Source organism: Emydura macquarii, unplaced genomic scaffold, assembly GCF_026122565.2.
Source record: "Emydura macquarii macquarii isolate MOO-44397 ecotype Brisbane River unplaced genomic scaffold, CSIRO-AGI_Emac_v2 contig_973, whole genome shotgun sequence".
In the NCBI taxonomy this organism is placed as follows: Eukaryota; Metazoa; Chordata; order Testudines; family Chelidae; genus Emydura; species Emydura macquarii.
Window position 1 is genome coordinate 2007524 of NW_027131110.1, and position 69941 is coordinate 2077464.

General features: G+C 52.8%; 3 protein-coding genes across 5 annotated transcripts in view; all 3 read left to right on the plus strand.

Annotated features, from left to right (window-relative positions):
* The window catches only part of LOC137150581 (zinc finger protein 250-like), a 21409-nt gene extending 14056 nt beyond the window's left edge, over window positions 1–7353 (plus strand). The window contains exon 7 of the mRNA XM_067544543.1: window positions 1–7353. This exon is cut by the window's left edge and continues 963 nt beyond it. Within this exon, the coding sequence (XP_067400644.1) occupies window positions 1–167 (167 nt within the window). The 3' untranslated portion in view covers window positions 168–7353.
* A 6133-nt stretch (window positions 7354–13486) lies between these two features.
* On the plus strand, window positions 13487–13926 carry LOC137150599 (gastrula zinc finger protein XlCGF7.1-like). Its single transcript, XM_067544560.1, has 2 exons — window positions 13487–13699; window positions 13732–13926. The coding sequence occupies exons 1-2, from the start codon at window positions 13487–13489 to the stop codon at window positions 13924–13926; spliced, it is 408 nt and encodes a 135-aa protein (XP_067400661.1).
* Window positions 13927–21816: 7890 nt separating this feature from the next.
* Window positions 21817–44027, plus strand: LOC137150590 (uncharacterized). Of its 3 annotated transcripts, none has more exons than XM_067544551.1 (10): window positions 21817–22117; window positions 28395–28478; window positions 29464–29562; window positions 32663–32746; window positions 33561–33689; window positions 34513–34662; window positions 36188–36307; window positions 39831–39932; window positions 40746–40835; window positions 41673–44027. In XM_067544551.1, the coding sequence occupies exons 1-10, from the start codon at window positions 22010–22012 to the stop codon at window positions 41883–41885; spliced, it is 1179 nt and encodes a 392-aa protein (XP_067400652.1). In that variant the 5' UTR covers window positions 21817–22009; the 3' UTR covers window positions 41886–44027. The 3 variants fall into 3 exon arrangements, with proteins under 3 accessions (XP_067400652.1, XP_067400653.1, XP_067400654.1); XM_067544552.1 differs by having other exon boundaries at window positions 21818–22102; window positions 41673–44026; XM_067544553.1 differs by lacking the exon at window positions 36188–36307 and having other exon boundaries at window positions 21821–22117; window positions 41673–44026.
* Window positions 44028–69941: the final 25914 nt, after the last annotated feature.

The window sequence follows — 69941 nt, forward strand, 5'->3', positions numbered from 1 at the left end:
AGCAGGACCTCACCAAGCACCAGCGGGTCCACACGGGCGAGCGCCCCTACCCCTGCACCCAGTGCGGCAAGAGCTTCAGCAACGTCTCCAACCTCCTGGCCCACCAAAGGACCCACCTGGGGCAGCGGCTCCAAGCGGCCGGCCTGGCCCAGCCCGGCAAGGAATGAGCCGCCGTGGCGGTGCCGGGGTGAGCCGGTTGGGAAAGGGGAGTAAGTGATGGAGCCGCGTCACTTGCGCTGGGAGCCACACTCTGCTCTCCCTCCCGCGGGTGCGAATCCGGAGTGGCTCCATTCCCGTCAGTGGAGGTACCGCCGTGGACAGCCAGTGTTGGCAGATGTGCGAATTGCGTAACACTCGTGCCAGGCAGCTGAGCAGAGGGGGTAGCGGGAAAGGGACTAGCAGAGGATGCTAGATCAACCCACCCAGCCGACATGTCGTCTGGCAGCCCCGCCAGGACTGAGATCTCCGTGGTTTCGATAACAACTGCACCCACTTATACCCGGCTGTGATTCCTGCCTTCCCCCGACATCTCAAGCAAGTGTGAGTTACGCTCGTGTGGCCCGTGCCCTGGATGCCAGCTCCGTGCTTGTTACACTCCATTACCGCCTAACTCCGCTCCCGGAGCGGCTCACCCACTGCCGAACGGGGCCTCATCCCGAGGCTGAGCTGCCTGGCCCAGACGGCGCTTCGATCACGGCAGTAACAGGGGCTCTAGAAAAGCCAGCCAGAGGGACAGGCGGTGGGCCAAAATCTCCTCTTTGTTACACTGGTCCAACCCTGTTGTCTCCATGGGAACTAAAGAGCCGTAAACAAGGCAGTCCTTGGCGCAGCACCTGGCTCGGGCCAGTTTCTCCTTCGTTCCACCTGCGTAAATCCAGCGTAATTTCACGGCAGTCGGGGGTGACTCCAGATTTAGCATCCTGTGCTGCTCCCGTTCCAGTCCATCAGAGCTTTACCTCTGACTCCAGCATTAGGTCTCCGTTCTCTAGTGCGAGAGCAGAACATGGCCTGAGGGGGTGAGATGACTATTGTGCCCCTGTTGACAATTGTGCCAGGCTGGGGTGATCTTTTGTTGACAAGCGCTGGGGGAGAGAGAGAGAGTCTGAATAAGGAGCACTCATTACATGGTCATCCTGCTCCTAGGGGAGTGTGAGAACTCCCCCTAAAGGTTTAAAATCTGTGAACCCAACTGAAATATCTACAGCCCCTTCCAAAGCTGCTCCCAGTTCCCCAGCCACTTGCAAACGAGCCCTTCCAGGGTTTGAGATCCCTCCTTTTCCTGCGATGAATTGCCTGGTGGAATCAGTGCTCAGCCAGGAGTCTGTTTTGTGCTTTTGATGTCCAGAGATGAGGATCTTCCCAGCCATGAGCCTGCCGGTCCTTTCTGGCCTCAAAGTCTAAGGATGGTGAGAGGCTGACAGGCTTTTATGCAGTTTCCCTCCTCCTGCAAAAACAAAAAGTAGAGCCCCACAAACTATTAACGACCCACACCCTAGATCGGGGTAGTCAATAGGCAGGACTGCGGGCCAGATCTGGCCCCCAGACACTTTTGAATGGACCCTGATACGTTTTTATTTACTGATTATTATCATTATTGTTTTCTTTAATATTATTTTCTCTGAAGTCTGGACTTTGACTAAACCGAGACCAAGAAATTTGGACCTTGACAAAAAATAATGGACTCCGCTTGCCCTAGATTTTATGTAAAGCACCTTCAGAATATGTGTGATGCACCTCGTGCAGCTGGATGGCAGCCTGTAATTCTCAGAGACCCACCAGCCTGCAAAGGCCAGGTTCCCAGCCAGAGAGCTCTCCAGCAATGCCTGACCTTTGCCCGTGTCCCAGACTCCTCACAAGGATTAGGCCAGGACATGGCGCACAGATGGCTGGAGACACGGATGATCTTATGGACATGAGGAGAGGACCGCGTCCATGCAATGAACCTGTCAACAGCCTTTGACCCAGTAGCTCATCTAGTGCAGCTTATTTGTACACGAGAGCTTTCCACCCTGCACGGTCCCCAAAATCAGGGTGGGAAACTGCTGCTTTTTCCCCAAGAGGCCTCCTGCAGGCCCACGAGTCTCTATCTGATCTCTGGTCATTTTCCTTGCACGCCATGTGTCGTTATTGGTGAGACTACCAGGGGAGGGTGAAGAGTGATCTCCCAAGCCCGCAGCATGCTGAGGACCCCCGGCTCGATGTCTCTTTCAGCGTACCTTGCCGATGCCATCACCCAACGCCCTCCAGGCCCGAGAGAAAGAGAAGCAGAGGGGTGAAAGGCAGCTGGGTCAGGTGGAGCTGGTGCTGGTGGAAGAGGGAGGCCAGGTCCTGAAGAGCTGGCCAGGACACTGACTATATCCCTTCCTGAGGATCAACACCCTCCAGCCATCTGGGTGGGTCATGGTTTTGGGGAGGTGCTGACAGCAATAGCAGCGAGAAGCTCCTTCTTCCATCTTCATCTAGCCAGGAGGCTGCCCCTCTTCCTTTCCTAGGAAGATCTAGCCACTGTATTCCATGCGTTCAGCACCCCCAGGTTGGATCAATGCCACCTGCTCCATGTAGGGCTGGCTGCGAAGGCCCCAAAAGCCCCAGTGTGTACAGGCGGCAGCAGCAGCTGGGCTCCCAGCTAGGATCACCAACATCCCGCTGGGCTCTGCTGGCTCCACTCCTAGGTCCTCTGCTTGTTTAAAGCCCCTGGGGCCAGATTTCCAGGGGATCAGCTCTCGCAATTGAGGCCAGGTTTTGAAAAGAGCCTGGTACCCAATATGCTCAGCTCCTTTGAGAACAAGGGTCTGTCTGAGACCCCCTTGTCCCTGACCTTCCGAGAGCGCTGCGCTCAGAACGGTCGCTGTACGTGAAAGAGCCCCGGGTGAAACGGGGGAGTGGAGCAGGTCAGATCCTCAGCTGCCGAGCTCCTGGTGGCCGGAAATCCAAACGAGCCGGAGACTGAGTGCGGGGCACGGTGCAAGACCCAGCTTTGGAGGAAAGCCTCCTGGAATGACACGTGCTGAGTCAGCAACGTTTCCTAGTGGGGCAGTGAAGTGAGGGCGGGACTAGTCCAGGGCTGGAGGAGCGGAGCTGCCTGTCCATTGCTTTATTTTGCAGTGGTTGCTCCTATACCACGGTAGATGATGCACACAGTTCCTCTCCGGGGCAGGGACCATCGTTTTGTGTTGTATATGTACAGCGCCCAGCACGGGGGGGCCCCAGGCCTGACTGGAGGGTCTCCAGGTGCTACCCCAGTACAGCTGATTGACGCTCATGACGAGCAGAGGCGTACATTGGAAGTGCCTGAGCTAGGTCAGTAGGCCCAGATTCGAGCTCTGGTTGCTTTGGGCTGGGAGCTGTACCAGGGAACTCTCCCTCTGGGGGCGAGAGGTTTCTGCCCTCTGCTGACCGGGTGGGATTGGTGTCACAGGAGCTTTGGGAATTCCCTTGCCTGGGGTGGGAGGTGGCAGGAAACAGTGCAGGAAATGCCCCTCCTCTCTGTCCTGGCTCAAAAGGGGCTGACCAAAACCTCCCTTTGCTGTGGGGCAGAACATGCTTTCTGGCCTGAGGCAGCTGACATTTGTCCTCGGACTGTGTGAGGGGCGCTCCAGGGTGGTGTGTCTGGACTGGTGGGGCTCACTGCTGGGCCCTGCTGGCCGTGTCTGCACAGCCCCAGGTCAGAGGGCCTGGCTGCGAGATACTGAAGAGCTCAGTCTGTTTAGCTCTTCAGGAAGGAGATTGAGAAGTAACTTGATCCCAGCGTGCATGTTACTCTTCTTTGCGAGGAGAAAATCCCGGGTGCTAAAGGCCTCTCTAATCCTGCAGAGAAAGGCAGAATAGGAACCAATGGCTGCAAGTTCAAGCCAGACAGATTCAAATTAACAGTAAAGCAGACATTTTTACCCTTGAGGGGACTGACTATTTGAAAAACTCCCAAGGGATTCTCTACCCCTTGATGTCTTCAGATCCAGACTGGAGCCTTTCTGGAAGATGCTTTAGACAAACACAAGTTACTGGGCTCAATACAGGAGAAACCGTGTGAACTTCTCTTGCCTGTGTGGGGCAGGAAATCAGACTGGATGCTCGAATGGTTCCTCTGATCTCAGAATCTGTGAATGAATCTACAGTGGATTTGGCAGTACTTTGCTTAAATCCACAATGGGTTTTTCAGTTGGGGAGTAACTGTAACAACTGAGTTTTTTTACATCAAATTAATGTGGATTTAGAGAACCAGTTTATTTGCTCACTGATTTTCCAGTGACAGAGAATTCTGTATTGTTCCATTGAATACTTTCGTTTTTTTAAAAATAATATTTTTGGTTTATCCAAACCCGCAGTATTTATGATATTTTTTTTTGTATTCTTGCTAGTACTTTATAGTTTTCAACCGGCCCCTTTTGGGTTCAAAGTGATGCAGAGAACATGCCTGCAAAGGTTGTAATTAGAAATGGGGAGGCCATTACAAGATCTTTTTGTGCCGCGCACCCCCGTGTGCCAGCTAATATAGGGCTTTGCATGAGTCTCTTTTATGTGCAGGTGAATCCCTACAGGAATTTATCAGATAGCAATAGACTCACAAAAGAGACTCTCCTGGTGATGGCTCGTTGGTAGGGAATTTAGTTGGAAGGATACCAGTCCAGTATTCACTGTATGCTGCTGTTAACCCTTGACTCTTTTGTAACAAGGAATCTGAGAAAGTCACGGGAGTCATGGGAAAGAAAATGGGGTAAATTGTTTAATATACACATGATGGCAGGATATAAATGTGCTCAGATCCCGTGGTGATGGATGGCCGTATAAAACCCACAAATCGTTTAGACAGAATGCAGATCAGGGAGAGGAGATTTTGCTGGCTAGAAGTATTAATAATGTGCTGTCTTTGTCCTGGCGGGTGATCTCCAGAGGTCCCAAGAGAGACGATTGAAACACAGTCCACATTTCCCGTTACTGGTTGGCAGCTTTTTGCAATGTAATGTGCCTGTGTGATTGGTTTAGCTGGCCCTGGTTTCTCCCTGTTGTCTGTGCAGTAGGATATCCCAGCATGCATTGCCTCCCTTGCTGTTTTTTTCAGTAGGAGTCACTCAGATACTATGATTACCTGTTCTGTTCATTCCCTCTGAAGCACCTGGCAGTGGCCACTGTCGTAAGATGGGAGACTGGGCGAGACGGACCATTGCTCTGACCCAGTGTGGCCGTTCTTATGATGAGGACAATATAAAAACCTAGCTAGAAAGATGCGTCTGTGCATATCCTCCTGGCACTCCTGGTCTGGTGGATAGGGCACTGGAGTGGGAGTCAGAAGACCTGTGTTTTATTCCTGGCTCTGCCACTGATTTGCTGTATGACTTAGGGTAAATCACGTCACTGCTCTATATCTCTTTTCCACTTCCACTCTGTGTCTCGTCTATGTATGCTGTAAACTCTTCTGCACAGGACTCTCACTGTCTTTGTGCAGTGCCTAGAGCAATGGGGACCTGATTGCCATCGGTGTACCATAAAACAAATAACACTAAAGAATATCTCCTGAGGCGGCACCATGCGACAGCTGCCCAGATTTCCCCAGAAGGCACTGATACAAGCACAGGTAGATTGTGTTAGGTGCAGGTGCACAAACAGTAACACACGGTTGTGTTGCAAGAAAAGCTGGAGCATGGATACAACTCAACAATATTTGTTGTGAGCAGGTGAGAAGGAACCTTTGGAAATGATTCCAGAACCCACAGTTGTCCTTGTAATGTGGACACGGCTGGAGAGTTTCCCCCTCGGTATCTTTTCTTTGTGTTTCACACTGAATATTGTATTTGTTTCTTTAAATGATTATTCCCAGCTACTGTACTGACTGTAAAACTAATGATTTCTCTGTCCCAGTCCGTTCATTGTTGCACAGTTGCTGTTCTCTGCAGTTACTCTGCTGCACCCTCCTGTGGTGGAAGATTGAAGCTGTTTCTTTCTTTCCTCACATAGAAATGGATAAGTATTGTTGATATTGGATCCGGAAATGTTAGAAACCTAAATAATCCAATCAACCGAAACTAAGATCATCATTGTCCACCAGGGGTTTCGTGCATCATCGTCTGAAACAGCAGGTACTGGATACCTTTGGAGCTGGTGTCCCAGACTAGATGGCCCCCTGGTTTGATCCGAAGTTCCTATGTAAATTTCAATGGCTGTTGTTATAGGTGGCGTTGGTAGCAGGGGTAGTCAATAGGTGCACCATGGGCCAAATCCGGACCACCAGAGGCTTTTGAACAGACCCCAAAATCTTATTGACTTACTGTTATCATTATTATTTTTATCATTTTTTTCTCTGGAGTTGGGACCTTGACTATACCTTGACCAAGAAATTTGGACCTTGACAAAAAATAAGTGACTCCCCCCAACCTATAGTAATGTTTGCCTGACACTGCCCATTACTGGAGGACCCTAGCCAAGTTTTAACCAGGGGGCCTGAAATTTTCCATGCCAGGTGATTGCCTCAGGCTGAATAATTTGGGAAAGATTCATCTGAAAGAGCTCAGCCATTTCCAAGAATGAGATTAGGGGAACACACGTTGTTTTGCCCATGTTAAATTACTCCTGTAACCATTTCATCGAGACGCTCTAGTGCCGTCATACTTCGGAGCAGGGACTTGAAATCTGGCACAGGGATGGCTGCTGTATCGAGGATACGCCTTCTGCTGCTCCCTTGAAAATCCACCCAAACGTGGCCAAGCTATAAGTTGCCAGAATGCCACATTTTGCACAAACTCAGTAGGGACTTGACAGTTTGTCAGTTAAATTCTCCAAAGCTTCTGTCTACTCTGAGCATGCTCCAGTCCAGACATGAGCAGGACTTTCCCTGTAATTGTTCCTCCTGGCTGCAAGGAAGTGAGAGCAGGGAGACTGTCCTGTGCTCTCCATGACCTGCTGGTGCCCAGGTAGTGTGGAGGCACTCAGATACTATGGTGATGAGCACAGTACAAGACGCTGTACAGAACAGAGGGGAAGGAAATGGACCGACTGGAATGTAGCGGAGACAGAATTATGGTTGCAGGAACACTTTACTTTTGGCATTACCTAACTTCAGTGTTTGACTTTGTAACCTTCATGTTCTTTCAATGTAATTCTTATATACACTCGTGTTGGCTGGGGCGGTTTGAGGTACAATCTCTGTGGCGCTGTATGTCAGATGAGAGCTACTCCACCCTGTACGTTTGTTTTTTTGTTTCTCTTTTTATGAGTACTCAGGCAAAGAAAACATAAAAAAAAAAAGATGTAAGTGGCTGGATTCCCTGGTGTGCTTTGTTTATTTCACAGGCTGATCATTAACATCTTCGCAGCTTTTGGTTTTGTACGAAAAGAACTTTAAATAAAATTTGTTCCTAATGGTAGTGGCTTTATTATTTACTGAGAGCAAACAGCGTGGCTCTGACTTCTGTTCAAGGCAGAAGGGAAGATGGGCACCAAGGAGTTTACAATCCAAGGCCCCAGGCCAGCAGTTCAACCTGCATACATGCATCAGCTCAGCGGACCGGGGTATATGTTAGACAGAGAAATAGACTATACAGGAGTAATCGGGTGAAATTCTCTGGTCTGTGTCATGCAGGTCAGACGGCATGATGTAATAGTCCCTGCTGGCCTTAACAATATGCATCATTGGCACAGCAGAGCACCCGTGCATACGTTGCGTGTGCTTTCCTTGGTTTGTTGTTTATTTAGTAGCAGCAAAGTGGTCCATGCAGTCCCTGCCCTGGGGCGCTTGCAGTCTGGCGCACGCACACGAGAGGTGCGCTGGGGAACACCCAGGAATTAACCTACATTTTATTCCCTTCACTGCTTCTGTAAAGTTGGAGAGAGGCAGCACTGGGCTGGCAGGAGGTAGCATTTGTGGCCCTGCTGACACGAGAGAGACATTTGGAGGGTTTGGCTGAGGAGAGGAGAGGACTGCTGCTGCCTGGGTCGTCCCATGACCATCCCTCGGTCAGGGCGCTCGTGCATGCTGCAATCTGTTACGGGCTCAGGATCAGCCAGCATGTCCCTGGTTTTTGTTTTTAGCCCCAGAAGTGGCAACCCCAGCACGTGCTTCACGTTAAAGGGGCCAGTGGCCTAACAAGGCTGTGAGCCAGTCGAGACGGGCGGATGTTGGGTTCTGCTTGTTCCTGCCTGGCACGATGGGCTCTGAAGTGCTACAGTTACACTAATGGATTCCCAGTGCCAGGTGGGGCTAGGGCTTTCCCTCTGTGTGGAAAGGGAAGGGATGCCGGAGGGAGGGCAGAGCGCTCCCTTGAGGGAAAAGCCTGGAGTCCTATGAGGCCCCAGGCTCAATGAAGGATTGTTCCCCAGAGCAGAGTCCCCCACCTCCCTGGGGAGAGTGGCCCACGGAGAGCTCTGCTCACGCTCTGGGCTGATCAAGACCATGTTTGCCAAATGGCTGCCATCTCCCAGTTTTCTCAGTGGAAGCAAATCCACAGCTTGCCCTCACTTAAGATGGGTGCCACTTCTCTTCAGTCTGTGCAGCGGGATGGGACGTGTGCCCCTAGTAAAGATGGCCCCTGGTTCCCACTCCTAGCAGGACTGAAGCCAGGCAGCTTCCCAACAAGGGGCCTGCGCCCTGGGCTGCAAGAAGCGATGGAAGCGAGTGAACGGGGTCGGACAGGGATGGAGGCTGTGGGATACAGAGGGGAAGTAGATCATGCAAGGGGTAGGAGAGAAGGACAGAGCCCAGCACCTGCATCACGAGGGCAGGGCAGGAGGGGTTAATGGCTCGGCTTGCAGAGGGGCCATAGCACCTGCCAGAAACACTGCCTGGCAGGATTCGGTGTCTGGCCTGGCCAAGGGGAGCTCTGCATTAGGCCTGTGAGGAAATGGGTCCCCAAGGTCTGAGACGTGCAGCCGGCAGGGAGGAGCAATGGGGGAAGCTCAATTTGGACTCCCGCTAGTTCCTACGCTCGCTGGGGATGACTAGCCAGCCCCGTGCCGCATGCCCGGGCCCTGCGGAGGCCAGGTCACGTGCCGGGGAAGCAGGGTGAATGGCAGAGCTCCTGCTCCAGGAATGGAATGGGGGCGGGGGCTGGGGTGGGAGATTGCCCTCGACTCAGGTTCCCGACCTTTGCCCCGTCGGAGCATCCTTTCATTAAAGAAGGATTTTTCCTGTCACTCTCCCCAGAGGGATTTTTCTCCAGCGACAGGCCGTGTGTGTGTGTGTTGCATGTGTGTGTGTGTGTGCGTGCATGCGCAAGTAAGGTTGCATTTGCAACCTGAAACAATCACAGACAAGCGGGAAGGAAAGTGGCCCCTCTCCGGGGGAACAATCAGCTGACTGCAGACCTTGCTGGCTATGTAGACCCATTGCACACACAGCCTCATGATCCGTGTGGGGGAGGGTAACTCATTATCTGTTAGTTGTGAGTTGGCAGTTTTCGCTCTCACTTTTAAGGCATTGCTCAGCCTAGTATTGAATTGCCCAAGAATCCTTCCCTAGGAAACATTTCCTGACGCTCAGCGTTGAGTCAGATCCTCCTGCCCTCGGACCTTCCTGTCCAGGGAAAATAGCGATAGAAAAGGGCTGGAGTGCTGCGAAGCGTCTGGTAATTGTCCACTGGAGGGGCGAGTTAGCGTGTGCTGTCAAGGGTTAAACTTAAGCAGGACATTTAAAGATGGCCACACGTCCTGTAGGAAAAGTGTGCTGGGCCCCTGTAACTTACACAGACGCCCCAGCTGTCACACAGAGACAGGAACTAGCTGAAGAGACTGAAGTGACCTATGCAGTCCAGGGTGGCTAACCGCCCGCCGCAGGTATACCACGTTTGCTTTGTTCCTTATTCCTTGGTGTTAGGTAGCTAAGTGATCCTAACGCTGCCTCGGATGTCACTGAATCAGCACATGGCACCAGCGTAAGGAAGGCCGGTACAGTTGGTGCATGCAGGGAAAGAGAAGGCAGCTTGGAAGCACGAGACACTGTGAGTGTAGGGGCTTTAAACCAAGTCAGAGACTAGCTTGAAAGACTGTTTCCAAAGTCGTTTTACTACAGTCAAGGGCCGGTGTCTCCCTGTCTTCTCAAGAGGCAGGGCAGAGCTTTGTAAATCAACTGCGTTGTTACCTTATCACTGACAGCCAGACAGAAAACCATCACTACGCTTCACTGGCTGAGGAGAGGCATCCTCGTCTGTAGTCTAAGTGAAATCAACCACCCTGCTTTGCATAGGGCTCGTTACAAGCAAGGCAACGTTGTGCAAACAAATCAAGCTCCATATAAATAACCAGCTTCAGCAGGTATGAAGACAGGTCCCAAAATTACTGGCAAATACACACCTTAGTTTAAAGCAAATCACCTTATCTGAGGTTCTTAATATTACCACAGCTTTGCAGGTCGGCTGCTCTCTCCAACAGGAATCCAGTTACAGCAGCGTCAGTGCTGGACCTGTAGATCTATGCTGCATTAATGTCCCTTTGGGCATCTGGTTAGATGGGTGGAGGCAGGTGTTCAAGGGCACAGGTGTGTCAGAATAAAGCTGTTCCCAGTCCGATTGCCTTGCTTTCTGTTGTTAGCCAACAGGGCTCCGTGGTGACGGGCAGTGGGAGCTGGCTATCCTCCAGCTGGACTCCGTGACCGTGCTCAGCCCCACGTAGGTCATTCAGGTGCAGTCTGCTCTGGGTGTAAATCTGTCTTTTCTTTAAGACTAGCACGGGAGCTCCAAGTGGGGTGCAGTGACTCTGAGCTGTGTTTACACTGCACTGGTTCTGACAGAAGCTGTGAGTTCCTGCTGGGAAGTCCCATGGGATTCTCCACCCCATTGAGCACTGGGCCCCACCGTCACCCCAGAGGGTCCCATCCTGCTTATAAAATAGCCCAGGAAAGGGGAGAATCCCTGCAATGTCATGCTGTAAAAGGGAGTGAAACAAAACCTTAAAAGAAACAAGCTCCTCTGGCGACGTCAGCTGGAACAATCTCGTCTCCTGTACGTTACAGGTTTCTCTCTGGGCAGTTTGGAGTGACCTTAATGTCTCCCATGCTCCTCTTCCCCAGATTGCTGGGCACAGAACACGGCTGCTGGAAGACAGCCTGGTGAGACATTTGCACAGAGTTCCCACATGTTGCCTCTGCACTGTAGGTATCTAGGCTTTCTACCTGGACCAGGGTACAGGAGGTTTATGGGTGTTATCAAGGGCTCAGAAAGGATGGGGGGAGGTTGATTGGCTGTGAGATGTCCATAACCAATTTTGACTGGGGGTGGAAGCCCAGCCTGCGATGGGATGTACAAACACAGGTGAGGCTGGGCAGAGTGATGGGGTTAGGGATGGCTCAGCTCTCCTCTGTCCCAGGAGGGGGGAGTTCCCCAGGTGCTGAGTGTGAAGGGATGTAATGCGTAACATTGCAAGAATCTCATCTTCAACATCTTCATTAATGATCTGGAGGATGGGGTGGATGCACCCTCAGCAAGTTCACGAATGACACTAAGCTGGGGGGAGTGGTAGATACCCTGGAAGGTAGGGATAGGATACAGAGTGACCTAAACAAACTGGAGGATTGGGCCAAAAGAAATCTGATGAGGTTCAACAAGGACAAGTGCAGAGTCCTGCACTTAGGACGGAAGAATCCCATGCACAGCTACAGACTGGGGACTGATTGGCTAGGCAGCAGTTCTGCAGAAAAGGACCTGGGGGTGACAGTGGATAAGAAGCTGGATATGAGTCAGCAGTGTGCCCTGGTTGTCAAGAAGGCTAATGGCATATTGGGCTGCATTAGTAGGAGCATTGCCAACAGGTCGCGGGCAGTGATTATTCCCCTCTATTCAGCACTGGAGAGGCCGCATTTGGAGTATAGTGTCCAGTTTTGGGCCCCCCACTACAAAAAGGATGTGGACAAGTTGGAGAGAGTACAGTGGAGGGCAATGAAAATGATGAGGGGGCTGGAGCACAAGACTTATGAGGAGAGGCTAAGGGAACTGGGCTTGTTAATTCTGCAGAAGAGAAGAGTGAGGGGGGATTTGATACCGGCCTTGAACTCCCTGCTCTGTGCAAGGGGAAAGGTGCAGTGTGTCACACGCCTATTAACCCCTCCCATGCCTGCTCTGTGCAAGGGGAAAGGATCCGGCTCCTGGCAAAGCCTCGGGACAATTGTCCTAGCGGGGCTGCATGGCTCACCCTGTGAGAGGTGGGTCACGGCACCCCAGCGACACTGGCTGGGTGGGACTGTCCCAGCTGCTGTGAGTGCAGTGACCCTGCTCCGGTGGATCCTGTGTTATTTATCATGTATGTCAGCGGCTGGCTCTGCTGACGCCTTCGCTGAGTCACTCCGGGCCCAGAGTCCCTGGGGATTAGGGCCCGGCTCGTTAGAGGTAAGAGGGAACAGGGAGCCATGAATCACCTTTTACTTCTCAGGAACGGACCCGCACAGCTCTGTCACTGGTGTAGGTTAGTATTAAAACACAAACCCTGGGTATGCTAGAACCAATTCGTTAAGGGTAATTGGACATAAATTGGGTTAAGGGCACGTGGGGTTACTCAGGGTTCTAGTATAAAACCGGACTCCCCCACCACATAAAACAAACCTGGGGCTCGAGGATATAATAGCCTCGACTTTACTGTTGGTCTTCTTCCTGTTAGGGGCTGCCGGAGATGGTCTGACGCAGGCTCCCCTCTGGTGTCAGCGCCGGAACGGTAGATAGAGACGCGGTCACAGATGTCTGTGACAGGTGAGCGTCTCTCTGTGTCCCTCGCAGGATCTCCTCCATGTATCTAGGGGTGCAGGTGGGAGGGTGGACCTCTCCCCAGGAAGCCAGGACACTGACTGTGGCTCTGATGGACGGCCCCCAGCCTCAGACCTTAAATAGCTCCTTCCTAGCCAATCCGAGGCCAGAGATTTCCCGCCGCTGCCAGCCTCTGCACACGGCTCTGTGCTGCGTGCACCCGGCACGCTAAGGTTTTGCACCCGGTACTATACTTTGCACACAGCCCTTATAATATACATATTCATCCATGAGCATTTCAATGTATAACATACCAATAATTGGTCCGTTCCAGTGCCAATGCACAGGGTGAGCGTAATAACTATTTACAGGCTCTGCTGACACTCTCTCTCGGTCATCCTGGGCACGGACCCTGGGGATTAGAGCCTGGCTCTGCTACCGTCCTCACGGGGTCCCCCTGGCCCAGACGCCTGGGGATTAGGGTCCAGTTCTGGGTTGCTAGGGGGTGACATGAAGCTAATTCTCTTTCACAGGCACATCCAATAGCGCCACTGTAGGCCCCAGCACTGTGATGTAGGCCTGAACCAGAGCATGCCCGGACCATGGGTACGTATTTGAAGCTTAAGGATTAATCCTCACACTGAGAGAGAACAAAACTAGGCATTATAGATAGGGATGTTCCGGACACATTGATAGTTTGTTCATGCCACCCCAGGCTCCACTATGATAATTGACGGCTTGAACATATGAGTGGGAACATACTGCCTAAACATTTTGTGATTTAACATTTATGACACATTGGGGCCCTGTTTGTGAACATCTGCGTATGAATGTTTGGGAACATCCTGACATCTAAGTGTGATCATTTACAGGTGAAGGACAGTGTGGAGAGGCCCTACCCCTCTGGCACCTGTCAGAAGCGCTTCATGCAGAGCCAAGACCTTTGGAAGCACCAGCGCACCCACGCGGGAGAGCGCCCCTACCCCTGCACCGAGTGCGGGAAACGCTTCAGCCACGTCTCAAACCTCCACGCCCACAGGAAGGTGCATACGGGGGCCAGGCCCCACCCTGCAAGGAGTGCGGGAAAGGCTTCCGGAAGAGGCAGGATCTTCTGCGGCATGGGAGGATCCACACGGGAGAGAGCCCCTTTGTCTGCAGCCTCTGTGAGAAGAGCTTCCGGGACAAGCAGGACTTGAAGACACATCGGAGCGTCCACACGGGAGAGAGACCCCACCCCTGTCTCGCATGCGGGAAAAGTTTCCGGCTCTAGCACGCTTTGGTACGACACCAGGCCACCCACTCATGCCCCTAAAAATGGGACAGCCTCCTGCGCTGCAGGGAATCCTGGGAAAGCAGGGCCGGCATTGCCCGATCCTTTCTGCAGCTGACTGGGGAGCGCTGTCAGCCTGGCGGTTCTTTGTGTGTTAGAAGTTTATAGCCTGTAGTTCAGTCCGAGGGAGACGAGGGGCGATACAGGGAAAATCAGTCCAGGTTGTACTAGGGAGTCTGACTTTTCTACTTCGAAAAGCCTTGGACCAGTAGCAGGAGTTGGGAGGGGAGATGGGGATGGAGGCAGATGCATAAAAGTGATATGAAGGAGCAGTCTGGTGTTGCAGTGACACGTCAGGGGGCCTGTTTTCACCCAGAATTGTACATCAGGTTTGAGCTGCTCCCTGCTGGCTTTGTTTGTTGTTGGCATTTGTCTGAATATCAATTAAAAGAAAGTTGGAAAAAAAAATTGGAGCCAATCACCGGTTGATTTGCTTTTTGCCTTACTTCACAGGCTGGTGGTTTCTAATCACAGAGTCCTAGAAAGGTTGGGCTGGAAGGGCCCTCAAGACATCATCAAGTTCACCCCCTGTACTGTGGCAGGAGCAAGTAAACCTAGATCAGCCCAGACAGATGTTTGTCTGACCTACTTTTTAAAAACTCCAGTGATGGGGATTCCACAGCCTCCTTTGGCTGCCCATTACAGAGCTTAACCATCCTTATAGATAGAAGGCTTTTCCTAATATCTAACCTAAATTTCCCTTGCTGCAGATTAAGCCCCTTATTTCTTGTCCTACCTTCAGCAGGCAGGATTGATCACTGTCCTCTTTACAACAGCCCTTAACATATCAGGTCCTATTATCAAGACTATTATCAGGTCCCTCTCACCTCAGAACTAAACATGCCCCGTTTTTTAACTTCCTCGTTGGTCAGGTTTTCTAAATCTTTTACCAGTTTGTTGCTCTCCTCTGGATTCTCTCCTATTTGTCCACATCTTTCCGAAATTGCGGTGCCCAGAATTGGACACAGTGCTCCAGCAGAGGCCTCCCCAGTGCCACGCAGAGCAGGACAATTACCTCCAATGTCTTACATACGACACTCCTGTTAATACACCCCAGAATATTAGCTGCTTCACACTGTTGACTCATATTCGATGAGTGATCCATTCTAACCCCCAGCTTCTTTTCAGCTGTACCACCGCCTCGCCAGTCGTTCCCCAGTTCATAACTTCTGATTTTTCTAATCTAAGTGAAGTACTTTGTGCTTGTCTTTATTGAATTTCATCGCGTTGATTTCAGACCCGTTCTCCAAGTTGGCAAGGTCAGTTTTGAATTCTAATCCTGTCCTCCAAAGTGCTTGCAGCCCTTCCCAGCGTGGTGTCAGCTGCATATTTTATAAGCGCACTCTTCACTCCATTATCCAAGTCATAACTGAAAATATTGAATAGCATTGGAACCAGGCCTGAGCCAGGACCCCAGGAGAGACACCCTTCCAATTTCCCAGCAAATCGCCGATAACTACACTTCGAGTACAGCCTGTCAACCCGTCGTGCACCACCTTACAGTCATTTCATCTAGACCACATTTCCCGAGTTTGCCTATGAGAATGTCCTGTGGGACCGTGTCAAAAGCCTTACTAACATCACGGTTATCACATCTACTGCTCCCCTATCGGCCAGGCCAGTAACCCTGTCAAAGAAGGAAATTAGATGGTTTGTCAGGATTTGTTCTTGACGGATCCATGCTGGCTGTTCCTTATAACGCTGTTATCCCCCAGGTGCTTACACAGTGACTGGTTAACGGATTGTTTCAGTATCTTTCCAGGTATCAACGTTAGGCTGGCTGGTCTATAATTCCCTGGGTGCTCTTTGTTCCTCTTTTTAAAGGTAGGCCCTATATTTGCCCTTCTCCGCTTTCCGCAAAGATTCTAGCACACAAACATCTGGGCTAAAAATAGCCATGTAGACATGCAGACTCGGCCTGGCGCCTGGGCTCTGAAACTCGGAGAGAGGGGAAGGGCTCAGAGTCCAGGCCTGAGCCTGAAGCTGAACATCTACACTGCGATTTTTAGCCCCATGGCCTGAGCCCCGTGAGGCTGTCAGACTCGCTGCTGTGCGTCTGTTATTGCGGAGTAGCCGTGTCTTTCGTCTCCCTTCCCCGGTGCCACTGAAACGCCTGAGATTTAGGAGGCAAGGCCGGTGCGTCAGGGCTGGCGGCCGTCTTTGCGTGATGGCCTGTGCCTGTGGGCGCTGGCTGAAATGGCTGGCCCAGCCTGTTACGCAGCGGAAGAGGGAGGAGGAGAGGGAGCCCCTTTGCTTTGAGAGGGGCAGTTGAAATGACACTTGATGGGAGCGGAGCCGCACCACGAGAGGTGGGGGAAGGTGCTTGCTCCGGGGGGGGGGGTCCCTCCTTGTGGGCCCAGCCCCACCCCGTGAGGCAGCTGGGACTTGGCAGCCCCAGCGTTCGTGGCAGGTGGTCAGTGAGAGGGAGGCAACGGGCAGAGGGTGATGCTGGTGTCTCGATCCCTGCCCGGGGGGAGCTGAGAAAGGCGATCAGCCAGGGAAAATTGGGTTATTTATGGCAGTGGTTCTCAACCCTTTTTTATCCAGGGACCCCTAAACTTAAATAGACAAACCTGCACCCCCCCAACCAGAGGGGCTTCCTGGGGGGCACACAGGGTCACGTGCCCTCCCAGATTTCTGCCTTCCATTTGACCCTGCTCTCTGAGGCGCTGATGTAGCAGGGCAGAGCAGCGGTGTGTCTCCGAGGCTGGTGGCTGCCTGCTCGTGGCCTTGCTGGCTGTGAGACGTCCTCTCTGATGGCAAGGAGAGAGCTCTTCTCTGCAGTGAGGCTGCAGTTTTTGGTTGCACCCCCCCCGACCGCAGATAGGCTGGGTGATCCGCTGAGGTGGAGGTGGTGCTCCCACCCCATGCCCTACCCGAGGTTGCAGCCCTGTTTATTTTGGCAGACTCCCCGAAAGCTGCTCGCGCCCCCCCAGGGGGCCCCTGGTTGAGAACCGGTGCTTTAGAAAGTGAGCTAGTCTTGGTTTGAAACCTTCAGGCGACAGAGAGTCCAGCAGGGAAGTTATTGCAGTCGTTAGTCCCCCTCCCTGTTAAACCCTGCGCAGACGTGACGAATGCCTCTGACGGGGCCGGCAAAACTCTGCCCTTTGCCACTGCAGCTAGTTAGAACGTCAGCCACCAGCAAGGGCTGCCTGGTCCCGCACAGATTTGCACACTGCCTTTCCCTCGGCTGCTGAATGGGGCAGACATTTAGACCAACACACTTGGCTTGGACATCTGCGCAGATGCCGTGGCAATTACAAAAACCTCTGTTGGAAGTTCATAGCCTCATAGAAGACAAGAGTTGGAAGGGACGTCACGAGGTCATCTAGTGGGACCAAGTAGCTGAAACGTCCGCGTCAGTCCGGCTGATTAATTATTGCCTTTCTGAAAACACACTGAACTGGCCCTTCCACGTATCCAATCTCTTCCTGAGCTGAATCAACAAAGGCGGTGTTGCAACCAACTCCAATAACACTTGAGCCATGCCAAAATCCGGGGCCCGACACAGTCAGGTTTCAGATCTGGAGATGGGCTCTGGCAGGCCTGACCGACCATCTCCTTATGGCCAAGGAGAAAGGACACGTTTCCCGTGTTAAATGGCTGGACCTGTCAGTTGTCTGCTTCACGAGCAGCCACAAGAATGACTGTGTGTCTTCAAGCAAGAGCAGATTTTATGTTGTTGCAAACTTAGAGGTGCCAACTCTTGCCATTTTACCCCAAGTTTCATGATGTTTGTGGTTTTCTTAAAGCCCCAGCTCTTGGAGTCATGTGAATAAGTGAGAATCTTAGATTTCTGGTTTTTTTTCATGAAGTTTTGAGCCCTCCTGGTTAACAATTCCCATGTTTTGAGTTTCTGGGATCATTTTATGGTGATTTTTTATTAATGAGGGATTTATGCAGACAGTGAATACACACACAGCTAGCCAGCTGTCTGTGCCCCATTTGCTACCGCTGGGTCAGATGATAGTCTGGGCCAAAGGATGACCTCCGTGGCACCAAGGAAAGCTGTGGCACTCTGGCAGCCTTGGATGCACCGTTTGCACCAGAGGCTTTCCCCTGACCACTGCCGGTCCCCGAGGCGCAGATAAAGGAAGCTTCGTCTCCAGGAGTGTTTTCTACATTGTGCGACGTGTCCTTGTCAGAAGAAGGAAAGGCAGCACTTGTAGGCACTGGAAGGAGATCCCAGTGGTTAGAGCAGTAGCTTAGGACTTGGAAAACCTGAGTTTCAGGTCCCTGCTCTGCCACAGAGTTTGTGTGTGGCCTTGGGCAAATCACTTAGCCTCTCTGCGTCTCAGTTGCCCATTTGTATACTGGGCGGGAGTGGGTAATAGCCCTGCCCTGCCTCACAGGGCTGTGTGAGGATAAATGCATTAAAGAGTGTGAGGTGCTCAGATACTCTGGAGATGGGGGCTGTCTAAGAACTATAGACATAGACAGAGCCAAAGACAGGCTGTGATTAGGGCAAGAAGTGTGTTTCTTATAGACCTGAGTGGTGGTGAATTTTTGTTACGAATGCCAAGAGGGTTAGAACCTGTTACTGTGGGGAGAGGAGACAACCCCCCACCCCCAGGCAGATGTCTGTGAACAAGGCCCCGAGGCTGGAGACATGCACTTACTTGTGTCCCCTCACGGTCGGCAGAGACTGTGCTTGCATTTACAAGGGGGCGGAGGTTTTCCCTAGATAGCGGCTGGCTGCCTGAATGAGGCGCTCTGCACGCACGCGCCACCAGCCGCCCTATCGCGGGACACACAGAGCCACCTTCGCAGAAGCACTCGGGCCGTCTGCTCGGCGGGCGCGGAAAGGGCTGGAGCCAGCTAAGAGGAGCTGCAGCGCGGGGCAGCGACTGGGAAGAGCAGCAAGGAAGGTGGGTGTGGGGGAGAGGTGCTGGCCTGGACTCAGAGACCCGGGCTCAGTTCCCTGCTCTGCTGCAGCCTCCCTGCATGGCCTTGGGCAACTCACTGCATCGCAGAGAGCCCCTGTTCCTGTCCCTGCAATGGGGGGATGGCAGCCCGTCTGTTGGGGGGACAGTGCCACAAGCTCTTCACCCTCCCACATTGCGGGGTGGGGCATGTGGGTTCAGAGCCCCCTGCTCCCCTCTGCAGAGAGCTCGGGTACCATGTGCGAAGCAGAGAGCCAGGGAACGCCTCCCATCCTATCCCACAAGACATCCCGCTCCTCTCTAGGACTGCTCCAGGTAACTCCAGGGAGAGGGGCAGCACCGCGGCTCTTCCTCCCTTCCTGGGCAGTGGGGCGGAGGCGGAAAGAGCTGGAGGGTCGCCAGGGAGCCGCTGTAAGATCGAAGAGCTGAGCTGACCCAGGGCCGGGAGAGCCCTTTCTGCCACCTGTGCCGAGGGGCCGGGCAACCCCTTGGTGTGGAACAGCCATCCACCGGGGCTGCAGGCTCCAAACCCAACAGCCAGGGGCACAGCCGCGTCCTGAGTGACACCCGCCCTCCTGGTTGAGACGGTTGCCAGGAGGTGGCCTCGGCGGGGGCTGAGTGTCAGCGCTGGTGACCCCAGAGCCCCGTGACGGGCCAGCCCCACGCTGTCGATTTCTTCCCCGAGGCATGGGCGGCGTTCCCGCGTGGCAGAGGGAGCTGTCCTGGGACGTGATGAAGGCGAATGATCAACGTGATTTCACTGGCTATGAACGAGGCGCAGCCAGGCCAGGGACCATGCTCCATTCTCAAGCAAAGCTGCCGAGCCCCAGACCAACGGCCCCGGGAGAAGCCGCTTGGACGTGCTGAAGGAGGCAAAGGTGACGGGAGGGAACGGCAGCTCGCGCAGTATGGCTCGTTCCTTCAGACTGACCCGCCCCGAGCGGGGAGGCAGCACATCCCAGTGGGTAGAGCACTGGGACGGGGACCCCCGAGACCTGGGGTCTAGGCTTGGCCCTGACCTAGGCTAAGCTGATCTAGCCCCCGGAGGCTGTAGGCCGAGGAGACAGCGACTGACATACTTTGGAAAGGGCTTTGCTGCAGCTCAGCATCCCCTGGAAGAGGCTGGTGTGATTGGACTGGGAGCTGGGCTTGCTGCTGCTCCGGTGGGTATCCTGCCCGCTACGGGCTGTCTGAGTGGCCCTGGGAGCACGTGGGGGGCGCCTCCCATGGAAGCATCGGGCCGGATTCTGCAGCCACGTGAAGCAGGGAGGGGAGGTGCTGGGGTGTGGCCGTGCGGCTTGCACCAATGGGCCACTCGCACAGCAACTCCCCCGAGGGGGTCTGGTGAGTCACGGCCCCCCCACACCTCCAGCTTGTGTCCTCGCAGGATTTACTCCACACCTGCTCCCCCGTCGGGAGGGCCCAGCACTCTCTGGTGCTATCGATACTCAAGAGGGAGGGAGGGAGATGCCCACACCGTGTGCGCTGGTGCAGGTTTCTCCCACGCCTGCTTTTCTGATTTGTCCCCCACCCTGCTCCGTGTAGGCACCTCTCCTGAGCTCTTCGCGCTTGTTTATAGCCATTCACTGGGCATCTTTGCCATCCTCGCCTGCCCTTTCCCCACACATCAATCAAACCCTTCTTGCCAGGTGACCCGTTCACCTTCCCTTTCAAACCCTGCCGTCCCCTTCTGGCATGAAATCCTGCCTCCTGGAGCCCCTGGGCCACCTCCGATCTCAGCTGCACTGAGGCGAGCCTGCCGTGACTCCGTCGCCTTCCGTGTGACTCAGAGCAGAACCGGGCCCGGTCCACGTTCAGGGGGTTGCAGTCTCTGGCCTCCCCAGTTCTGCCGAGCTGAGCCGTGTTCTGGGCTGGCTCAGGGTCTCCGCCCCACGGCAAGCCCAGCTGGAGGATGGAAGGAGGGAGGATGGATACTGTTGGTTTGATCAGTGCAAAGGGAAGCCAGGTGTCTCGCGGGAGGAGGGAGCACTGACTCCACACAGAGGGCAGAGGTGTCATGGGGGAGGAGAGGGGAGGAGGAATTGCAGGCCCTGCGTCCCACCAAAACTGCAGCTCCCAGGGGGAAGCAGGCAGAGATACTGCATGGTTTTAGCTCCCCGTGGGTTTTCTCTGCCAGGACAGCTTGTGCCTGTAGCTGGCCCATCTGTTGGCAAAGCTCTTTGCTGCCCTTCTGCGGGGAAGACGCCCATTGCCAAGTTATCCATGATCCCTGAGCTCCCGTCCCCTGCAGCGAGAGCTGGATGACAACGAAGGCGACTCATCTGGAGGGGGAACCCCCACCCCCCATTTCCTCCACCACCTCTGCCGCGCCCCACTCCAGAGCTGCCGCACTTTCCCCAGCACTCCTGTTCATGTTCCCGGGGAGATCCGGCCTTTCACCCCAGCTCCCAGAGGGTGAATGGCCGGCACGTTCCCTTCTCCAGAACCCAGAGCTGTGGGGCTAGCTGAACCCCAGTCCCAGGGCTTAAATTCTCATCCAGTTTTCCCGGAGTGCTCCCCCTTCTCGATGTGCTATAAAAACTCCAGGGCCCTGCAGTGGGGGAGACTGGGGACTGGGGCGGCTGGAGAGCTTTTGGCTTCTGCCCGGTGGGATGGCAGGGCTCCCGGATTCAGCTGCGGGGAGCAAGGTCCTTAGGGCTTTAGCCCTGTGAGGGGGCACCGGGGCTCGGGGCTTCAGCCCCACAGGTTTGAAAATATTTACCAGAGCTCGGCTCCGGCCAGCTCCGGCTGAATTTAACCTCTCCCCCGGCTCCCCGCACACACCCTGCCCTGGGGGAGATGCTGACTCTGTCTCCATCGCTCCCGAAACGGACGCTTTGTTCAGCGTGCTCTGCCCCGGCTCGCCCACAGGTATTGCTCCCCCTCATCTGGCGAGCAGGGTGGCCAAGTCAGCTGCCTATCAGAAGCAGGAAGGAAAACGTGTCCCAACAGGCACCAGCCCAGGCTGTCAGGCTGGTTATCTTGGAGCTGGCTCCTGGGAGCTCAGATCCAACAGTCAAAGTCCAAGCGGGGATTGCCCGTGCAGCCACCGTTTCTTCCTCTCCGTGGGACTGCAGGAGAAGCCCCGTCTGCAGGCGGACAAAGCCCGCTGTTCTCCCTGCCCCTCAGGCGCCCGCAGGATGAGGCTCTGGCTGCTGGGGGGTTTAGCTGCTGCGCTCGCCGTGGTGGCAGTGGCCGGTGCTGACCAGGGGGGCTCGACGGTGAAAGATGAGGTAGGAGAGAAAGAGGTTTGTGCTGCGTGGGGCAGGGTCGGGCCTGAGCACTGAGAAGGGAGGGAGCGTGGGAGTGTGGGAGCGTGGGAGCAGGACCCACATCCATCGATCAGCCTCAGCATCACGGAAAGGGAAGCTGAGGGTTTGGTGTGGGGGCATCGTGAGACGGGGCTGGAGTCACAGCTCGGGTTGTCTGGCGAGCCAGTAAGGGGAAGCTGCCAGGCCGAGCCGTCGGGCCCGAGCCTCTCACCCGCACTGTGAGCTTTCTCAACAGAAGGACTCCCCCGCCGAGGAAGGCAGGGTTTGTTGTGCCAGACGGGACAATGAATCTGTCCGCTCCAGTGTCCTGCCCCTGGCAACGAATGCGCAATACTGGAAGCAGCAGAGGAAGGCAATCAATCCATTCGTCACCTCCCTGCATCATCCCACTGCCCGCTGCTGAGAGAGAGAGACAGAGTGTGTTTGTGTGTGTGTGAGAGTGTGTGTATGTGTGTGTGAGTGTGAGTGTGTGTATGTGTGTGTGTGAGTGTGAGTGTGTGTTTTCACCAAAGTATGAGATTTGCTTGTCTATTAGAGGGTCTTAGAGAGACACGCTGGGGGCGGTTGTATCTCTTCTTGGACCAGCTTCTGTCAGTGAGACACAGTGTTTGAGCCACACAGTGCTCTGGGCACAGACCTGCAGCACAGCTCTGTCTGTGTAGCTTGAAAGCTTGTCTCTGTCACCAACAGAAGCTGGTCCAATAAGAGATATGACCTCCCCCACCTGGTCTCTCTCAGATCCTTGAACCAACATGGCCACAACAACACTGCAGACGGCATCTCAGAATCATAGAGTTGGAAGGGACCTCAGGGGGTCATTTAGTCCAACCCCTCAGAGCAGGACTAACCTCAGCTATATCATCCCAGCCAGGGCTTTGTCAAGCCTCATCTTAAAAACCTCTAAAGATGGAGATTCCACCACCTCCCTAGGTAACCCATTCCAGTGCTTCACCACCCTCCTAGTGAAAAAGTTCTTCCTAATATCCAACCTAGACCTCCCCCACTGCAACTTGAGACCGTTGCTCCTTGTTCTGTCATCTCCCACCACTGAGAGCAGCCTAGCTCCATCCTCCCTGGAACCACCTTTCAGGTAGTTAAAGGCCGCTATCAAATCCCCCCTCACTCTTCTCTTTTGCAGGCTAAGCAAGCCTAGTTCCCTCAGCCTTTCTTCATAAGTCCTGTGCTCCAGCCCCCTAATCATTTTTGTTGCCCTCCGCTGGACTCTCTCCAACTTGTCCACATCCTTTTTGTAGTGGGGGGCCCAAAACTGGACACACTACTCCAAATGCGGCCTCACCAATGCCGAATAGAGGGGAATGATCACTTCCCGCAACCTGCTGGCAATGCTCCTACTAATGCAGCCCAATATGCTATTAGCCTTCATGGCAACCAGGGCACACTGCTGACTCATATCCAGCTTCTTATCCACTGTTACCCCCAGGTCCTTTTCTGCAGAACTGCTGCCTAGCTCGTCGGTCCCCATTCTATAGCTGTGCATGGGATTCTTCCTTCCTAAGAGCAGGACTCTGCACTTGTCCTTGTTGAACCTCATCAGATTTCTTTTGGCCCAATCCTCCAGTTTGTCTAGGTCACTCTGTATCCTATCCCTACCTTCCAGGGTATCTACCACTCCCCTTATCTTAGTGTCATCTGCAAACTTGCTGAGGGTGCAATCTACCCCATCCTCCAGATCATTAATGAAGATGTTGAACAAAACCGGCCCCAGGACCGACCCCTGGGGCACTCCACTTGTGACCGGCTGCCAGCTAGACATGGAGCCATTGATCACTACCTGTTGAGCCCGATGATCTAGCCAGTTCTCTATCCATCTTATAGTCCATTCATCCAACCCATACTTCTGTAACTTACTGATAAGAATACTGTGATAGACAGTATCAAAAGCTTTGCTAAAGTCAAGGTATATCACATCCACCGCCTTCCCCACATCCACAGAGCCAGTCACCTCATCATAGAAAGCAATCAGGTTGGTCAGGCATGACTTTCCCTTGGTGAATCCGTGTTGACTGTTCCTGATCACCTTCCTCTCTTCCAAGTGCCTTAAAATGGATTCCTTGAGGACCTGCTCCATGATTTTTCCAGGGATGAAGTGAGGCTGACCGGTCTGTAGTTCCCTGGATCCTCTTTCTTCCCTTACTTGAAGATGGGCGCTATATTTGCTTTTTTCCAATCATCAGGGACCTCCCCCAATTGCCACAAGTTTTCAAAGATGATGGCCATTGGCTCTGCAATCACATCAGCCAACTCCCTCAGCACCCTTGGATGCATTAAATCTGGGCCCATGGACTTCTGCATGTCCAGCCTTTCTAAATAGTCCTGAACTTGTTCCTTCAGCACTGAGGGCTGCTCATCGCCTCCCCATTCTGTGCTTCCCAGTGCAGTAGTCTGGGAGCCGATCTTGTCTGTGAAGACAGAGGCAAGAAAGGCATTGAGTACCTCAGCTTTCTCCACATCCTCTGTCACTAGGTTGCCCCCCTTTTTGTAAGGGAGGTGTCCATGGGATAACAGGCCAAAGGCCCAGCTCCATGGAAGGTGGGAGAGCTGCATGGATTGTGGCGTAGTCTCCCTTCGATGGTTAGCCCCATAGAACAGGTTGGGAGCCCTGGGGGCAGATGGGAAGCTCCGTGGGGCAGGGCCCGTCTCTTAGGTGTTTTCTGTGCTGTACCTGGCACAGCTGTGGGCACCAGAGAATACGTGACTGATCACTGTAATGCCCACGGGCCTTGGGAAAGACCCATGCGGTCGCTACCCCGTCCCAGGTGGCCTGGCAGGGAGGAGGGACAAGCTGCCCATGCCTTGGAAGCAGGTTTTAGGGCTGGTCAACACGACAAAGTTAGCGACTGAACTGTATGTCTCAGGGCTGGGAAAAAGGCCATGCCCTGTGTGACAGATTTACGGTAACCTGAGCGCCCGGGTAGGCGCCACTAGGTTGCCACTAGATTGGCAGGAGAATTCTAGGTTGGCAGGAGATGGAGCAGGCCGGGACGCTGCTGCTGATGGGAAGGGAAGAGGCTCTGGGCGCGGCAGTGGGGCAGACTGGCCGGACACTGGCTGAGCGGGTGTGGGGTGGGGGAAGGGATGGAGCTGACAGCATCTGTGGGACAGAACATGCAGATCATGAGCTAGTCACCTGCTTCACTCGCTGGCTGGCTGACAACCCCTGCCCCTCCAACCCCCCCTTGGCCGAGCTGGTTCGGGCTCTGCTTAAACATGTTTGCGTGTTTGCCCTATGCGGAGCCCAGCTCCCCCCTTGCTCAGGGACAGGGATTGCACAATGGGCAAACATTTCATCAGGGACTTGGCGAAGGGCCGACAGGGGCAGGGGGTGGAGAAATGAGATTTAGTGAGCCCCTGTCCCGGGCCCCAAATGGCTTTTTACACTTGTGACATCCCCCCCCCCCCGCAATCCGGACTGGGGTGTGGTTGTGTCACCCCAATTCTTCACTCCCAGACCCTGACGTACCCCACGTTGCTGTGTGAACCACCCACTCCTGGGTCGGCCCACGCCCGGCCTCCTGCGTGTGATCGGACCCTCACCCAGTGAAGCGGCGCTTCTGGCCAGCCACTCAGAGGATAGACCCCAGCAAACACCCCCAGTCCCAGATAAAACCCCGGGAACCGCCACCTTGCAGGGTTCAGCGCTGCACACTGCACCCTGCACGCTCATTTCCATTTGTCCATCAATTAACCAAAGACATTGCTATGCCCCAGCTCTGGCACGCTAAGCGAGGTCTCTGCGCACACTCAATCCACGTACCCTGCTTTAGATAAAGCAAACAAATACGTTTACTGACGACAGCAAGATTTGAAGTGAATCTAAGTCAGATTAATAATAAGCCAAGGAGTTAATCACAATGAACTGAAAGATAACTCGCTTCTTAACCTAAGAGTAACATGTCGGTCTGTGTCCAGCTTAGCACACAGGCTGGGTGCGATGCCTCTTGCAACCAGGCCCCCTCCCTGTGGGCAGATTCTCAGTCTTTGGTGTTGTTTAGAAGATGGATTCCCGGGGAGAGCCACATGACAAAGACGCCGCAGCTTTTAACAAGTTTCCCCAACGCCCCCTGGGGCCAGGTGATCCGGCCCTGCCCGGCAAAGGGCATGATTTATTCCACTGGAGCCAAAGTGCTCACCGGTGCTCAGGCCAGGCCATTGTTCCTGTGCGATGCCTCTGCGGGGCGTGGAAACACAGCCTTGTGTTCGTCTGCATCTGTTCAAACCACGGGAGACACACATGTGGGGATATGACACAGCAGAGTTTCAGATCTGTACATACCAGGAAACACGCCACCATAACAATAGTGTTCAGTCTGCCATGAGCATTCCCGAAACACCGCACACGGCACACCTGGCATCGGACGACACACAGTTACGCTGTCAGGGTGAACATGGATGGTACACACATCACACCATAAGTGTGTACATGGGGTACAGCGTGTCACAACACTCCCCAGGTTTTACCCACCGCTTGTGTAACTCAGCCCTCACCTGCAGCCCCCCTGCAGGCCGCGGCCCACATGCCAGCTGGTCAGTGAATCCTTTTCCAGCCTGACAGCCCCCTGCTATTTCAGTCCTGCTCCCCACCCAGCTCTGCTAGTGCTAATACACGTCTGTCCTCAGCTGCTGTCTGTCTCCACATGGCCCGGCCAGCAGAGGAAAGCGAGGCAGGTGGGATCAGTGTGGGAGTTTGCTGTGATATTTGTATGAACTGCCCATGTGGGGCTGGACTAGCTGCTCTGCATGGCCACGTCCTGGGGGAGAGTTACTGTTCTCCCTGGGACGCGGGAGACCAGGGCTAGGGGTCTGAGACTAGGCCTCCAGGGCTGTCTGGGCTGGAATCAGCTGAGCTGAATGGAAAACTCCACAGAGACAGTGGACGCCTGGATGACCCACTGTTAACTCCTAGAGCCAGGTACTCTCCCCACCGCCCTGCAGGGAAGCCGAGCACCCGGCTCTAGCTGGAGGACGGGCAGGGGAGTGTGGCGTAAGGTGGCTGCTGTGGGGAGAGCAGGGGCAGAAGGCCAAGGGAGAGAACTGGGCTCTGGCTCCCCCCACGTGGAGACTGTCTGGAATTTACCTTCCCCACGCTGACCTCAGGCCTCCTCGATGCCGTGTGCCCGGGGATAATAACAGCGACCTGGCTTGGAAAAGGCTGCCTTACATCCCAGCAGATATGCACGAGTTGCATCGCTCCCTGCGGAGAAGCAGCCTCTCTCAGGGCTCTGCTCCCGCTTGGACTTGCGGTGCGGGGCCGCGGGGACACACAGGAATTGCTGGAGCCTGAAGGCCCATTCCAGGAGGTGCTGGGTCAGCGTGGCCTTGCCCTGGTGGAAAACTGTGACCTGGGGGGGCCTGGCACACTAAGCAGGGGAACTCCCGGGGACTGTTTAAAGGTTGGGGCATAGCCCAAGTCCTGCAAGTCTGCTGCAGCAGGAACTTAGGGGACAAGGGACCCAGAAGGTTTCTGGAGAAGCCATAGCAAAGCAGGCTGATCATTGCTTCGTCAGATGAAACCCCTTGTTAGCGAGTGGAGAGAGAGCACTGAATGAAATCGCTCGGCGTTTTAGTAAAGCATTTGATAGAAACAACGTGACCTGGACAGAAAATCTGCAGAGACGCCCTTGTCCTATGGCCATGAGAAAGGGCCTGGGCGAGGAGCTGTGTCAGAGCGTCAGACAGCGACATAGAGCACTGGGGAGAGTGTCGCGGGGATACTGAGTCCAGCTCGGGGGATCTCAGGACCAAAAGGAGGCGATCAGTGAAAGGCAAGAGAAGGGCTTGAGGGGCTGCAGGGACAGGTTCATGAGGAGCAATTAAAATGACAAAATATGTCACAGACTCAAAGGAACTTAGGGCTAAGCCGGGCTGTTCCGAGGCCGTCACCCTTCCCCCACACGGAGGGAGAGGTGAGCGTCATGCAGGTCTAGCGTGTCTCAGTGATGTCAAAGGGGGTGAATTTCGAGTGGTGAAGGAGAATCAGGGAGAGGAGCAGTGGAGTGGGCCAAGGGCATGACCGGGAGTAAAGCGAGGAAGGTGGACAAAGGTAAATCCCAGTGGAGCAGCAGGAAAGGTCTCCTGCAGTGAGGTGTCAGCCTGCGCACACGTCCCCGCAGGGGCTGGCTGCTATTCAAAGGGGACTGGACAAAGCACTGCAGAGAATAAGGCTGCCTTGGTGCCAGGGCATGGACGAGCTCATCTCCAGTTCTAACCTCTGCCCAATTCTCTCCACCCACAGGCTCGGGTACGAACCAGGGGGAAGGACAAAAAACCTCCAGCAGCTTCCAACCCATGTCCTGGCTGCTATTCTATTCTGAGCCAGGTGAGCAGGGGACAGCGGAGGCACCACAGAGATGTGCCAGAGATGGGTTAGCCGGAGACACCAGCTGAGCCAGGGAAGGTAGATCAGGGCAGGAGAAGCCACAGCTGCAGAGTAACAATCGAGTAATACAACACCGTGATCAGACTGTGAGCTGCCCAGACTGCATCCCGGTCCCTCAGAGCAGGGGAATCTGCCTGAAGCTGGGGTGCAAGACAGAAGAATCAGCCAGCGATGGCCTGTCTGCACTGCCCAGCCGGGTCTCCTGCCAGCCCTTCCCAAACCATCCCAAGGAAGGACCCAGCAGACGCTGGGTGTTTGCTGGCTGGGATTGTTGTTGTACTGACACTGTTTCCATACAAAACACAAGGTAGATGGAGAAGATGGGGGCTGCACAGTTCAGCATCCCGAGGTCAGAGTTACGGTGGAAAGGCCTTACTATAACCCCATTCCCACACATGCAGCTCATCCCCCCCCTCTATTCCCCTGCCGGGCACTGTGGGCTCCCCTCTTTCTGCAGGGTTCTCCTGGGTGCCGCTGTTTGTCCTTCTCCCTGTGCTCACCTGCCCTGACTGCCCCTTGACTCGCGGCTGGTCCACATGGCGAGCCAGGGTGCGGCATGTCAGGGTGTGAATTCACGAGTCCTGCTGCACACCCAGCGGCTGCGTGTCCCTGCAGCCACACGCTAACAGCTCTGCAGTGCGCTCTGGTCCTGCCACCTCTTCCTCGCCCGTGTCAGCACGAGCACGGGGATGGGCCTGCCCTGGCCAGGCTGCAGAGATCCCAGCTGCTTCTCCATGGGGCTGAACTGCAGATTTCCAGCAGAGCTCGCCCATCTTCATTGTCCTACATCTCTGCCCTCCACAGGCCACAACCCCCCAGCTGCCTGGCCCCCCCGCCCGGGGCAGGTCCTGACGCTGGTGGGGAGGCAGGGTCTCCTGCTGCCCAGCCCTGAGCAGGCTCTCATGCTCCACTCCTCTCTCTGCAGCTTCAAGATACGCCAGTGAGAGCCAGGACACAAGTGGAGCGGTCCAGCCCGAGACCCACGTGGAGACCAGGTGTCGTGACTCCTCTAAGCGAGGCAGAGGTGAGGCTGGAAGCAGGGAGCGGCAGGATACCAAAGGGGCGATGAACCCCAGTGGGCTGGCAGGTGCGGAGGGAGGGGCAGGGGAGTTACTGAGGGGAAGGGGCGGGTCAGGAGGAAGGGGACGACGGAGACAGCTCGAAGCTCCATCGCCCTGGAGCAAACCAGCCCCTCTCCTGCTATTTCGTGGTGTACGGCAGGCCTGTGAGCCCAGCAGCGTGAGCAGGGAGACAGACTCTCCGTTCCCAAGCCGAGAACGGGAACCTCTGCAAAGAGCCTGGTCCGGGTGGGTGGCCAGAGGCCCAAGAACTCTACTGCCCTTCTCCCGTCCGTTACCATCGCGGGATGGGGGTTCTGAGCCGAGAGCTTCACCCTCCTCTCTGGCTCCCTCCCATACCATAAAGGGGCCCTCCTGGTCTCTGTTACGCCCATGGAAGGATTTTCCCAGGGCAGGCACTGTGGGAGAGAGCCATACCCTTGCCTTCTGAGGACCCTCTCGCAAGGCTTGGCGTAGGAGATGTGCAGGGGCAGATCATGCAGATGCAGCACACAAGACTGCAGGCAGCGCTGGGGCCAGAGGGACTTAGACTGGCTCCAGGGCCGTCTACGTGATGCTGGGGCCCATCCAACCCCAGACCTGCCCAGGACTGGGAGAGTGCAAGGGTGGATTAAAGCTGCCTTTACCCTCCCCACCCCGCCTCTGGTGCAAGTTCTGTGCCGGCCCCCTTAGCAGCACACTACAGAATTCACACCAGGTCTTCGTGCAGGTCTGAGAGGTGGAGACCAGGCCAGCAGGCAGTATTCAAGGAGTGGGTGAACCATGGATTTACATAGTGGCCTCATGATGTTTTCTCTCTCATTATCTGTCGCTTCCCCAAGGGTTCCTAACATTACGCTCACTTTTTTGACGGCCGCTGCACATTGAGCAGATGCTGTCAGAGCGCTCTCCACGCTGACTCCACCAGCTCTTTCCTGAGTGGTAGCAGCTAATTTAGAGCCCGTCGTTTTGTATGGATGGTTGGATTGTGTTTTCCCGTGTGCATTGCTTTACACTTATCAACAGTTCATTTAATTTGCCCTTTGGTTGTCCAACTGCCCAGGTTTGTGGGATCCCTTTGTAACTCTTCACTGTCAGCTTCGGACTTTAAACGTACATTCTGAAAACGAGTGCAGGCAGATTTGGGTGAACCATGCTCCAGTCCTTACCAGATAGCTCCGATCCCACCTCCTGACCTCACGGACTGTGCAGCACCAAGCGCGGAAGGCACATGTGCAATCACCGAAGATGAAAAACGGTTACTAACCTGTTCTGAAACTGTTGTTCTTCGGGGCGTGTTGCACACGTCCGTTCTACCACCCGCCTCCCTTCCCCTCTGCATTGGGGTTTCCGGCAAGAAGCAACTGAGGGACTTCGGGGGGGTTCCACCCTTTATGCCTGCTCACAAGGGCGCGTGGTGGCAGATGATGCTCAAACTGCTCCACCAGATTCCACTGAGGGAAAAAGTTTCCAATGACTGTGTGCAGAGCAGGGCAGGGCAGGGCCGGGCAGGGCAGGGCAGGCAGACCAAGAGTGCAATGCAGGTCTGCAACACATCTCGAAAAACAACAGTTATGGAGCAGGTTAGTAACCATTTTTCTTGCACATACTGTATTTAGTTTCTGCATGACTTGTATGAATAAGGGCTTTGTGAGAATTGTAGCCAGGTCGACATGCCAGGAGAAGTAAGTGAACTCAAGGCGTCCTCTCCCGAAGCCCTTTTGTGTTATCCGAGTGTCAAGGTGTGGCAGGTGACTTTGCAGAGTCTCAGGAGTCTGGCGCTTCGCTTTTCTCCTTGTCACATACTCCACAGTCCTCCACTGAGGTCTGAATTTGCCTGCCCAGACCAGGTGCCGTATGGACTGGTGATTGGTGTGTTCTTGCACTGCACATTGCCGGTCCCCGGGGGTCACTGGTGCATTGGGGAAAGCATCTCTTTCTGAAGCACCAGAGGGAGAACCATTAATAAGCAGGAATTTAGGGATAGAAAGGTCGATTTGGGCCTATGACACTAGCCCCCTTGAGTGCAACCCTCCCCAGGTCAGCACAGACAGGCAGAAGGAAGGCGTGGACCTTGGTATCAGGCGTGTAGGCAGCTGCTGTTGCTGTATGAGGATGCTGGGCTCAGCTGCAGAGGCCCGAGACCATTCCCCATCCTGGAAGGCAGGCTCTGGCTCTGAGCCACCCGCATGGTTAAATACAGATAATGTCAGTGATAAATAGACGCTCCCCACTCCTGAGAGAGAACATCGCAAAGGGCCCCACTGCTTGTCACCAGCCAGCCACCCCCTGCTTGAACCCGCAGCCCTCCCTTTCCAGGGGGCGGGGCCCCTGGCTGTTCTGCCCCAGGGCCCAGAGTTGCTGTTGGTGAGCCTGCCCCCTTCCCAGCACTGACCCGGCCTCGCCAGCGCTCCCTGCCCTCCGTGCTGTTCTGTTCCTGTGGGGATGACAGCCCCACCTGCCCGTCTGGAGCTCTCCCGACCCCGGCGCTGCCTCCTGGTCTGTCGGCTCCACTCCCTCCCTCCCTTAGCACTAGCGAGCCTCACACGGCGGCCGTGGTGCACACGGAGCCCCCGGTAGGGACGCAGTGAGATACTCGGTGCTGAGTGAAACCCCCTGCACAGCTGGGCTGGCTGAGGGGACAGGTCTGTGTCCCCACCAGTGTGCAGGGTCCCATTGTGGGCCTGAAAAGGGCCCTTCTGTGGCCATGTGGCCCTTCCCCCACACGGAGGGAGAGGTGAGCGTCATGCAGGTCTAGTGTGTCTAAGGGACGTCAAAGGGGGTGAATTTCGAGTGGTGCAGGAGAAGCAGGGAGAGGAGCAGTGGAGTGGGCCCAGGGCGTGACCGGGAGTAAAGCGAGGAAGGTGGACAAAGGAAGATGCCAGCAGAGCAGCAGGAAAGGTCTCCTGCAGTGAGGTGTCAGCCTGCGCACACGTCCCCGCAGGGGCTGGCTGCTATTCAAAGGGGACTGGACAAAGCACTGCAGAGAATAAAGCTGCCTTGGTGCCAGGGCATGGACGAGCTCATCTCCAGTTCTAACCTCTGCCCAATTCTCTCCATCCACAGGCTCGGGTACCAACCAGGGGGAAGGACAAAAAACCTCCAGCATCTTCCAACCCGTGTCCTGGCTGCTATTCTGTTCTGAGCAAGGTGAGCAGAGGACAACGGAGGCACCACAGAGATGTGTGCCTGAGATGGGTTAGCCGGAGACACCAGCTGAGCCGGGGAGGGTAGATCAGGGCAGGAGAAGCCACAGCTGCAGAGTAACAATCGAGTAATACAACACCGTGATCAGACTGTGAGCAGCCCAGACTGCATCCCGGTGCCTCAGAGCAGGGGAATCTGCCTGAAGCTGGGGTACAAGACAGAAGAATCAGCCAGCGATGGCCTGTCTGCACCGCCCAGCCGGGTCTCCAGCCAGCCCTTCCCAAACCATCCCTAGGAAGGACCCAGTAGACGCTGGGTGTTTGCTGGCTGGGATTGTTGTTGTACTGACACTGTTTCCGTACAAAACACAAGGTAGACGGAGAAGATGGGGGCTGCACAGTTCAGCATCCCGAGGTCAGAGTCACGGTGGAAAGGCCTTACTATAACCCCATTCCCACACATGCAGCTCATTCCCCCTCTATTCCCCTGTAGGGCACTGTGGGCTCCCCTCTTTCTGCAGGGTTCTCTAGGGTGCCGCTGTTTGTCCTTCTCCCTGTGCTCACCTGCCCTGACTGTCCCTCGACTCAGGGCTGGTCCACATGGTGCGCCAGCGTGCAGCACGTCAGGGTGTGAATTCACGAGCCCTGCTGCACACCTGCCCCTGCGGCCGCGCGCTAACAGCTCTGCCGTGGGCTCTGATCCTCCCGTCCCTTCCTTGCCCGTGTCAGCATGAGCACAGGAGCACGAGCACAGGGATGGGCCCGCCCTGGCCAGGCTGCAGAGATCCCAGCTGCTCCACTCCTCTCTCTCTCTGCAGCCGGTGAGAGGCAGGAGACAAGTGGAACAGCCCAGACAGAGACCCCGGCCCAAACCTGATTGGAGACCAGGCTCCATGTCTTTTCTAAGGCCTGGCAAGGAAGAGAAGCTGGATCTTGTGAGCACCAAAGTAAGAAAGGGGCGATGAACTCCATGCTGAGGGAGAGGGGAGGGGAGTTAGTGAGGGGAAATTCTGGCTCAGAGGGAAGGGCACAGGAGACAGCTCCATGCTGCATAACCATGGAGCAAACCAGCCACTGTCCTGATATTTCGTGGAGCACGGCAGGGAAATGGGGGTCTTGCTAGTGGTGGGCCCCTACGGATGCAGAGGGCCTGCTCAATCTCAGACGCCAGGAGGCTCAGTTGTTTTTCTCCAGCCAGCTCTGCCTGCCCCAGGCCTTGCAAGCTCCCTGTTCCCCGGCCTGCTGGGATGTTCTGTAGTGCAATGTAGCCCCCTCCTGCCCTCCCCTCAGCCGTGACCCTGTCACTTCCTTCTGTTTTCCCTCTGCACCGCTAGCAGCATCACCACTAGTAGCACTCAGAGGACTGGCTGAGTGCATGTAGTGCGCCATGGAAAGGAGCATTGCAGGACACTGCGGGCAGCTGGGAGCTGACGTGGAGGTCCTGGGGGAGCTCCCATAGCAGAGGCGAGAGGCGTCTCCATTGCAGCTCTCAGCTCTCAGTGTCACACAGCAAAGGGACAGGCCCATTCAGGCACCAGCGGAGATTTAATGGCAAACTCTGCACTTGGCCGTCCCACGGCGGGGCCCAAGCTCCATGTTACCGAGTGAATTCCTGCCAGTGGGACAGTTCTTCAGCCTGAAATGAACTCGGTAGCAGGCCCACTGCCCGAAGCAGAGCTCACCACCCCACCCAGCCCCGTGCTGTCCCCTAGGCCCCACCGTTACCCGGCGATCACCCTGCACTGCATCGCTAACGCTGGCCTTCTGCAGGTCCCGGATTCAGAAGTGCGAAACAGGAGAGACATTGAGAGACTGCCACCACGCCGCAGACCCAGACCCAGACCGAAGCCTACGGAGCACCCACCTTACAATAACGGCTTCATGATCATTCTTGGTTCCAGCACCATTCTGAGACCCCAGGTACATAAGAGGAGAGGAGGGTGGAAGCTGTGAGCACCGTAATAACTAATGAGCTGTCTGTCTTAAACCTGTCTGGGTTTATCACAATTTCCCTGATTTAGAAAGAAAATGTCTACAACAGAGGCCTTAATACAAAAAATGACCTGGGATAGTCAATTTCCAGGACAGCATGAATTGTACAAGTAAGGTCAGTCAAACCTGACCAGTGGAACTTGTCACATTCAGTCCGTCCTTGAAACTGACTTAATTTAGTTGTTGTCTGCGGTGCCGTTGTAACCCTGCTGGGTCCGGGTTATTAGAGAGACACAGTAGCTGAAGTACTATCTTCTTATGACCAACTTTGAGCAGGGGGTTGGACTAGATACCTCCTGAGGTCCCTTCCAACTCTATGATTCTATGAACTTCTGTTGCACAAGCTCTGTGTAAACAGGAGACGAGCTGTGTAAGCTGGAAAGCTTGTCTCTCTTACCAGCAGAGGTTGGTCCAATGAAAGATGTTACCTCCCCTGCCTTGCCTCTCTGAATCTAGTTGTAAAATTCATGCTGTGCAGACTCTGTGGAATTCAGCACTTCGCCGTTTACGCTGTCAGGAATTTTCTAAAAGGCGTGTGATTTACCCAGTGCCCAGCTAACAAGCAGGGAAGCTGCAGCTCTGAGCGATAGGGCCCAAGGAGAAGCTGACGAATTGGTGGTTCTTGGGAGGCCGGGTCAGCCATGCAGGCAGAGCCCATGTGGAGGGAAAGGGTGGCTCAGAGGAAGGGCACAGGGGACAGCTCCGTGCTCCATAACCATGGAGCCAGCCAAGCTCTGTCCGGACATTTGGTGGAGTGAGAGAGGGAAATGGACTCTCGCTAGTGGCGCGCCCCTGTCGAAGTCAGAACAGGATGCAGCGGGTGTGCTCAGGCTTAGGGCATGTCTGCACTGCAAAGAAACACCCGCGGCTGGTCCGTGCCAGCTGACTTGGTCTCACGGGGCTGTTTCCCTGCTGTGTTGGCTTCTGGGCTAGGCTGCAGCCCAAGCTCTGGGACCCGCCCAGCTCGCAGGGTCCGAGAGCCCCAGTTCCAGCCCGAGCCCGGACGTCGACACAGCAGGGAAACAGCCCCACAGCCCGAGTGGGCTGGCATGGGCCAGCCGCGGGTGTTTAGGTGCCGGGTAGACATAGCCTTAGATGCCAGGGGCTCCATTGCTGATCGCCAGCGGCCAATGCCCTCTCCATCATTGCTCACCACGGCTTGCAAGGCCCCCGTTCCCCTGCCAGCTGCGAGTTCTCTGTCGTGCCTTACAGCCCTTCGCCTGCCCTGGAGCTCCCTTCCGCTCCGCTCCCTCGGCACCGCTAGCAGCTCTGGCCTCTGTAAGTCCCACGTGGTGGTGCCTCTTACCCACAGCCCGGAGGAGAGGGCGCGGCGGGAAGCAGGGAGCTGAGAGCTGAGTGCAGCTAGGTTAGCTCCCGGGCGAGCTGTGCCCCTCCGTGCGCTACGCACTGACAGCAGAGAACGGGGCCCAATCCCACTTCTCTCCTTGCACAGGGGCCTGATCCACCAGGGAGAGTCAGGCGGGCGGTTGAAGGAGCTCAGCCGCGCACACTAAAACCCAAGCGACCCAGGCTGCCCTGCTCTGGCTGCTATGGCCCTCTAGTGTCCTCCAAGGTAAGAGGCAGGGAAGGGAGAGGCAGGGACCAGCAGGGTGATTCTGGGACTCAGCGTCGCTCACGCTAAGCACTGGGAACTCCCCAGGAGCTACGGGACCCGGCCTACAGAGCTAAGCGGGGGCCACGCAGATCAAGCTGAAGCAGTGCATACTGGGACCTGCTGCCTCCACTGGCTGCATTTTACTGGCGGGCTTCCTTTTGGCCACCCCTGCTCTCCCTGTTGAGTGCACACGTTGCATTGTGGTGCCCTCGGCCAGCGAGACGGATTAAACAGTGGCTGGAGGGCTGATTCGGGGCACGTAAGCACTGCTATACCCAGCATCTGGTGCGGCGTCTCCTTTAGCTGCAGTGGTAAGGAATGCTGCGTCTTTTGGGTCCCAATGGCTCCAGTCCAGGTTCCAGGTGCAGGTTCCCTGGACTGAGCTGCACAAACCTGCCTTCTTCCCTTCTAAAGCAGGGACTACATAAATAGATGGCTAAATAAACAGATAAATCCTGGGTCCCTCTGGGGCAGAACTGCAAAGATGAAGAGAGCCCAGCGGGTCTTCACTTCGATAGACAGCGAGCCCATGGGGGCCAGGCTGTAATCTCAGTTGTACCGGTGTAAATCAGGAGTAACTCCATTAACATGAGTGAATGTAGGTACCCCAGGGTAAATCAAGAGTCACCATAGGATTAAGTGGAGTTACTCTAGATTTACACCCATGCAACTTTACAGCTTTGTAAGGCAGGGCATTTAATTTAAAAAAAAAAGTTTGTACAAACATCCCCAGGACTCGAAGCTCTGAATCTGGCCCACTGGCTTCCCAGGTGCACGTCAGGGTCATTGACCTGAGACGTATGTAAATATTGACCAGCATGAAGTCAGTGTTAATAATTACACAACAAATCTTGCTGTTTGCTGAATCGTGTGGTCAATGTAAATGTTTACATTAGTCTTAATGTCACCATCAAGAGTATCTGGGTGTGTCTAGGGACTACAAAAACCACATCTTCCCCCCAGTGCCCCCAATAAACCTTTACCGTTGAGATGAGAGATTTGGGTGGAGTTAAAGGTCCAGGAAAAATTGTTGTCTCTCATGAGCCAATCAGGAGGCAGAGATTTGCATGTATGATCAGATAGGCTACAACATGATTGCTGGGAACATTATTGGTGGTGTCTGAGCTATGCAGGACGATCACTAGTGATTATCACTCGATGGTCACCTGTTCTGTTCACTCCCTCTGCAGCACCTGGTGTCGGCCGCTGTCAGGAGACAGGATACGGGTCTAGCTGGACGCTGGGTCTGACCCAGCATAGCTGCTCTCACGTTCTTAGGGGCTGGGTTCTGTAGGGTAGCACCTTACTCCAGGCGTGGCCCCGTGGGCTCCACTAGAGTCACTGGTGGTGTGAGGTGCTGGTCAAGGAGAGCGAGGGGATCAGAACCAGGTGCTCGCTGTGAAGTGCCAACGAGGCGAGCAATGCCGTGCAAGACCCAGAGACAGGCGGCCCCTGCTCTAAGGAGCTGAGAATCTTGCAAACCCAATCCTAAGAGCATCTGCGACCCTGCTGTCCCTGCAATTCAGGGCTAGGCTCCAGGGACAGACACTCGGGTAAGACCCGAGGAATGTGACGGTAAAGAACGTTTTTCACCTCTCTTACTCTGTCTCCTCTGCTTACAAGCAGCGATGCTGGGGTGGGGAGGTGCTAGACGGAGGTGGGCAAGTGTCCATGGGCCTCGCGTTAGTGGGGCATTGGGGGGAAAGAAAAAGCAGTTAAATATGTGTCTGCTGGCTCAGCGACAGCGACGGGTCAGGCGGTGGTGACATATCTCCTGGAAAGGCCACCTGATAAGTAGCCCCGCAGCCATCTAGTGCACACCCTGACAGCAACCTCTGCTGGGAGAGCACCGCTCAGGCATTTGAAGAAATTCTGTGGTGACATGGTTGTTTTGCGTGTGTACTTCCACTACAAAAAGTCGTCCGCCGTGGAAAGATAAATGCAAGTGTAACGCCTTCTGCCAGGTGGGGTTGGCAGCAAGAAGGGCCGGATTCAATAGCTAGGAATTCCTCTTAACAATGCAGCACAGAACTGGCTGGACCCCCCCACCCACGTGTTGAAAGCACGTGGCCATGAGCAAACACCCACCCCAGAGTATGTCGGGCAGTGTCCTTTGCCTCAGTTTCTCACCTTGGGGTGTGAAAGTCTGACAACAAATGTTCCTCTAACACATCACTGCCCTCTCCTGCTGCTGCACCCCACTGCTTAGCAAAGGAGGTTCAGTTTAAAGGGCATGCCTCAATCAGAGCATGTACAGATTTGCTGCCCTCTACTCGTGCAATCAGGATAACAACATTTCATTATCCCTGCATTCAGTACTCGAGTGATTTGTAACCCAACACCAGCCTAAATGGACCACTTGGGTAAAGCAGCTCCATCACGCTGTGCATGTAGGCAGAGTGGGCAGGTCTGTGCAAACACGGTCTGCTCCTGAAGTTTTCCTCCCAGCTCCTCACTAGATGTCAGGGGAGAGCTCGTTCAGACCCTGCTTACACAAGCAGTTGGGGAAACTTAAGGTTGCAAACACCTTTTTGTTTGGAACAGATTTTTATTCCTGACTTTTCCTTCTTTCAAAATCCTCAGACTGCTTAGTCTCTTCTCCTCCAGCAGCCCCCCCATCCCCTGGCCGGCTCTGTTAGCAGCAGTGGTGACCCGACAGTTTCAACTCACTCTGGTATAAAAGCTAACCTGGGGCGAGAGCCCAGTTCCCACGGTGCCAGTCCTGAGTTTGGACACCCTCGAGGCCCCCAGAGTGCTGCTGAGGGGGCATTTGAGCGGGGAGGGGCAGCACAAACTTGTCTGATTTTTCATTTTTCCTCTTCTGAACCAGCTTCTGTTTCTTCATTCCTCCTCCCCCTCCTCTATTAGCTTCTCTCCCCATGCCCAAGTGGACCTTTAGGAAGCCACCTGGGCTAAAGGAGATCTCCAGCAGCTGTCAGCAGTAGTAGGAGCTTTATCCCCTCTGTAGGCTGTGCCCAGCCAGCCAGCGCCAGCTTTACATATTCTGCCGCCCTAGGCAAAATAAAAGCCTGCGCCTCCCGGCACCTGGAAATATTTGAGTATTTGCAGCGGTGCAGGGGCTGTCAGTCTTGTCCATTTCACCAGCACTGAAATTGACAAGACAGCCAGGGGCAGCTGGGGCCTGGCTCTGGGAGGGGACGGGGCAGCTGCTGCCCACTGCCAGTGGGGACATGGGTGGCTGCTGCCCGCTTCCCAGGATGCTGGTGGCTGCCGCTGGGCTCCTGGCTGTGCGCCGGGACCAGGTAGGAGATGGGCAACTGCAGCCTGCCACCCGGCTGGCAGTGGGGACCGGGCAGGAGGCGGGCGGCAGGTGACTGCAGCCGCCCTTTACGTTTTGCAGCCCTAGGCAACTGCCTACTTTGCCTACGGCTAAGGCCGGGCCTGCAGCCAGCGGAGGGTGACGGTCCCTCCCCCACACCTGCATTGCAGCATGTCCCTGATGCATTGCTCTCTCCTGCAGGATGACTATCAACAAGTGAGAGTCAAGAGGGATGGCCAGAAACCTCAGCGACCCGTGAAGAAACTCACCTGGAGACCCGGCTCTGGGTCCATCATAGGCTTGGTACAGTAAGAGGGGCAGAGGGTGGAAGCTGTGAGCACCCGATTAACTAACGGGGCACAGGAGGAGGGAGGGGGCGATGTGCTGGTTGCTCTTGGAGGCCGCGACAGCCATGACACAGCCAGAGCACAGGCTCAGGGAGAGGGGCTGGGAGGGGAGGGAATGAGGGGAAATGCTGGCCCAGAAAGAACGGGGCAGGGGACAGTTCCATGCTCCATCACCACGGAGCAAACCGGCCACTGCCCTCCTCCTCCTCCCTGGAGGAAGGGACGCTGTAGGAGCCGGTGGGGAGGTGGGCGCAGCACTGAGAGCCCCGCACTGCTGTGAGGGCAGGGGGAGACGCCTCCCTCCTGGGGTCTGTCTGTGCTGTCGCTGGGAATGTGCCTCCCAGCCCGGGAAGGCAGACTCACGCTGGCTCTGCTCCAGCTGGAGCGCTAAGAATAGCAGTGTGGACGGTGCGGCAGAGGTGCTGGCTGGGGCTAGCCCCCGCCGTCCAAGCCCTCCCCACCCCCTGGGCCTGAGCTGCCCCCTTCACCCATCGGCCACGCCGCTATTTTTAGCGCAGTAGCCTGAGCGGAGCGAGTCTGTCGCCAGCTGCAGTGTGGACCGATCCTTCGATCCCCAGCGAATCCTCCCCGGCCCTCGAGTGCCAGCGCCAGAGCAGCGCCGGGAGACCGCTCACCGACCCACCCACCCACCCGTCCTCGCCCCATGCTGCCCTGCAAACCCCGCTGGGCGTCGGGCGCCACTGAGCCATACAACCGACGCTACAGCCCGCTGGTGACTCGCCCCCACCGCTCTCCTCTCCTCCTGCAGCGCCCACAGCAGCAGTCTTCAGAGATCCCCCGGGACGGCAAAGCCAAGCTCCCGTGTCCTGGCTGCCATGGCTCTGTAACCCCTGGCCAGGTGAGAGGCAGCCGAACAAGCTAACCCAGGGCCCCCAGGGAGGGCAGGACGCTGAGCCGGGGACACCTGCCAGACCCGTTCCTCTTCCTGGCCAACCAACGAAGCCTTCTGCCGTTGGATCAGGGAATGACGGGCGTGAAGGGCAGGATCCAAGTGGGGACAGTATGTGCTGATCCCACTTTCCATAGGTGCTCCGAAAATCCCGTTGCAGCCCTCGCCGCTGGCTGGGACTCGTGGGGAGATGCCCCGCGGGAAGGGCCCTGGGGAAATGCTCTGCAGGGCTGAGATTGTTCTGCTCTCCCTGGCTGCGTGTCACAGCATGACCTGCTGCCGTGAGACGGCAGCTGAGTCCACGGCTGGCAAGGAGGCCTTTGGGAAAGCCGCAGGCTCAGTCCTGGCCTGGCCGGTCAGTCAGGGCTGAAGGGAAAGCTTCCCTGCCCAGTAGCTGCTAGGGCTAAACTAATGCTTAGCTGGAGCTTTCTGGGCTCAAGGCACGTTATGGACAGTAACGACTGGATCCTCCCAGCCCCTTTCCGGGAGTTGGGTCGGTATTATCCTCATTAGACAGCTGGGGAAACTGAGGCACGGGGCGGGTAAAGGTCGCAGAGCAAGTCCCTGACGGAGCCAAGATGAGAATTCAAGCGTGCCTGGTTCCTTGGCCACCAGCTGATTGTCAGAGCACCTACGCCTCGCTCTGCTGCCTCTGACTGAAGTGTGGCGGCCGTGCGTGCCAGGCCCTGGCTGTCTCCCCCGGGACCTCCGGCCGCCCTGTCCTACAGAGGCAAGGTGCAGTGGGTGGAGAGGACGCCGTTGCTCACCCCTCTCTGTCCCGTGCAGGAGGAGCGCGCCGCTGAGCGGATCCCGAGCACCAGGAGCAAGAGAGAAGGCCAAGGGCCCCCGTCGCAGGCAAAGCGCCAAGCCAAGCAGAGAGCGAGGGCCGGGCTCTACTGCGCCGGCTGCTATTCGGGCCTCACGCTGAGCAGCCAGCCTGCCCCCCCGAGAGAGGAGGGGGGCCGCTCGGAGGCGGACGGAGGATCAAGTGGAGATTAACCGCTGCCCCCACTCCACGTGGAGTCACCTCCCTTGTGTAGCCAGACCACAGCCCAGGCTGGAGTCTGGTATCCCCCCCCCACAGCCCCGCACCCCAGAGGTCAGTTAATTGGAATCTGGATCCTAACCCCCCCCCCCCTCCCGCTGGCACAAAGACACCCTGCTTCTCCCGCTGCCCAGCTGGCATGGTCCCAAGACCCCTTGATATGAATCCTGCAGCCCCACAACTCCCCCCGCCCCGCCTTGCTCCCACTAACAGCGTCCACGAGGGACATGCAGGCCTCACGGGGACCAGGACCAGCCGGCCCTTGGGGCCTCGTCTCCCCAGGCGCTGTGAGAGGCAGGGAGAATGAAATGAAATGAAAGCGACCCACGGCGGGCTGAATCCTCTGGGCTGGGTGAGGACTCAGCTCTGCCGTGGGGGGATGAGCCCAGAGTGCAAATAAACACGGACACACTCGCTCCGCGTGACCCCTTCCCGTGCAGCCTGACTCCACCCAGGGCTTTACTGGCCCCTGTCGTCCGCCCCTTTTGCTCCTGGTGTTGTTGGCTGACGAGAGAGGGCCAGAGGGCCCCAGGCTGCATGAGCCAAGGGGGGACACGCGACAGTTGTAATTTGCAGGTCCATGCCGTGAAGCGCACAGCTCCCAGCATGCAATGCGCCTCCTCGAGCTGCGGGGCCCAGCTGAGCACCCTCCGCATCACCATGCTGGTGGCCCCACAGCGCCAGACGTGGCGGGAGACTTGGGCTCAGCTCCCGGCGCCCGTCTCGCGAAGCCTCCAGGACAGCCGGGCCTGGCTGTGCCATGGAGACTGACCTCTGCTCCGACGCTGGCTCCGTAGTCAGGGCTGGGGCACTTGGTTTCCGGTGCGGGGGGAAGGGGGGGCTTTGCATGAAAAGAGGCATTTAATGAGCTCTTCAATGAGCTGGAAATCAGAAGGGCGTTCTACACCCCGTGGAACCCCGGCCAGAGTACACAAGAACAGTGCAAGCATGTAGGGAACAAACGCAGAAAAGCTCAGGCACAAAGCGAGTTACGCCTAGCGCGGGACCGGAAAGGAAATAGAAGCGGCTCTTTAAGTACATGAGCAGCAAGAGGAAGACGAAGGAGCGTGTAGGTTCACTACTCAGCGGGGAAGGAGAGCTGGCAGTGGGTGACACCAACTAGCACTAAAACGCTAAATCGTGGCCAGACACTTGCCACACTGAATAATAACAACCAGGGGCCGGAACGCAGGCCACAATAGGGAAGGAAGAGGCTAACGAACATTTAGCTAATTAGATGTGGTCGATCCCAGCATGTCCTGAGGACACTCACCGTTGGTTACTTTAGGAACTCACTGAAGCTGTCTTGGAACCGCTTGCGATGATCTTTGACAACTGCTGGAGCATGGGGAGGACCCAGAGGACCGGAGAAGGGCAGACATGGTGCCTGTCTTTAAAAAGCGAACCAAGAGGACCCGGGAATTATAGACCAGTCAGCCTAACTTCCAGACCGGGGAAGATACTGGGGGGATTGCGGTAGATTATTATGGCTGGGGGGAAGCAGTAGACGTGGTGTCTGGGTTTCAGAAAGGGGCTCTTTCCTTCTGCTGGCCATGCCCCCGTGGTGCTGAGGACTCTGTTAAAGGTCCTGGTTCCTCTCACAAGAGCAGAGCTGAGCAGTACAAACCATGGACGGTGCAGAGCCGAGGCGGCACCTTTGAGCTGACGGACAGCACGGAGGTGGCGCGAACACCAGCCATGCTGCGGCAGGAGCGTGGGCTGAAGCTGCCAAGGGCATCTGCCTCCCTGAGCGACTCCAGTACAGGGCCTCCCTACACAGTCATCAAAGCTGAAATTACCCCCGCTGGGGCAGGTGGTAAAGCCCCTGGAGCAGTCCAGGCAACACGGACCTGCCAGAATCCTGGGGCTTCCCCAGGGCAGGACGGCAGGCGGCGAATGGGGGAGCTGGGGGAAGGAAAGGGGCCAGGATGCTCCAGCCGCTCACAACTGCTGGAGGACTGAGGCTGGAACTATTGCTAACACACCTTGGGAGGTTGAAGTCTTACCTAATTTGTCAATTCATTAATTGCTGATTTTCCCAAGTTTATGCTGTTATTCTGTTTATTCTCAATAAGATTCTCTTTGTTTAAATCCCTTGACTCAGTACCTTCAAATGGGGAAATATTGGTCATCCAGGGCCCCACGGGCGGGGACTACAGTTTCCCAGATTGCCAGGTGCGGGCTCGCACTGGTGTTATTTCAGTTGTCAGAAGGAGCCCCTAGAAACCTGAGCCTGGCCCTTTTTTCTGCCTACACCACCTGGCAGAAGGGTGGCACACTGCTAAAGACAATGGCAAAATGACCACTGACCCTCAACATTCCCTTTCAAAAGTGAGTTGTGGAATGAGATCTTCTCCAGAGCGAGGAGCGGTGGGAAAGTAGGGGACTGGAGGGACGTGGAAAGTGTGTAGGGGATAGTAGGGGGGTGCAGGAGAGAGGGGAATCTCTGGGGTGGATGCAGAGGAAAGGGAAGCACAGAAGGAAGAGGGGGTTTGAGGAGGGTGTAGGGAAATGCACAGAGATGTAAGAGGCAGGAGGGGAATGTGGAGGAGTGGAGATGTACACGCCTGTGGCTTTGCATGGCTCCAGTCACGCAAAGCCGTTAGCGGTCACTGCTTCACCCCTCCAGCGTGGCACGCCAGTGACTGTGGCCAGAAACATTTAAAATCAAAATAAAATTACTTAAAAGTTATCTTAGTAAAAGAATCCCATAGATATTTCAATCCCCTTAGCCTTACAACTCGGTGAAATCCTGGGCGTAGGCTGTGTCTGAAGCTAGTTGGTCAGAATTAATGGTCATGTCTGGCTGTTATTGTTCAGGACAGAAAGTCCAGGACAGGTGAGGATGCAAAATGTTCTACTCGCGGCTTCCCCGCAGAGCTGCCCTCTTTACACATGGCTGCTGCCGTCCCCTGTGCTCAGCAGGGCTGAGGATCGGCACACACTGGAGCTCGCTGCCCTTCCTGCACTTCCCTATCAGGGCAGCCGCCTTCCCCAGTTGCCACAGAACTATATGGCCTTGAGGATACTGCTGACAGGTGGTTAAGGCAAAAATTGCTCTGAATGCGTGAGCTATCTGCTCTGCCTACACCTCCCGTCCAGGGGTGACATGGCTGGTACAGCACCTGGCGGCTGCTCCTTCTTGTACTGATCCTACAGACGGATACTCACAGGGAAACATTTCACTGTTCCACAGCACTATGTCACCTCTGGGATGGTCTACACTACAAAGTGAGGTCGACATGAGTTGTCTTGTGTTGACCTATTTGTGCTTGTGTCTACACTCAGATTTGTTGCTGGCCAGCGTAAGGGCCCTATTGTCGTGACAGAGTGAAACCACCTCCCAGCGTGGTGTTGAGCTGCTCCTCAAAAAGCATCTGAAAAGCAACTCGCCAAAGACTCAAAAACTGACAGTCAATTTTTTGTTAAGGGCCTCAGAAGCAGGAAGCCTGGCAAACAACCAGCGGGGCCACTGGACAATCGAGGTGAAGCAGGAGCACACAGGGAAAACAAGGCCTTCGAGGAGAAGATAAATGAATTCTTTGCATCAGTCTTCACAGCTGAGGAAGTGAGGGAGATTCCCGCACCTGAGCCATTCTTTTTAGGTGACAAATGTGAGGAACAGCCCCAGATTGAGGTGTCAGGAGAGGAGGCTTTGGAACAAGTCAATACGTTAAACAGTTGTAAGTCCCCAGGACCCAATGGTATCACCCAAGAGTTCTGAAGGAACTCCAATGTGAAATTGCAGAAATACTAAGTGGGGTGTATATCCTATCACTTAAATCAGCCGCTGTAGCCGATGACTGGAGGGTAGCTAACATGACACTGTGGCATACGTTACCCCCCGTACCCACATATTCACCACTGTGAAATGATTACCATGTTTTGTGCAAAGTACGCCTTGCGCGGTATCATTTGGAAAGTTATAATCTGCAAGCAAACACCCACAGGTGCCTTTCACTCTGCCGAAAGCACATTCAGCTGCCATGCTGCACCTGCACAGCCGGGAGTCGCGGTGGCCGGTGTCTGATGCATGAGCCAGGAGAACAAAGGGTAGGCTGGGTCCCCCAGCATCACTGCTGGCATTTCACGGTTGCCAATCGTAATCCGCCAGTGGAGAAAGACGTCCCTGCTTGCAGCTTTCTGAACAGTCCTGTGTTCTTAAAGATGTGAGCATCCGGCACCTTCCCTGACCAGCCAATACTGATGTGCGTGAAGTGTCCCCGGGATCCACCAGCACTTGCATAACCATAGAAAAGTAGCCCTTGCTGTTGATGTGCTCTGTGGCAAGGTGGTCTGGTGCCAAAACAGGGATGTGTGTGTGTGCCGTCTATCCCTCCACCGCAGTTCAGGAACCTCACATTGCCTAGGGTCAGAGTCCTGCGGAGCAAGAGATGATTGATGGCCCAGCACACTGGCATGACAACAGCCCCCACTGTGGATTTTCCAATCCCAAACTGATTTCCCAGCAGTAGCAATCGGGGCTGGAAGAGCTGTTGGTGACGCCCTGCCAGGAGTAACTGGGCTGAGGCGGGCACTGTGCTCTGTGCAGGCTGCTGGGGCCAGGGCTCTGAACCAAAGCTGCATGGCACAGAAGCACCCAGGGTTGCAGGGCAGGAGTGACACAACCCTTCACTGGTTGGAGTGAACCCCAGACTGTCACCCCGCCACGGGAGGTGTTTAAGAACAGGTTGGATAAACACCTGTCAGGGCTGGTCTAGGTTTATTTGGCCCTGACTCAGCGCAGGGGGCTGGACTAGTGACCTCCCGAGGATCCTTCCAGCCTGACGTTTTCTGCCAGTCGCCCCTTAACAAGGACGTGCCAGTGTAAACACCGCCAGCCGGCGCTGACGGTGTGAATTTCCTAGAAGGGGCGATGGGGGAAGCCAGACAAAAACCCCAGAGCTGGAGACTGGGGTAAATAGAGTTTTGTAACCAACAGTAATACAAATCCAGAGGAATAATGAGACAATTAGAGAGGAAAAATACACTCCCTGGTTGGGACCTACTGGCTGTTCAGAGCCAGAGAAGTTCACGGGGCAGGAGGAAATTCCCTAGCTTGCCCAGACGGGGTGGGAAAGCACTGCCCTGCTACGGGCTGCAGTGTCAGTGTCAGAGCCAGAGCTCAGCTTGCACTCAGGACAGTGATGTTGAGACGAAGGGAGTTTGGCCTGGGAAAGGACGCAGCCCATCAGGATTTGCCCCCGTGGCTCCCTGCCCCTGTTGTGTGATGGTCCCTGGGGGACACACCAGCCCGTCGTGGAGTCTCTCCTCAAGCCAGTACTTGCCGGGTGCTCGGGTGATCAGGCCCAGAAATTCCATCTCAGGGCAGCTTTGTGGTGGCAGCCCAGGTCACAGAGTCAAAGCGTTTGAGGCCAGCAGGGCCTGAGTTCCCGTACATCACAGGCTGCCCTCAGCCCCCAGCACCCGCATGCTGAGCCCCAGGCATGACAGCCCTCAGGGGACTAGACTGGCCTATGCCACAGGTGGAGAGTAGGAGGGGCCGAGGGCACCAGTGCGCGAGGCCCCTGCAGTGGCAGGGAAATGATGAAGAGAGACACATCCGGGAATCCTGGCTAGTGACTCGCATGCACCAGCTGCGGAGGAAGGAGCAACCCCCCCGCGCTCACTGTCAGTCTGGCCTGCGGGAGAATTCCTTCCTGACCCCACAGAGGGAGGAGGGACCCATAAAAATCAAGCCTGTCCCTGATCTCAGAGGGGCTGGAGCCCCCACTCAGTGCCTGGCCCAGGTCCGTGTTCACTGCTGTGCCTGGCCAGGCCGTGCTGGGGGGTCTGGGGATGGGGACAGGGTGTTACAGGGGAGAGCAGCGAACAGCAGCCCCTAGCACTGCAGTTCTGATGGCCTCAGGCTAACAGAGCACATGGGGCCCCCGGCTCCCAGGCTGCAGGTCTCCTCTCAGCACATGGCATGTGGCAGGCAGTGACCCAGGGTAACCCCCTCTCCTGGCACGGGACGGATGGAGGGGAGCGAGGAGCAGCCAGAGAGGGGACAAGACAGACGCCATCAAACCCACCCACCCCAGCTGTCGCCTGCAATCCGCACCATCGGCAGCCCCAGGGGAGGAGGAACGCCGGTGTGAAATGGGGGAGCGGCGGGAAATAAACTGCTCCAATTTTAGTCTTGCGCTCATGCTCCTTGTTCTCCCCTGCGAGGGGACAGCGCGGGTCTCGCTTCGTTTGGCAATGCAATCACTGTGCCGCCGGGAGCAGCCTGCCCTGGAGATGGGCGGGGCACTGGACAGGCCTTTCCCACCTCTAAGGGCTGGGCCCACAGGGACACGTCTCTCCAGCCCCATCCCTCCCCGCAGAGGGGAAGCTGAGACACCAGATCTCCCAGCGTTGTGGGCGGCTGCTCACTCACGGCTGGGTTTGGCGCCATCGTGTGGCCCTTTGCTCCCGCAGGTGATTACGTGGTGTTAATTGTCACTGCTGAGCCAGGCTGCTCTGATGATACTAACCGTGGGAAAGACAGTGGAGTTCAACACAGAATGTACCTCATTCACTGGGGGACCTTGGGCTGTGTAATGTAATATCAATACTGCACACAGGAGACAAAGGCAAAACAAGAAGTTCAGTAACTTTAGGGTCAGCTTCTGCCAGCAAAGCGGCCAGTTGACTCGGAGAGCAGCCCACACACACAGGAGGGCAGAACTTGGCTTCCCATTGTGTCTTTCCTCGTGCAATGTCCCCCTGATGCAGCAGCAGCAAGGACTGAACCCAGGGTGCTGACATCCGAAAACAGGATCCTCAGCAGTTCCCCCATCAAATACAGACACAACTGCTGTTCTCAGCATGTACCTACCACACCAGAACCGTCTTGCAAGCAGTTTTCATAGACTAGGGACATGAGGCTCAGCAGTTAGACTGAGGAACAGTGCAAATCACTAAGATTTCTTATTACATCTGTAACCTGTCTGCCAGACAGTCAGCAACAGCAAGGGCCGGGTTCTATATCTAGGGGTGCCTGTCAATGATACCACACCAAACTGGCTCGAGCCCCCACCCAGTCACCTGGGAAATCACACTCTCTCCCCTGGATGCCCCCAAGGCAATACTTCCCCTTTTGCAAGCAGAGAGTCTGAGTGTAGAAAGTAAACCTTTTAATAACAGAAGGGAAGTAACAGCACTGGTTTGGGAAACAAAAAAGCTTCAAAAACAGACTTCAGCGAGAAACGGCAGAGCTGGAACTCATGCAAACTTGACACAGTCAGACTGGGTCTGAATCGGGACTTGGAATGGTTCTCTGATTACAAGAAGTAATTGTCACTGTTCACACATTCTCACCTTCTAATCAATGGTCGTGAATAGTCCTCATCTACTTTAACTGAATGGCCTTTGTTAGCACTTGCCCTCCCCACTGTTGTTCCTTACCCTTGGATGTATATATATGCCTCCTAGCTGATTTCTATTCCTTACATCTGATGAAGTGGGTTACAGCCCACGACAGCTTATGCCTGCAGAAATTAAATGTGTTAGTCTTTAAAGTGCTACAGGACTCTCGTTGTTTTTGCTGTGTACAGACTAACATGGCTACCCCTCTGGACCTTTTCTCCCTTCTTGCTTTCCCCTGTACTGACCATTGTAGTGGCAATATCCACCTCTCGGCTGGAGCTCAGCCAGTCCCTCTCTGCAAGCTCCTGCCGGATGCAGGCTTGACCAGGCCTCCTCCACTGCTGCCTCCTGCCACCTCCAGGCCTCACCGAGTCCCCACTGCTGGCTCTCACTGTCTGCCGGCGCCAACCCTCCTGACTCCTGCCATCTCCTGGCCCCTCTCCATCTACAGATGCTAACAGATCCTGGCATCTGCAAGCACTGACTGCTCCTGGCTCCCACCGTCTACTGGCGCCGACCGATCCCGCCGTCCGCTGGCTTTGGCCACTCTTGTGCCTGCCGGCTACTGGTGCTGACCAATCCCACCGTCTGCAGGTGCTGCCTACTCCTGGCACCTCTCTGGTGATTGTCAGTCAAGGTTTCCCAGTCTCTCTAGCGATTCAGCTCTTAGGACAACCTTCTGCTGACACAGAAGCAATGTCCCTGCTTTTAACAAGCAAACGACTCTGAGAGGAATCATTAATTCTACCATTTAACAGTGGGAGGAGATCATCAATCCATGCCTGAGGCTCCATAGCTCTTTGCCAAGGCTAATGCAGTCTTAGTAGGAGACTTCTCACCCCTTCCTCTCCCCATGCAATGTTGAAACATCTGTCCGCCCCCTTTTTGGGCTCTGTTTGAGTGAGAGTGAATTTTTTATCTGAACAGGCTAAACACAGATCTGATGCCATTTGTTCATACAGTCATTTTATTACCACTTCAGTTAACACAAAAGTGACTTGCAACACAATACCAGACACATTGACCATTTCCCATCATGCTCAACACCTAGTGTGCTTATGCAATATGCTGAGTATTTAATTGTACTCATGCAAATACAAAACCCATGCAAATAACGTGCCCCCCTTTCAGCTGCTGAGCAGGGGGAGTGCCACTCAGACCTTGCTTACACATCCACTTATGCTCATTAATCATCAGTTCCTTAGTACCTAACCCAATTATCACAAATCAAATATTTCTTCATAGAATCATAGAAGATTAGGGCTGGAGGAGACCTCAAGAGATCATCTAGTCCTCCTGCTCAAAGCAGAACCAACCCCAACTAAACAATCCCAGCCAGAGCTTTGTCAAGCCTCGCCTTAAAGATCTGTAAGGATGGAGATTCCACCACCTCCCCAGGTAACCCATTCCAGTGCTTCACCACCCTCCTAGTGAAAAACTTTTTCCTAATGTCCAACCTAGACCTCCCCAACTGCAACTTGAGACCGTTGCTCCTTGTTCTGTCATCTGCCACCACTGAGAACAGCCTAGCTCCATCCTCCCTGGAACCCCTTTCAGGTAGTTAAAGGCTGCTATCAAATCCCCCCTCATTCTTCTCTTCTGCAGACTAAACAAGCCCAGTTCCTTCAGCCTCTCCTCATAAGTCTTGTGCTCCAGCCCCCTAATCATTTTCATTGCCCTCTGCTGGACTCTCTCCAACTTTTCCACATCCTTTTTGTAGTGGAGGGCCCAAAACTGAACACAATACTCCAAATGTGGCTTCACCAGTGCCGAATAGAGGGGAATAACCACTTCCTTTGATTTGCTGGCAATGCTCCTACTAATGCAGCCCAATATGCCATTAGCCTTCTTGGCAACCAGGGCACACTGCTGACTCATATCCAGCTTCTTGTCCACTTTTACCCCCAGATCCTTTTCTGCAGAACTGCTGCCTAGCTCATTGGTCCCCAGTCTGTAGCTGTGCATGGGATTCTTCTGTCCTAAGTGAAGGACTCTGCACTTGTCCTTGTTAAACTTTTTTTGGCCAATTCTCCAATTTGTCTAGGTCACTCTTTATCCTACCCCTGCCTTCCAGGGTATCTACTACTCCCCCTGGTTTAGTGTCATCTGCAAACTTGCTGAGGGTGCAATCTACCCCATCCTCCAGATCATTAATGAAGATATTGAACAAAACCGGCCCCAGGACCAACCCCTGGAGCACTCCGCTTGTGACTGGTTGCCAGCTAGACATGGAGCCATTGATCACTACTCGTTGAGTCCAATGATCTAGCAAGCTCTCTCTCTATTTTATAGTCCATACATCCAACCCATACTTCTGTAACTTGCTGGCAAGAATACCATGGGAGACCGTATCAAAAGCTTTGCTAAAGTCAAGGTATATCACGTCCACCGTTTTCCCTACATCCACAGAGCCAGTCATCTCTTCATAGTAGGCTATCAGGTTGGTCTGGCATGACTTACCCTTGGTGAATCCATGCTGACTGTTCCTGATCATCTTCCTCTCTTCCAAGTGCCTTAAAATGGATTCCGTGAGGACCTGCTCCATGATTTTTCAGGCACTGAGGTGAGGTTGACTGGTCTGTAGTCCCCTGGATCCTCCTTCCCTTTTTTGAAGATGGGCGCTATATTTGCCTTTTTCCAATCATCAGGGATTTCCCTCAGTCACCACGAGTTTTCAAAGATAATGGCCAGTGGCTCTGCAATCACATCAGCCAACTCCCTGAGCACCCTGGGATACATTGCATCCGGCCCCATGGACTTGTGCATGTCCAGCCTTTCTAAATCGTCCTGGACCTTGTTTGCATGGACACACCCGCCCTGCCTACGTGCTCAGCATGATGGGACTGCCATCCTGCTCAGCCTGAAGGATGAAGGTGACCAACAACAACAGTAGCAACAGTTGCAGATACAAAGGGATAAAAAGAATGGAGGATGTTGTATTCCCACTACTTCAGCAGCAGCAAGTGGCAGCACAACAGCAGCTCAGTAGCAGAGATAGCTGCTTTGTCAAGCCTCAGCTTAAAAACCTGTAAGGATGGGCCACTCTAGTACAGCTGTGGGTCCCCTAATCATTTTGGTTGCCCTCCGCTGCACTCTCTCCAAATTGTCCACATCTTTTTTGTAGTGGGGGGCCCAAACTGGACACAGTATTCAGCAACATGTAAAAAACTTTTCCTTTTTAACCGTTGTCCAAGAACCTCATTAGATTTCTTTTGGCCCAATCCTCCTCCCTACCTTGCAGGAGCTAGTGTCATCGGGATAGACTAAACAAGCCCAGGCCTCTCCCACTCTAATCAGTACTCTCTCCAGCTGTGGGCAGCAACATGTGGCATCGGGATAGGCAGGGCCTCTGCCAGCACCAACACCCAGAAGGGAATCCACGTGGGGCAACAGAGTGTGTACCTAATCTAAGACTGGTAAACTGAGGCATGCCTCAATGTCAGTGGGGTGCAGGAAGCTGGTGAGCCAGAGAATGGAAGCTGGATACCAAGCAGAGCGCTATGATTGGGAGTGGTAGGAATCTCGAGATTGAGGAACCCGGATATTATGGGATGTGAGGGCTGGGCTGAGGGGTATTCTGCTTGTGGAGTTATGGACAATGCCAGGAGACCTGTCCTTTTATGAACCATGGGATCTGTGGGGACCATTCTGAGGGAAGGTCCAGGGAGCTGGGTGAACAATGCCCTGAGCAGGGTGTTTGCAGCAAGAAGAATTCAACTGGGCTTGACTTGATGGTTATCCTAGACAGGGGCCTGGGTGCAGGATTAGGGACCAGAGTCTGTGTATCAGGCAGAGTCTATGACCTGTTTACAGAGCGTCGGTGGAGCCCAATGCCCACAGTTCAGCCATGGGGATTTAAAACACAGGCCCTACCCAGGACTGCACAGCTGGCTGCTGAAGCCCAGCCTGTTCTACGCAGAGTGGCAGAGACACCGCAAGGGACCGGGGAAGCCCAGCTGGCAGCATAATACAAATAAGGCTCGGTAGGGTCCATCTACCTCGCTAAATAACCCTGCGGCAGTGAGTCCCAGAGCCTGGGTCTACAGACTCAGGCTCTCAGGACTTGTCTGCGGCACTAAAAACAGCCATGTAAATGTTTGGGCTTGGACTGGAGCTCAGGCTCTGAAATCCACCCCCTGATACCGGAGAAATTCTCCAGCCTCCATTTTGTGTGTCTGGCTCCATTCTGAATAAGCAGGAATCATTCCACCATTAGATGGAAGCTGCAGGTTCTGAGCATGTGCAGTACAATGATTGACAGATAACGGTCACAGCTTGTTTACTTGGGAAGGCAGCTAGAACACCGGTCACAACCGGTTCAGACCAGCCACACCGTTTTCTATCGGTCAGATGCAGTAACCGTAAAGAACGGCAGTGAGCATGCCTGGAATAAGGTGATGTTGGAACTGGGCATGTGGGAAGGAGGTCATTGTTTCTTTCAATAGAAGGGTCTAGAAGGAGACAGCCGGAGAACAGTATGAAAGGAAGGCTGCCAGCGGGCAGAGAGTGAGCGGGACAATGAGCCATGGTTGGTTTGTTGTTTGTGGTGCACACATCCCCCTGGAAACCCTGCGTCTGACAGCGGAATTCAATGGGCTGTGGTTTATTGTAGAAGCAGGGACAGGAGCAAGGATGGGCAAATCCCCAGGGGTGGTTTTTGTTGTGGGAAAGCAGGACACAGGGCAGCTGTTAGGGCTTTTAACAAGAGCCCAGACAGTGGGAGGATGGACTGCAGCAGGGAAAGTCTGGCACTCCAGGCACTCAGAGACAGTGCTGCTGTGAGGGTGTGAGCTCCCATTTGGCTCACAGATACCTGGGCTCTGCTCTAAGCCTGGGAGTGGAGAGCATGGGTGTACAGCATTGTAGCCAAACTGTGTCCGGTTCAGAAGCCTGAAGCCGGACAGTTGGAGAGGAAACCAAAGAGATGCTCAGAACGAAGCTGGTTCCTGGCTGTGGCCGTAAGAAGAAAAGCTGGGCCTCCGTGCAAGGGATCTGGACAACCAGAAAGACTTTGGCAGTGAGAACCAGGAGGATGCCATTGAACAACCCCGCTGAGCATCCCACGCCCAACTCCTTCTCTGCAGCCAGGCTGCAGTTCCTGAGAGGATGCTTCCCTCAGTTGGCAAGGGGCATTTCGGGGTAGCAGCTGGGAGTGGGACGGGGTGACTGTTCTAAGGGAGATGATAGAAGACTTGGCAGAGGTGAGGCTGCTTTTCACTGAGGGTGAGGAGGTTTCAGCAGCAGACGGCAGTCAGGGCCTGTCAGGGGCAGGTGTCGGGAGCATTTGGAGGGGTCAGGTTGAAGCTGTTATGTGGGAGAGTGACTCTGAACTAAAATTCTTGCAGAACTGATTTGGAGGGTACAAAGAGCCAGCTCCTGAACTGTACAGAGAACAAACCACACGTTCCAGGCCTGTCCACATGCTTCCAGTTCAGAGACAGCAAGGGAAAGAAACTCCATCTCAGTGAGGGTAACATGCACATACATACACCCTATAGCTTTTGCAAATGCTATAGATAGCGAGACAGAATGGGACAGAGAATGAGACCTGCAGCCACCGCTGATTTGGGAGAGGTAACAGAAAACTCAGCAGAGATGTTTCTATGCATATATTACAGATACAAAAACAGGAAGGGAAAGAGAAACTATCGCCGTGTGGGTAACCGCCCTCCCTCAGTTATCATGTTGCAGATAGAGACAGGAAAGAAAGACTTGACCATGACTGTATTTAACCAAACTTCATCATCAACAAAAAACGTTTTTCCTCTCAACTTGACCTTGTGGGCATCCCTGCATGAGATTATACCAAATACATTTCAGATAGCACGAGAACATTTTACAGAGTTATTCACACAGCTTATCTCACAGTTCATGGCAGTTACAATAATGGAAATGCTGCAGTATGAAGAAGGGAGGGAACAGTGGAGGAGGAGAGGTGTGGAGAGGCATGAGGAACTGGTAAACAGCTGTCTGATAATAGGTGGCAGAGGAGTGCTGGGTTTTGACCTGCATTTTAAAATGTATTGGGAAAACAGTGAAGTCCAGGGAGATAGGCAGGTATTCCAGACAGCTGGGTGTCAAGAATTAATCCCTGGCAGAGGAGAAAAAGGAGCAGGATCCTGGGGGTGAGGGTGGGGAAGAATTGGCAGAATGGAGGAATCAAATAGGGGCCTGGTGTGAGATTGCAGATATAGATGGTGAGCAACTAGGAATAGATTGTAGAGTCCATGGCAATGACAGAGTTCTTAGAGGGAGGGAATGTCTTTGTGTGTGTGTGTGTGTGTGTGTGTGTGTGTAGACAGTGGGTAGTGCATTGTTGGAGCTACTGGAATACAAATAAAATAACAGAAACTGTAATGATAATGGTGATGAAAGATCCTTCAAAACAAGGACAACGCTTCTGTGGTACTGTGGAAGTGGAGGTGGTTTCCATGAAGGACTTTCAGAATAGAGGTGATAGGATCAGATTGACATTTGCGACTGAGAAGGTGGCTACACCATTCTAAGAAGACTTTTGTTTGGAATCAGGGCACTTTTGGAGGCTAGTGATGAGGCACCTGCAATAAAACAGGGCACGAAGTAGCCAATGCATGAAGGAACAAATGCTTCACCAGAAGGAGATGTGGGAGTGATAGGTTTGAGCTGTATCTTCGAGGTAATAGTCAGATCAGAACTGAGCAAGGAAACGGATGAACTAATGACACAGATGAAAGATGTCTCTTGTTAGTAGCAGGATGATTGTCATGATGTGGTAAAGAACTCAAGCAAAGTATGTAAATAATGTCCACAAGAGTATAGCTATTGAGCATATCAACAAAGATGATCTGGTAATTGTAATACAAATGAGACATAAAGAGGTCAAAGATCTAGCCCACTGGACTCCAGTTCTGGAAAACTCAAATGGTCTTTCAGCCAGATCCCTGTTCTCAAGAAAAGTGGGAATTCAATCCTCTTCCGACTACCCTTTGAGAATCTGTTTGTGTAGTTGTCCCCTTTGCCTCAGGTTCTTAGTGCTAACTCATGATCACTATAAAGGTCCAGTAACAAGTTAATCACACAAGACAGGCAGTGTTGAGAAGAGAAACTCGAGCACCTCCGTGCTTTGGCACAGGCACTTAAAGCTTGGCAGCAGGATTGCCCTCACAGCAGGAATGTATCTTTTATTGTCCCCATAAATTAAAATAGAGCACAACCTTCAAACAGCAGGGGTTCACTGGTCCCTGACCTCGATGGCAGGGGACGGATCGGCTATGTGCTTCGGCTAGACCCGCCTATAACTGGACTCTCTTTTTGGCCAGAACTCAAGATGGGCCTCAATCCTAGGCACACGTACAGACGTTTCTGTCTCTTCTCCTGTGCACCGCTATGTGCAGCATGGCTCTTCATCTCCTTTCTCCCCCTGCACTGCGATGTGCAGCACCTAGCTCTAGAACTTAACTAAAGTCACTCTCCCAAACTCAGGGTAAGTGACAGCAAGATACCCAGCTCGTGGTGAGCCTTAACAGGTCCACACCACCCCATAGGAAACATGCCATATACACTGCTCCTGTCCACTCCTCCACTGGCTATGGCTCGGCTCCTCCACGACCCTCCTCGGCTCCTCAACTGCTGGCTGGATGGCAGATGTTTGTTCCACAATCTCCTCCCTCAGCTCCTTCTCCATCGCTGACTTGAACCAACAGTCCCAGCCTTCTAGGCTGCTCAGTCTTTTATAGCTTAGCCTATCCAATCAGAATCTAGCTCTGTGAAACGCGGACTGGAGTGAAAACCTGTGCTCTTGGCAGCGTTCCGAGATATGCAAATAGCTAGGTTATCTAACCGTCCAATCCACGGCTGAGTTGGTCCATAGTAACTGGTTTGTTTATTAGCAACTATGAAAAAAATGGATGGGGAGGGGCAGGAGTGACTTAACAAGTGACCTTTACACATACTTAACAAAATGGCGGTTTTAAACTGCTAACTTTAATTGGCTTTTAACATGGAGGTGTGTCTAACATGTGTAAGCGGGGCAATGGGCCCGCTATTGTGGGGATCTTTCCTTGCTTGTACAATACCCCGGTAGAGTTGGTTAGAAAAAGGATCTGAGTCCCTGCTCCCACTCCCTTTACCCAGAGGCCCCACTTGACCTCGAGGGCTCCCCTCCCACTCCTCTGTGTGGTGGGGTGCCCGTAACCCTGACAAGGCTGGGCCCAGGATTTCTGTGGCTTGACCCCCAATCTTGCCATGGTCCCTTAGGGCAGGGGCTAGGGTGTCCCCACTCCGGGGCACTAACTTTGCACTGGGCACTTCCCTGACCCACTGATCATTGCACACAATACAAAGCAATACAATTTATTAAACAAATAGAAATCAAATTAATTAAAAAAATAAGAAAAGAGTAAAAAGGTTAAAGGGAAACATCCCAACACTGCCCCTGGCCCGGGGCACCACAAACAGTGTCTCTGGGGTTCACAGTCTGTCACACGTTGCAGGCCCACTGTCCAGGCCCTGGCTATGCTGCAGGAATGCAGAGTCAGCCCCCTGCTCTGCCAGTAGCCACACACTCCAAAGTCCCTTTTGTTCTACCCAGCTGTTCACCACACCCAGCTCCAGAGGGCTCCTGCCCCAGCTCGCTCTGCTCCATGCAGCTGTGCTTCGCTTTCTGGGATGCCCCTCTGTTCTGCTGCTGTGGGTTGGGTCAGCTTGGCTCCATCCAGTTTTTCTGTGCTCCTCTTCCAGTCTTCCAGCTGCTGGCTGCTTTTTCCTTAGCTCCGGTCAGTTCTGCCTGCAGCTCCAACTCACACGGAGGGCTGGGCTCCCCCCACCCTCCTGGCTCTCTCATTAGCCTGCCCGCCCTGTCAATCAGGCTGACCTGAGTTGGCCTCTCTCCACTGGCCCTGGAGGCTGTCGGCTCTAGGGTCCTGTTTCCTCCGGAGATGGCCAATCAAAAAGACCCACTAAGTTTCAGTAAGGGGCTAATAGACCCCTTACACATGGGTGGTTTATCTGCATCAGGGTGGCTACCACTCTGCAAGGCACCTCACAGAGCTCTTCCACATTATCTGGGAGCAAGAGTTGGTGCCACAGGATTTCAGGGATGCCAAGATTGTCCACCTCTGTAAATGTAAGGGTAATAGGGAAACCTGTGATAATCACCACAGTATTTCCCTATACTCTGTTGCTAGGAAAATTCTTTCCCGGGTCACACTGAATAGACTTTACACCTACCTTGTGAAAACTATTCTCCCCAAGTCTCAGTGTGGATTTTGGTCTGGATGGGGCACTATACACTGTATCTTCAGAGCCCATCAGCTTCAGGAAAAGTGCTGGAAGCAAAATCTTGGTCTCTATATGGTGTTCGTTGACTTAGCTAGAGCTTTTGACCCCAAATTGTGAAGGGCTCTGGAAATTTTTGTTCATCTTTGGTGCCCTGAAAGTTTACTTCTGTCATTTGGTACTTTCATGATGGGATGATGGCTAGAGTGGTGAAAAATCGCAAGAGATCAAATCCCTTTCCAGTCCCCAGTGGCACCAAAGAAGGTTGTGTACTGGCTTCCACACACTTTTCCATCCTTTTTTCAGCGATGCTTCTCGATGCATTTAAATAACATTGCCAGAGGAGTATTTATTCAGTTCCGCACTTACAGAAGTTGTTCGATCTGCAATGCTGCCATTCTTGCATGGAAGTGGCAGATACACTCATTAAGGAGCTCTTCCAAAACTGTCTACTGGTTATTCTCTCAGCTGATGACATTCAATTTAAAATGATCACTTTTCTCATGCAGTCAATCCTTTTGGTTTCACAGTCAGCACATAAAATTCAAAAGGGTATAGAGGATTTTTTAACAGAGGGCTGGGGGAAAGCCGACAGAGGAGCTCATTACTCAGGTGGACACATCCCTCAGGGATGAATTTATTAAAGGGGGGACTTTATATCCTAGTAGAGAGGGTAGGATAGATGTTGGTAAGGTACACGTAGGAGCTAGTGAGGAACAGTCAAATGTAACAGAGTCCCCTTTAAACATAACACATGAAGGCAAGCAAGTAAATATGGACAAAATTTACAAGGGCCTGTATACAAATTCTAGAAGTCTTAATAGTCAGATGGGTGAACTAGAGTGCTTGGCATTAAATGAAAATATTGATATAATAGGCATTATACTTATTGACGCTGTATCTGGAGCTGTCTGGGTAGCAGACCTGAGGGCAAGGAGGAAGGGGCCCTTTCTACGAGTCACCTAACACCTTACACTCATGCGTCCTTACCAGACTGCTGGAGCGAGCAGCCGCAATGACTCCAGCTTGCTCAGCTCGGCTGGATCTAAACTTCAGTCTGAGGAGGGCGGGTCTGAGAGGGAATCAGCCCGAGAGTCCCATGGACGTACAGCAGGGTCAGTTAGAAGAACGTGCGGTGGTTCTGTTCTGTTGTAGTGAACGCTCTGCGTATATTACACTAAATAGTCAGGCAGGCGGTTTGTTGTTTTAACACCTTTTTCTTTTCTTCTCTCTAATGCTTTGTTCCAGTGTCTAAATACAAACAATTTCCACTGCAATCAGGCTTGCCAAAGTGAGAGTGGTGAGGGGCCCAGCTGGGGGGTTTGGCACTGTGCGTGAGGGTCCCTCTAACCCAACCCCTAGGTCACTGCCTCCCTCCTGTACCCAGGCCTCTGTGCAGTCCACTACCTCCTCCCTGTACCCTGCGTGCCCCAATGGATACTCTGTGGGCCTGCTAAGAGTAGAAATCAGGCTCTTCTGGTTGATTAGATGCAATCCTCAAAACATCTAGCATTACAGACAGCCACGCGAGGAAATGCCATTGAGTTGAGTGTAGAGTTTGTTCTAAGAAGGCTGTTGGTCAATCTCCCTAGTCTCAGGTTCCTGAAGGGAAGAAAGGCAGGGTGGTAAGCAATTGGTATGCACTGGGCGGTGTATCTGGGTCCCAGTCTATGGGTGTATCTACACTTTGAGCTGGGAGTGTGATTCCCAGCTCAAGGAGACATACTTGTGCCAGCTTTCATTGAGCTAGCATGCTAAGAGCAGAGTGTAGGGGCAGAGGCAGGAGATGCAGGTCAGGCTAGCTGCCCCGAGTACCTGCCACTGAGGGCAGCTATCTCCTCCTGTCGTTCATACTGATGCAGCTATTGTGCTATTTTTAGTGCCCTCGTTCTATCAGAGCTAGTGTGGGTATGTCTATGTGCACTGGGAATCACACCCCCAGCTCCAGTGAGGTTATGATGCTTGTATCCAGCAAAGGAAACACTTTGTATACATAGAAGAAAGTAACAGAACCACAAGTCAGCTGGAAGAGCAGGTCAGAACAGAGCAAGTCATTTAAACCGAGGGCTCAGTTGGCAGACCTGGGAGCCCAACTACAGATGAGGCAAGAGTTACTGCAGGAAGAGATGTGCCAGAAACTGAGTCTAAATATGCTGGTGAAACCGAGCTTTAAGGATAGTGAGGCTCTTTGAATGGTGATAGTTCTGGGAGGAGGGCTGGGGACTCCTGATCATGGAAGGGGACATTTGTCAGCATTAGCACAGGGCTAGAACAAGGGTGAACTAATAATTAAAACCCTGCAAAGGGGGCATCTTGTTCTCCATTACTGTATCTGAGAAAATCTGTGCAAGACCCAAGAGGGTGAGAAAGAAGGCAGCCAGCCTGCAAAGCCAAGCCGTGCCTCAAAGGGGCGTGTTCAAAGTTGTTTGCCCTACAACTGTGTGACATGGCTGCTGGGGAGAGCACATGGCTAAGCTGCACCATTCCTTGGATTTGTGGCTATCTGCAGCCAGCAGAAGCCAGCCAGACCTCAGGACGCTTTATCTCACTGCAAGGGGACTGGCAGACCAGGCCCCATGGAACACAAAGGTCAGCTTTACACCACCTTTGCAACCTTACTGGGGTGCATGTATCTGAGATAAGGTTTTTACATTTTTCTCAGACTTCGAACTGCGTGGTCATGGTGTTATAGTGGTAGCTGAAGGTCAAAAGGCTAAAAAATGTAAATCGAAACAAAGTCTTGTGTATGGGGTGAGCAGAAGAGGAAATGGAAGAAATATGAAAACTACAGGAAAACTCAGTGTGAGAGCAGCGTGATGTAGATGAAATGTGTGCAAAGAGCTGTTCAGCTTCCTTAGTAGTTTTATGAACCTCAAAGAGATATTTACTAGATGAGTATGAACCTGTGACCCCTGGTATTTCCCTGTGAGAACTGTTGTTTAAGAAATTCTAATGTGACAGTAAAATTAACTTCTCATTTTTTCTGGGAAATGTGTCCAACCTGTCTTCCATGCTCTCCACTCCATTGAAACCGCTCTCACCAGGATCTTTAAAGACCTCTTCTAGGCCGAACCTCAGGGCCTCTTTTCCATCTTCATCCTATTTGACTTCTCTGCTGCTTTTCATAATGTTGATCATACCTACTTCCTTGACATCCTGTCCTTGGATTTAAGACTGTCCTCCTGGTTTCCTCCTACCTCTGGTTATTCCTTCTTCTGCGGTCTCACTGGGCTTTGTCTTTGGTCTACTCCTCTTCTCCCTGGGCATTTTCATCCACTCACATAACTTCAGGTAGCAATGTAGACTGGTGACTCACAAATCTGTCTTTCCACACCTGATTCATCATGTAATCCCAAATCTCCACTTCTCTCTGACATCTCCTGGATATGTTGCCATAAACTTAAATTTAACATGGCTAAAACTGAACTCCTAGTTTTTCTCCTACATCCTTCTTCTGTGTTGGGTTCACCCTGCAAGTAGGAACCAAGGCTGGGGGAAGCCAGAGTGTGATTGGAGCATTGCTGGCAGGCTGCAGCTACACACAGACACTCGAGCTGTGACCTGCACGTTGGCAGACTGTTTGTCAGAGGCCCAGGTTGGGAGCTACAACAGCAAAGCATTGTGAGGCATCCAAGATTTCAGGTAGGCAATGAAAAAATCTCTCGCTGGTCTGGACTGCACCCCGAAATGTGACAACGTGAAAGCTCCCTCGATGACCAGACGATGTGCACTGCAGTCTGTAGCGTTTTCCGCAATGAATTGGGGAGTATGGAACAATGACTTTTGGCTGCGGTTATTGGAAACTAAATACTTGTTTACGCAATAATGATGCTGGCCCTGCTTTGAACAGGCAGTTGGACTAGATGACATCCTGAAGTCCCTTCCAATCCTAGTATTCTATGATTCTGTGATGGAATCTAAATTAGCTGTTGACACTTAAGAAGCAGATTTTTTTCACCAACTTCTGCTGGTGAAAGAGACAAGATTTCTGACATTACACAGAGCTCTTCTTCAGCTCTATTCAACGTTGAAAGTTTGTCTTTTTTATCAACAGCAGTTGGTCCAATATATGATAGTACTTCACCCACTTTGTCACCTTTAATATCCTGGGACCAACACAGCTAAAACAACACTGCATACCAGGATTTTTTGAGCATTTTAAACACATTTTCACCCAGGTATCATGTTACATGTATAAGCGGTATGATGCTTTTACTAATCATTTCAAAACAATCTTGTGCCAGATTGGGCAAATATTGTGGAAACTCTAGCCAAAAAATTCTTTAACTGGTATGGTGTCAAAATTGGTTGACAGCCAGGTAACTTTGGATGTGCTGTGACCAAAAAGTGCAGGGTTTCTTGTGGAAAACTTTTAACACAAGGTCTCTCAGGTTATTCCCTGCATAAAACTGCAAAGAATATGTAGTGCCTCTGTTACTGGGATGGAATGACACAACAATGGGCTTCCCCATATGGGCAAAAATGGCACCATTTCTGCTAGGGGCTCTGATGCTGCTGAACTTTGTTTGGCACCTGGATGCCATGGTGATTGGCGGCTCTGAAATACCACAGATGGAGAGATGGGGCTGTGGGGGTGTCAGTGAGAGAACTGTGTCTCTTTGTGCTCTCCTTTTAACCTTTGCTTCTTCGATCCTGCTCCTTTTTCCACAGACACCTCTAGGGCCAGGAATCCAGGCCTGGTGGTGCTGGCTGGTTCCGGTTTGGTATCAGGGGCTGAGCTCTTTGGATCCCTCCTGATTCTCAGAGGTAGCTCTGGTTGCTGTGGAGGCAGAGAAGAGAGAACCAGCACCAGAGGTCAGGTTCTCTTTTATTCCCAGGCAGTCTGGGATTGTACAGAGCCAGGCTGAGCTGGGCCTGGTGCATGCGAGGGGTTGTACTCAGAACAGGGAGGCCCTGCAGGGATCACGGCAGGCTGGGGGATCGCCCGGTTGGGGGAATGGAGCAGTGGGTCACTCCAGGCTAGGTGTTGGGCTATTTGCCCAGGTCTCAGGAGTGTTATCAGGAGGCTGGTACAAGATGAGCAGTGCTGAGCCTTTACTGTGAGTGGCACTGAGAGGACGACAGACGTACACTGTGTAAATCCCTGGGCCAGGAGAAGTGAATGGGGTGATCGGGGCCCAGCTACAAGTGGCCAGAATGAAAAGGAATGAGACAAAATCCCAAGCCAGGAAAATGCAGCAGCAAAGATGCCAGGGCCAGAGTCAGTGCTGAGCTCCCCTCCCCACCCACGGGCACGGCCTCTTCATGGCCTTAGTGCTAATGCTCGGCCCTTCCCCAGCAGCCCCCACCTGTGGCCCGTCCACTGTGTCGCAAACAGAGCGAATTGAACGTTACATCCCCCTTCTGGGAGCGAGAAACAGAGAAGTAGTTGCTCAATACACAAAGAAAGGGTGTGAGTTTCCCTGTGATGGGTGGTATAGACACTTCAGATATGGGGGGTCAGGGGTCCCCATGTCTCAGTCTCTCTTCTACAGAGAGGCAGTGTCTGAAACCTGTGAGCCGGCGGGGCAGCTCCATCAGGTGCTTGTTGGCAGGAAGGCAGCCGATAGACAGATGTATAGCGATGTATCAGTTAGTCCATTGAGCCAAAAGCATTCCCAGCCTGTGCTTCTCAGTTGTCAATTACTCTACACCAATAAACGGGGTGTTGATGTAGAGTGCCATCCCCTCCCCTGTTGCTCAGTCTGTCCTTCCTAAAAAGAGTGTGTTCAGAGATTGTAATATTGCAGCCATGAGAGTCCTCTCATCGGGTTTCAGTAATTCCAATCACATCAAAACACTTGTTATAGATTTTTAAGGCCAGAAGGGACCATCTGATTATCTAGTAAAAAACAGGCCATAGAATTTCACCCAGCTACCCCTGTACTGAGCCCAAGACCCTGTTTGACTAAAACATAACTTCTCTGCACCCTCTCCAATTTCTCAACATCCTTTTCAAAATGTGGACACCAGAACCGGAAGGAGCATTGCAGTGTCACTCTCCCAATGCTGCTTACAGAGGTAAATAAATGAGCATTTCTATTTGCCCTTGTTTATTACCCAGGCTCTTCACTGTGCTACACAGACAGTTAAAGAGATTCTTCTTTCTACATCCCTTGGCACCAGGCTCTGCTTCTCGCTGAAGCTTTTCCTGCCCTCTGTGTCAGTCAATGTGCTGGTAGTTAAAGTGTCCCATTATCACTGTTTTATTAGACTTTGTAATCCCTCTGATCTCTGCAACATCATGCAGTGAATCTGCTCTTCCTGACTGTGGGCCTGGGATTGTAACCCTACCAGTTTATTGGTGATCCTGTGATTTGGGGTTTGTATCTAGACACATTCTACTGTGTGGTCCTCTTCACACAGAACATTGATCTCAGTAGATTCCATGTCTGCTATCTGCGTGGGTCTGTTCTATGGCTGAGTGTGTTCTGAGAAATGCAGCTATTGGGGATGACGGTTACACTTTCAGTTTTGCTCATTTCCTTCTCTAAGCAGTGTGATGCTGTCAATAAGCAGTGAAGTTGCCTGAACTCTGCCTAATTTGTGCTATTAGAGCCAGGGAATCGATCCTCCAGGTAAGGATTGAAGCAAATAGCTTTGTCAGAGTGTAACTATATTGGCCTCTACAACCGTCAGAAATCTTTTTGTTCCTTTTCTGTGGACATCTTAGTTTCCAGGAATGTGTCTGAACCTGTAAGACCAGAGGTTGGGCTGTTTAATATAGCCTCAAGGGCTGGGGTGAGCTGCTGGGGTTTGAATTTTGTATAGAAATTGGTGGGCTAAGTGTTGGGTGCTGCTAAATTGTTTTTTCTCCTGGTTGTGGAAATTTATAATAATTAACTGAGTCCAAGAGTTTGTATTGAGTTCAGGAATGGATATGTTATTCCAGAGGCTTCTCTGTGTGCGTATGGTCTAGAGTCCTAGGGGAGCAGTATTTTTTAATACAGTCCATTGCATTTGCTTCTTTTTTTTTTGTGCATGTTAATCATTCTGATGTTATGTGTTTTAAATGGAATGCCTTATAATATTATGATTGCCTCCTGACTAGATAAGCAAGTCATGGGTCTTTGTCTCCTCTGCCATAAGAATATTGTTTACTCCATCTCATTTGCTTTTATATGTTTTCAAGTAAGGGTGTGTTTAGTTTTCCCCTGACTGGTTTCTTTTAGTAAGTGAGGATTGCTCCATCTCTGCTGAGTTTTAGGACAGAGATGCTTTCTTTGTAGGGGTTTTGGGGATGTATCCTAGTTATGTAACATAGCTATTAAAATAACTTCACCACTAGCTACAGTTTTAGTCCATCCTATCCTGTATAAGGGGAAGATTAATGGAATATTGACAGCAATTTCACTCTCCATCCAAACAATCCATGCTGTATCTCTTAGAAGCATTCAACAGCAGCATGTCCTGGGCCTATTTATTTTTCAACTAAGGCTCAAGATAAACTAAATCTTATGCCCTTTGCACAACAAACATAATGTGAAGTAACAGCACAGCACGGTGGATTCTAAATACCTGTGCTTACTAAATATAAATAATTTGCAAGGTCTACCTACCTGTGCACACTGCTGTTCTGGCTGGTTTCTAAACACAGAACACAGTGAGCATCACTAGATGAAAACATAAGAACGGCCCCCTCTACAAACAGCAATAGAGACAAGATTTCCCCTCCAAGGAAAAAAATCTCTTTGCCAAAGAGAAGCCTTTTCCCCTTCATGTACACAACACTTTAGCAGCTTGCTTCTCATCCCTCCTTGCGGTGAGAGAGAAAAGGAAGAGGTGTTTAAAAGTCACAGGCTGCCCTTCATTCGACTCAGATGTCCATAATTAATTTGAGGTAACCTTTCAGGTCATTGGAAAAAAGACTTTACCCATTCTAAGTCTGCGGTACTGCCTTCAGCTACTCTTCCAGAACCGTCAGGCCTGACTTTGTCACAAGGGATATTAACCAATTCCTATATACTACAAACTGATCTTCCTTTAGCATAAAGGGACATTACAAAAGCACAAATGTATTGCCATCAAAACTACTGTAATTAAACATTCAACATGCTACAAATTCAGTCCAAGAAGCAGTTTCCAGCTTCTTTCTGGAAAGCATCTCGTAGGCATCACAGCAGCATCTAGTCTAGAGTCTGCATTTTCTGGTGTCACTGTATCAGCAACGTCTCCCAGCTCTGCAGTGTTCATGTTACTTGTAGTAGAAACAGAGACAGGCTCATTGGAGCTGTCACCAATCACTGTCTGTGGCTGTATTGCAGAGCTGGTATTTTCAAAAAGTGTCACTGGTGTAGAACATCCTGTGAAACTTGTGCTGAAAAGCTGGTTTAGGTATTTTCTCCAGGACATAACTGGTGCCACTTCAGCCTGATAAGGCAGAGGGACCAGTCTGTGATGTTAACACTGCAGGTTCATGTGAATTATCTTGGTTGTCTCTTGCTGAGAGTTTCTCACATGTGACATTGCACAGCTGGGTGTGACTATGGCAAGTTGCTCACCCTGCATCATGTGAAAAACTGTTTGAGAATCTGAAAGTGGAAGGCAGTTTGGGTGAAAGTGATCATGAAATGGTAAAAGTTAATATTTCTGAGGAATGGTAAGAGGGAAAAGAGCACAATACAGATGATGGATTTCAAGAAGGCAGACTTTAGCAAACGCAGGGAGCTGGTAGTTACGATCCCCTAGGAAGCAAGTTTAAGGGGAAAAAGAGTTCCAGAGAGTTGGCAGTTTTTCAAAAAAACACTATTAAGGGCACAAAGGCCCTTTATTAAGGGCACAAGAGCAAACAATCCCACTGTGCAGGAAAGACAGGAAGTATGGCAAGAGACCACCCTGGCTCAACCAGGATATCTTCAATGATCTGAAACTCAAAAAAGAGTCCCACAAAAAGTGGAAACTAGGTCAAATGACAAAGGATGAATATAAATAAACAACACAAGCATGTTGGGACAAAATAAAGGGTAACAAGAAAACATTCTACAAATACATTAGAAGCAAGAGGAAGACCAAGGACAGAGTAGGTCCATTACTCAATGAGGGGGGGAAACAATAACAGAAAATGTAGAAATGGCAGAAGTGTTGAAGGACTTGTTTGTTTCAGTTTTCACAAAAGTTTAGTAGCAATAGGATGTCTAACATGTTGCAGGTCAACCAAAGAGAGAGATTGAGCCGGGCGGAATGATAAGGAGCGTTTATTCAGTTACAGCTTCTAGTCCACTCGTTTCCTTTGCCTCGTGACCAACAAAGAGAGCCCCGAGTTCACTACTTTACAACTTTTTATCTAAAATAATATGTAAACACACACACTTCTACAACGCCCCATAAAATCCCTATTTGGTGATATAAATGGTTACAAAATGAATATTAATGGCTAGGGGAGGCATATAATCATACCCACCCCTGTTTGTTATTTACCACTTAACCTGCATGGCATAAGCATTTTTGCTATGAATCTAACAAACTAGCAACAAGGGAAGAACCAGAGGTCTGGGAAAGAAGAGATAACACTCTTCTTACTACATTCTTTGTCCAGGCGGTGGGGGGAGGAATGAAAGGGAGAACATAGCCTACTCATATTACAACCTTGTTACCCTGGTACCTATCGGGTAGGTCTGCCCTGCTCCAGACACTGCTAGAAAGTTGCCCTGATGTGCTCCCTCTGTCCCTAACTTCAAGACTAGAAAGTTGCTGTGGTTTGCTTCCACCCCCCCTCCTTCCTCCGCCAACTTCAAGGCTAGAAAAGTGCTGTGGTTTGCACATGATTATTGCTTGTGTAGTACAACGCTTTTTTAGCCCAAGTCAGGGGTCCTGCGGAGGACAATTCGTGTCCAAAGCCTGGGCCCAACTCCCAGCCCCCCAGGAATGTGGCCCAGCGCTGACATTTTTTGTCCCTGCGCCCACATAACATAGTGAATGTCAGTGCAATTGAAGTATGATCATAGGCTAAAATAGGGAAAGAACAAATTACAAATTACTTAGACAAGTTAGATGTCTTCCAATTGTGAGAGTCTGAAATACATCCTAGAATACTCAAGGAGCTGACTGAGGAGATATCTGAACTATTATGATTATCTTCAAAAAATCACGGAAAACAGGAGAGATTCCAGATGACTGGAAAAGGGCAATATAGTGCCAATCTATAAAAAGGGAAATAAGGACAACCTGGGGAATTACAGACCACTAAGCTTAACTTCAGTACCCGGAAAGATAATGGAGCAAATAATCAAGCAATCAGTTTGCAAACACTTAGAAAATAATAAGATAAGTAACAGTAAGCATGGATTTATCAAGAACAAATCATGTCAAACCAACCTAATAACTTTCTTCTCTGTGACCTGTTTATAGGGTAGGCCACCTGAAAATGCCAAGGTCATGGTAGACTGCAATAGGGGGAGTGAATTCTACCAAAACTGGTGGTTAGCGCTGAAGTTAGATTCACCAACCAGTAACAAACAATGTTCCTGATTCCCCACACTGGTTATCAAGAAGCCCTGAAAAAGAAATACACAGCTATCTTTATTGCATTTCAGTCTCTGGCTCCCCATCAGCAACTAAGTTCATTAAAAGATAAGTTATTTAAAACTCTATTCCCTTTACCAAAATGTTCTCCTGATCCCCAAGGGGTCAGCCGCATTACCAGATCAATATTAGTTAGGATCTTACCCAAAATATCACATTATCAGCCAATCCTTTAGTAACTAAATCTAAAGGTTTATTAAAAATGAAAAGAAACAAACAAGAGGAGAGACGTTAAATGATCAAAGCAATCAGACATATACAAATGATTTCAAATTCCATATATTCCAGATTCTTAGCAGTACTGGAGTTTGCAGGCTTGTACAGTTCCTCTGGAGTACCATCCAGTACCTGAATGGGTTTCAGTCCTTTGTTTCACAGCTTCAGATGTAGAATAGTTGATCCAGAGGTAGGAAGCAGGAATGAAGACAAAATGGAGATGATGAAGCTGCATTTTATAGTTTCAGCCATTTGGCTTCTACCTGCTATGTTTCAAACAGCAGCTCGTAGCACATGGGCAGGGAAAAGCTCTCGGAGTTCCTGTCCACAGGCATGTCCCTACATGTCCTGCTGACTCAGAGGCAATTGGCTTCTCTCCCTGAGCTCATTGTCTAGCTGATGGCCCTTGATTGGCCCTTGATGAGGCTGGACAGTGCTGAGGCTAATCTGTTGGGGGTGTCACCCAGTAGCACAGCACAAGTTTTTGGATACAGATACATCACACATATCCATAACTTACAATACAAAGCTGATACATACACAAACAATATTATCGTACTTAACAAATTATAACCTTTCTAATGGTACCTGACCTGGCATATCTCATATGAACTATTGCAATTTTGCAATATTGATATCAATAATATTATAAATGGTCATCCCTA

Excerpts from the sequence above, each read along its gene's own strand:
- LOC137150599 (XM_067544560.1), top strand. The coding sequence starts at position 13,487 with ATGTTTGGGAACATCCTGACATCTAAGTGTGATCATTTACAGGTGAAG. Across the intron at positions 13,700-13,731 it reads ACCTCCACGCCCACAGGAAG|GAGTGCGGGAAAGGCTTCCG; the intron begins GTGCATACGGGG and ends CCACCCTGCAAG.
- LOC137150590 (XM_067544551.1), top strand. The coding sequence starts at position 22,010 with ATGAGGCTCTGGCTGCTGGGGGGTTTAGCTGCTGCGCTCGCCGTGGTG. Across the intron at positions 29,563-32,662 it reads CTCCTCTAAGCGAGGCAGAG|GCTCGGGTACCAACCAGGGG; the intron begins GTGAGGCTGGAA and ends CTCCATCCACAG. Across the intron at positions 40,836-41,672 it reads GCTCTGTAACCCCTGGCCAG|GAGGAGCGCGCCGCTGAGCG; the intron begins GTGAGAGGCAGC and ends TGTCCCGTGCAG.